The sequence below is a fragment of the Strigops habroptila genome, chromosome 6 (genome assembly GCF_004027225.2).
Source record: "Strigops habroptila isolate Jane chromosome 6, bStrHab1.2.pri, whole genome shotgun sequence".
NCBI lineage: Eukaryota > Metazoa > Chordata > Aves > Psittaciformes > Psittacidae > Strigops > Strigops habroptila.
Window position 1 is genome coordinate 7,101,790 of NC_044282.2, and position 58,894 is coordinate 7,160,683.

The 58,894-nt window shown below is 41.4% G+C and overlaps 2 protein-coding genes across 4 annotated transcripts; one reads left to right on the top strand and one right to left on the bottom strand.

Annotated features, from left to right (window-relative positions):
• The first annotated feature begins 15,184 nt into the window (after positions 1 to 15,184).
• Positions 15,185 to 54,092, top strand: ECHDC1 (ethylmalonyl-CoA decarboxylase 1). 3 transcript variants are annotated; one of them, XM_030489542.1, is made up of 7 exons: positions 15,208 to 15,268; positions 15,748 to 15,771; positions 23,040 to 23,261; positions 27,992 to 28,134; positions 32,825 to 32,877; positions 34,650 to 34,730; positions 51,328 to 54,092. In XM_030489542.1, exons 3-7 carry the CDS (start codon positions 23,042 to 23,044, stop codon positions 51,731 to 51,733), a joined length of 903 nt encoding a protein of 300 aa, XP_030345402.1. In that variant the 5' UTR covers positions 15,208 to 15,268; positions 15,748 to 15,771; positions 23,040 to 23,041; the 3' UTR covers positions 51,734 to 54,092. The 3 variants fall into 3 exon arrangements, with proteins under 3 accessions (XP_030345403.1, XP_030345402.1, XP_030345404.1); XM_030489543.1 differs by lacking the exon at positions 15,748 to 15,771 and having other exon boundaries at positions 15,185 to 15,268; XM_030489544.1 differs by lacking the exons at positions 15,208 to 15,268; positions 15,748 to 15,771 and having other exon boundaries at positions 23,036 to 23,261; positions 27,992 to 28,138.
• Positions 54,093 to 56,719: 2,627 nt separating this feature from the next.
• RNF146 (ring finger protein 146) lies at positions 56,720 to 58,495 on the bottom strand. The gene is given in 7 exon segments (XM_030489541.1): positions 56,720 to 57,525; positions 57,528 to 57,707; positions 57,710 to 58,066; positions 58,069 to 58,123; positions 58,125 to 58,376; positions 58,378 to 58,443; positions 58,445 to 58,495. Coding segments are annotated over 7 exon segments (1,056 nt in total). The 3' UTR covers positions 56,720 to 57,430.
• Positions 58,496 to 58,894: the final 399 nt, after the last annotated feature.

Sequence of the window (58,894 nt, forward strand, 5' to 3'; positions counted from 1 at the left end):
CAGCCCCAGCACATCTTCAAGCCCTGTGAGCAGCATTCAACCTCTGTTGGAGACTTTCTTGTATCAGTGTGTGGCTATCAGAGTAGCTACCATGGGTTACAAATAAGGCATTGCAGTGATTTAACAGTGAAAAACACCCCTCCCGTTAAAGTCTTTGCAACACCTTTAACTAAGGCAGAGCTGGGCTTCACTGAATAGCATCTGCACATTAAACTTCTTCCGCTCCACGCTGCAGGCATGGTAAGTGGCACACATTTCCGCTGCATTTTTTCCTGCTTGGAAAATCAGAGCCTAAGTCTGCTTTTGATATGAAAAATAAAAACCCATGTGCACTTTTCAGTCTGTTTCAAGAGCCTGGCCTGGTGACTCTCTGTAAATTCACTCTGCTGCAGCAAACCAGCATTTTTATTTTTCATTCTGAGTCTTGAAATAGTAGCAACCTCCTATTTAATTTCCCTGGTAACTGTATGGAAGAGAATAGAGTATTCCCTGGCATAGATCTGCAGAGCAATAACTGAACATCATGATGAGCAATTTCAAAACATCATCAGTCTTTTCTACTGCAGGATATTTTTTCCTCAATTCTCCCAAAAAACCCTGCCCACAGTCAACTGTTTTTACACTATCCCATTAGTTCCCACACAGATTCCCAAATAGTTTGCTACCATATTGGTCAGATCCATCAGTCTGCTGCAGGTGTTTTGTAGCACCACAGGTACACAGTGGCCATAATCCCAAAATGTGCTTTGTAGCTGCTGTGTGTTAGCAGAAGCCTCAGGTCATTAACTGAACACAGCTGTAGGCACAGAGAGACTGGGATTTGGTTCTAACATGACAGCTTGGAAAATCTCAGTTTAAAATTAGATATGTGTGTTCTGCACAAATGTTAGAAAATTGAGTCTTTTGTCACCTTCTCTGGTCAAATCACTTAGGCACCATGTGGAGCTGGATCACTAAGGAAAAAGCCAACGCTGGGCTGAGGCAGTTACATCTAGGGTGATGCAACCAGCTGATAAAACCATGGTCATTTTGCAAATCCCTAATAAAAGCCAACTTTGTCAGGGTTATACAGCACCAGTTTTCCTGTGCTATTGATCAGAGCCGGTCGCCTCTTCTATATAGTACCTTGGAAAGGCAGCTTGTGGCCAACCGGCAGCTGATTCCTTCCCACAACAGGACTGGGAAATAGTCTCCTGCAAGACAGCTGAAAACACATTTCATGGATTGTGTGTTGGACTATATCACAGTAAGGTGGACACATATGTGCCTCTATCTGATGAGTGTGTCCAGCCCATTTTATAATTACAGTGATGTAACTTCTGCTGCCTGCCTGTGATAGTGTGAGTGGAGGCAGGCCAGCTGGGGAGTGAGATGCTGGATTATTGGATTACAGAGAAACAGCTGGAACTTCCCACTCTGGCAGCCACAGATACGCTTTGTAGGACAGTCACAGTTTGTAGTTTGGAACACCACTGAGTGAAGTTTAAGTTATATCATCATGTATTCACTGGTGTTTTTAAAAATGCTTGGTTTTATCCCCAGGGAGCATTCGGCCTTCTGTAACACAGTGTACTCCAGGCAGCACTTAGTACCAGACATTGATTCATAAACTCTTACACCTGGACAGACTGGGAACCATCTCATTGGACCATCTCAACAAAAGAGAGCATTACATTTCACCCATTTATTCCTACACTGTAGTTATTTGAGAATTTGATTGGAAAATGTTTGAGTCAAATGCACACCAAAGGCTAAAAACCCACCGGTTCTCTTGGCATTTATTCCAATGGCTAATTCCCCACTCCACCCCTGCGCTTAAAAAACAGGTGTCTATTTTCTCACTTCAAAACATGAGGGATTTAACACCTGGTATTAACTAGTTCATATCGGTTCACATCATGACTTTTTCCCTGCTGTCATGAAGAGCCACATAGAAGTATCTCCCAGTAGCTCCTCCTGGTGTGGGCATGAGAACGATCTTAAAAGTGTTTTCCAGCCTAGCTGATTCTACGATTTTATGACAAAATTGAGCCAAGGCATATGTGATGCGAACCTCCTTGGTGCAGACAAGTGCTGCAGGCGTGTGCTGCCTGCCTCACCTGCTCACCCTCATCAGAACCTGAGGGTGTAGTTACCTGCCTGTCTGTGTTATTACCCAGGCATCCCCACTGCAGAAAGTATGGCCATATCTCATAGCTTGGGTGAAGACATCAGTAAATGAGGAGTAAATGTTTCCATCAAGAAGCCACAACTCCTCAAATCTCCACTCTGAGGTAAGCCTCAGATGCAAGGCTTCATTTTATTTCCTTCTTCAAGTCAAGCCTATTTTCTGAATACCAGATCAAACTAAAATGCATATTGATTGCTCTATTGCCTTCTCTGGATTTGTATCATCAAAGCACCAGCTATGGTGTCCTAAGTTCCTCTGTCCTGCTATAAATATTGTGTTTCCCCATTTGTATAACCCTATGGGGAATTTGAATTGGTTTATTATTCTAAGAAAACTGTATTTCCATTTCGTTTTGTTAAAGTATCACTCAGTTACTCTGGGAGTGCATATAACTACAATTAATTATTAATAACACTGTTTAACTGGGAAGAAATGCTGACACAACCAGCGCCTCCTCCATTATTTGTTTTAAAGCAAACCCTGTGATTGCCCCAGACCTGGGTCCCAGGTTGTCCCAGGTAGCAGCAGGAGCATGAGAGCTTATAGCCTCTGCTTCTGGCCTCTGGGAGCTGCGGGCAGCTGCGCTGCAAGCTCTCCCCCCACATCTGCCATGGCTGCAGCAACTCTTGCTGGGAAAGGAAGGGGCAATTCCACCCTGGGCAAACGTAGGCTGAGTCTGAGACCAGGCCACATGGTGAATGTTGCTGTGAATCACAGTGTTTCTGTGACTTTTGAGTCCCTGGGACTAAATGGAGCCCCTCATCTCGTTTCCCCCTAGAAACTCAGTGCAGCACATGAGCCTAAGGATGAAGGATATGTTTGGACAGTAATTCTGTGTCTGCACTCAGCATGCAAGCTTATCTCAAAAGAAAGGTCTCAGACAAGCGCCATCCTGCTGCTAAAACTATCATTCTGGTTTTATGATGAGGCAAGGTTATGTGGAGTACATACCTCAAGGTTATCAAAACCCACCATTATTTCAAAGAACATGGTGAGATCGAACTGGACCAATATCATTTGTATATACACACACCTATCTATCTATCTATCTATCTATCTATGACACAGATTGCTTCCTGGTTTCTTCTCCAGGGGGGTCACAATGAAGTGTTACATGCTAGAGAAATTAATCTCAGTTTTCCCACCCAAGACAAGTAAATGGATTAGGACCTGTGTCAAACAGCTAACCCAGACAGGATGACCACCTGGGCATTGATATATGACACAGACAGTGTCTACCTGGCAGCACAAACCTTCCAGGAGCAAAGCTCAGAAAGCACGGCCACACCAAGAGGTCCTTCTGCTTCACATTAAAAGTGTTGACCAGCCAATACCATCTTTGTAAATAGATTTGTCTCCTGTTTTGGTGAGGCTCTCTGTGCACAACACCTCACCCATCTTCTTCCCCTCCTCCTCTTTTTTGTTACTCTCCTGACACTTCTCTTCTGCCTTCATTGTATAAACTTGCCATTGTTATTAATGTCTTGCTCCTTGTTCCTTCCTGTCTTGACTTTATAAGGCAAGAACATGGGAGCAGCCCCTTGGAAAATAGTAATTGTTATTACTACAAGGGGATGAAAACTTCACTGCTCTGCTCTGAGGGTTGTGGGTTCTTGCATTGCTATTGTGTTTCTGGGAGAGCCAGAAAAGGCAGCTACAGTCTTTAAACTACCCATATCACATGAGCTATAAAATCTGTGAAAGTGTGCCCGGGAGCCCTGAACATCTTGGGCAGATGATCCTGTTATAACAATAAATTTCTTCTCCGATCTCATTCTGTCTGCAGGTGACAGGTAGGCATGCAGTCCTATGAGTTAATGCAGGCCTTAAGTGTGTAAGTAAGTCTGGTGTCAGAAGAAAGCTACATTTACCAGAAATGGTGCTAGTATCTGATTGCCTGTGTAGGAAAAGGCAGAGGTTTTCCCGATATGAACTGCTGTAAGGTACATGCAGCTCCACATATCAGACCGACTGGATCCAGAAAGGGATCTCAGAGCACAGGGTGATGCAGATGAAATGTCAAAAAGACATTAACATACTGAGGAATGGAGAAAGCAGGAAATGTTATATTTATTCCATTGAAAAAGCTGTTATGATAGCTCAGATGTATGCCTTGGCTATGTTGTGTCATTATAACAGATGTATTACATTATTGCTGAAATTTGTTTTATTTTTACAAAGACAGAAAGGCTGCCAAGAAGGACTAGTTTCTCTACACCTTAATGAAGCAGGAGATAATATTTGGGCAAGAAAAATCAGAATTCCTAGTTTCTGCTAAAGCAGCCTGGCCGATGGCTCTGTGGACCTTTATTCTACAGCAATGCTTGCTGAAGTGGCCCCTTCATCCTTTTCACCTTGGTGTCTTGTTCCTACACTGCACTTCCTTCCTTCATTGTGCCTGGCTCAACTGCTTGTAGAGTCACACAATGAATTAGATCAGAATTTATCTGCCTGAAAGTCAACTTGATTTTCCTTGGCTTCAGTCAAAACAAACTACTGATTTGGTTCACGATCTGGACACACAAACCCTTGTGCCAACATGAAGAGGCTTGGATTAGGAATAAGCTCCTAGAGGAAGGTAGGGTACTACAGAAACTGCAGCAGCACTACTATCAAATGTGGGTAAACTATTAATGCAAAGTCTGTAGTCCCTCAGCCACAGTTAGTGGTCATTCAGGCCAGCACATCAAGAACACAAGTCTGTAGTCCAACCCAACGCATACCAAGAGATGTTAATGAACCCCATTCCTTGGCCTTGCTTCTCTTGCTGTATCATTATTAGCTCTGAAGTTACTATGCTGCAAAACAAGTAACATATGCAAATCTATGTGTGTAAATCCATGTATGTTCAGAGGGTGATATAATCAGGTGATCTGACAATTTGTGTTCACTTGCTGAAGCACTAAGACTAGCAACAGCCATTTGGCCAGGTGGAGTCTTACAAAAGCATCTTTATGGAAGCGAAGATAGACAAACCTCTTTTACTGCAGGAGCCAGGAGAAAAACTAATGTCATAATTAAATCATAAACAGAATGGGTAGAAGTGGGGCAAAGCCATGTAAAGTAAATTTCTACTCCAGGTGATCTGTCTCCCTCCAAGGCTTCCCTTTCTTTCGCATTGCCTGTCTATCCCTGCTGCTGGCCTACCCTCACAGCGCTGAACACTGCAAGCAGGAAGCCCCGGAGCCTGTGGGCATTTGTCCCTCGACCAGGCTGCATGATGGCAGATGCAGGGGCTGCCAGTGAGGATGTCAGATGCAAGAAACCTCTTCCAGTGAAATTCCTTCCCTGTATAATGGGGAAGAAGGTGCTTGGGCACCAGGACTTCCCTGAACATACAGCACCTCTTAGAAGTAGGCAAAATCTAATGTGCACTTACCCTTACCTCCCTACTCAATGACTTTATTTCCAAGGAATTTTGTCAGTTTAAATTTCCAAACATAAGTTGAATAATCATGTAAGAATATCCATTTTTAAATTTTTTTAAGTTCATTTTTAGTCCTTCTTTAGCAGTCTCAAAAATGTGATTCAAATTATCACAATGACTCCAAAGAATCCAGGTAAGAAACACAATGTATGTGTGAACATCACATTTATGACTATGATTTTTAGCCTGAAAATTAGTTTTATGGGATTATGCTGTCTGCACATCAGTCAGTCTGCACTTTCCTTACAGTTTCTGAATCCTTTGCTTTATGTCAGCCAAGTCTGGCAGAGGTTTCCAGGTCTCAAATGTATTCAGATTCCCGAAAGATTCATGTAAATCAGCTTCACGTAAATCAGTGGACTCAAATGAATTCCCCTTCAGGGGAAAGTTAAGCAAAACAACCATTACTCCCTCTTTCTGGCAGTGGTCACCCACTGCTCTGGCAGCCAGCCAGCACACATGCTGGGGTGTGTTGCCTCTGCCTTGGGGTGCCCTACAGAGAAAATTGGGTTGTTACAAAGGAGTTAGATGAGCCACCAGGCAGGCACAAATCCATTGGAAAGTACATCTTGTTCTTCTGGCTTACAGAAAATACTATCCAGCCAGTCACAACACTGAGCCTCCTGGGCTTGGAGTGCATGGGGTAACGAATACTAGTCTTGCTGTGGTCCGTTGTTTTCTCTCAGCATACAGCCTCAAACAGCATTATGATTTAGTAAATTAAGATGGAATTTCAGTGCTGTTTGAAACGGTATTGATTGCACTTCAAAAGCAATGTGGCAGAGTAGAGGCGTAGTAGTATATAAGGGACCTGAAAAGTCCCGGGTGGGACTTTTATGTGGTGGCAGGGCAGGGTAGGAAGAAGAATGAACTCACATGCTAGCTAACGCAGAGAAAACTTTGGAGAATCACTTCTAGTGTTTTCTACTTTTTATTTGTCATGTTTGACAAAAAAGAATCCTGAAAAAAAGGTCTACTGAAATAAATGTTCCTAGGCCAATAAATCCTCCTTCAAGCTTCTAGAATGGAAAAGCTTATTCACACTAATAACTTTCATTGACAAAGGCTTTACAGACTATAGCAGGACAAATTTTTAATTATTGCATGGAAAAAGCCTTTATCTGTTCTAAGCCTTTATCTGTTCTAACCTTCTATCTTACCTGAAGCAGTGGCTCAGCTCCTGGTTCTGAATGAGTCTGGGCCATAGCAGGAGCCAGGAGCCACTGCAAGGACCCACAAGTCAGTGGCACTGGAGCCCTCCAAGAGATGGGATCAGCTGGCTACCACCACGTTTTTGTTGGAACACTTTTTCCACCTTCCTCTCAAAGACCTGCATCACATGCACCTCAGGCTATACTTTGACCTCACTTCTACTTGGTAAGAATGTGTGGTTCTAGCTTTTTGGGAAATGGCTGTGATGCAATGGAGAGCAACAGAGGAAGAGGCTGAAGCGCTGTGGGAGCGGCATTAATACATGTGAGCACTGATACTACTTATAGGGGCATCTGCCCTTGGTGTGTGAGCTGGCATGTGACCGACGGAGCCTTTCTCATGCACTGGATCCTGGCAAATTTCCTGTTTCACTTTTATCCTGGGTGTCCCATCCTCCCACAATGACACAGCACAGCAGCTGCTCTGAGGCTTCAAAAAGTTGCAGAAAGGCTGAGTGTCAAGTCCCAGGCAGGATTTTAACCACCCAGGTTAAATAGGCTTGAGATGAAGCTAATTCCCCATGCAGCATCTTTGCGGAGTCTGTAGGAAGATTCATTTCTGCTATTTTCATTTGCAGTTGCAGTTTTTTTAGAGATGTGATTATGCTCCCCACCCGTCTCTTCCTGCTTGGATGAGGAAACTGCAAATGGCATACTGCAGAGCATGCCAGATTAGAAACTGCTAAAATGTATATGGCCAAAAATGTCTGATCACGTTTAATGAATAATACTACCAATACCTAGTGTTACAAAACACTTTATAAAGGATGTCTGTCTAGCCACCCATCTATCATTCTGCAGAAGGAGAAGGGGTAGTCAGTGGAAAGACAGGAGGTGCCCCTTGCCCCGTTGTCTTCATCGATGGGGTTGTCCAGTTTCCTCATTCTCAGCAAAGATGTCATCCCAAACCCATGGGCAGAGCATCCCCCGCAGCCAGCTCATGTCGCTCCCCTGCCTTCCTGTGAAACTGCATTGAGGTCTGTGCTCAGCACTGCACCAGCATGCATGTACGCACACACGTGGGCCAGCTACCCTCCCAGCTGACTGACCCAGCCGCCCAGGAACGCCTGGCTAACCAATGTGGAGGCAAAACTAACACCAATCCCAAACACCTTTGGAAATGATGACGTTACCTCATCACCAGCAATATAAAAATAAATCCATTGAATAATTAATTGTGATTTATTCACCTGATTCAGCGGTTTTTTGGTATATTACTTTGTATATTGGTTGTATATTGTACTTGATATATTGGTTGTTTAAGCAGACAGAAAAGCATTCTGTGAAGATTTAGGCTTTCTGTCAATATTCGTAATCCTATTTTATTCACATATATCTGAAAGGCAGTAAAGAGAGATGATAAAATCGATGAAGTGTTCTTTATGGCATTTCTTGTTATGGTGGGCTGGTCATATTTTCAGATGTTCTCCACAGCAGCATCTTGAAATAAAGCTGTCTTCATGTACAACCAGATTATGCACAACCAACGCAAGCAGGAGCAGCCCTGCCTCAGGGACACAGAGCATGGAAATTTACTCTCAGTCTGACTCCAGCCTGCCGTCCCCTGGTTAACTTTGATAGTCCAGGGATTTTGCACTCAAGTTACTTCAGGCCAGCTGGAAACATGCACCTTTCTAAATCATCTTCAATAACATAAGATTTGACTGCACTGCTAGTGAAAACACAGCAAGAATGATAAGGTAACTCACAGATACTCATATTCCAGTGTTACTCATGTTAGGTCTTATTTTAGGTTGAAATTATTTATTTATGAAAACCCAAACAGTGAATTGAGATTTTGTATGTTGTTTGTCCAGTTGTCATCTGTTGACAGGGGGAAATAGGACAGCATAGGAAGCATCAGTGACACAACAGGAATCTTTAGAGGTTTATATTGCTTCCAAATCTCTCTGCATTTGGTTTTAGCTTTGAATTAAGCCACAAAAGCAGCAAATTTTGACACTGTAAAAAGAGTGATGGGTTAGAACATTAGACCTGTACAGAATAATGTTTTCAATGGAGGAAAAGTGAAAGGTCTGGTTAATCTTCAAAGGCTTTTTAAGGACAATAGATATTCAAGATTTTTTTCTGTGGAAAAAAAATAAAAATACATATACATTTTACAATATTATAAAAAAAATACTAACATGTAGGTATAAATGAATTTATCCTTAAATTAACTGCTTCAGAGACATGATTGCAGCCATTAGCAGTTCTCTAATACAGTTAAAATATCTAGGTCTTAATACCGTGAAATCTCTGGTGACAGTCAAAAGTTTCTTTTTGTTAATTACCTGTTTTACCATTACAGTATTTTTATGTCCTTTGTGTTTCTACTTTCTGTGGTCTACTACAAGACAAACTCTAAGCTGGCCAGCTTTCTCATGCAAAGTCCAGCAGCCCCGGTGAACCTGAGGCCACTGGATTCAGCAGGCTGCTCTGCCCTGGCCCAGTGGAGAACCTCATTATCCGTCTTTTGAAATAGTTCAGCTGTGGAAGTGACACACTAACATAACACCTACTTCAGAAAAGCAAAACCATCTCTGCTTTTAAAAAGGAAGGCTTTGTAGCTCCTGCCACCACTTAATTCTCACAATTTCCTCTTTCTCTGTAAAGTGTGAGCTAGAAAAATATTACGAGCGAAAAATAGTGATGGCCAGAAAAGATGGAAGAGAAGCGGTGAAAAGGCAGATGATAGCAGGGAGTAACACTACCTTAAAAAAAACCCAAAACAAAACCAAAACAAAAAACTAAAAATATTCCAGTTCTTATTTAGCAACAAACCTCACATTGCATCAGTGTTTGCCATTTCACCCAGACCCACTTATTAACCCTTCACGTGAAAAGGGGAGGTACTACCAGGTAGTAGACAAAAACCAGCATTGATAGATATGGACCTGTTGGAACAAGTCCAGAGGAGGGGCACAAAGATGATCAGAGAGCTGGAGCACCTCTCCTGTGAAGACAGGCTGAGAGAGTTGGGCTTGTTCAGCCTGGAGAAAAGAAGGCTCAGGGGAGACCTCAGAGCAGCCTTCCGGTACCTAAAAGGGGCCTACAAGAAATCTGGAGAGGGACTTTTTACAATGGCACTACAGATAGGTCAAGGGGTAATGGCTTTAAACTGAAAGAGGGGAGATTTATGTTAGATATTGGGAAGAAATTCTTCACTGTGAGGGTGGTGAGGCACTGGCACAGGTTGTCCAGAGAAGCCGTGGCTGCCTCATCCCTGGCAGTGTTCAAGGACAGGTTGGACACAGGGGCTTGGAGCAACCTGCTCTAGCGGAAGGTGTCCCTGCCCGTGGCAGGGGAGTTGGAACTAGGTGATCTTTAAGGTCCCTTCCGACCCAAACCGTTCTGTAATTCTATGAAGGAATGTGGTTTGACAGGCAGAGTGGACCTGGTTCAGCCAACTGGTTATGAGTCAGTGAAATCAATAGGAGTATTTAGGGGCCTTAATTGCTTTGCTGAATCCAGGCCAAAGAGGCAGAAAGCAAGATGGCTAAGCTGCAAGGTTCATATATATATATATATATATCTTTAGTCTGGAACACTTAGATCCTTTATCAATATTATGATTCTCCCTAAAAATTCACAGTGGTTTAGGAACGTTTCAAAGGAAACATAGGCCTCACTTTCTGGCCCTAATTTAGCAAACATTTTTCTGTCTGTGTAACATTATTCATGCAGATACTGCCATTTTCTTAAGAACAGGAAGGCATGAGTGAAGTGCCACAACAGGCTGTTTTTGCAGGTCAGAGCTGTATTTTATTATCTACAGCATTTAAGCGTTCTTACCAATGTTATACAACTGCTAGAGACATCTGGACCTAATACTGAAATGTTCTGTAATCTGTGGGTGAATGAACATTCTTGTGCCAGAATATTTATTTTAAACTCTCTTTGAAAGAAAGAACAGTAAGTTCAGGGAGTTATAATTTTATTTTTTTTTAAGTTGTTTTTGTTTCAATACTAAACATACCTCAGACAAATGAAAATGAGTAATTCCAATACCAATGTTGAAAAGATGCTTTTACTCACTGGTTGTCAGAACCCATGCAGAATGACTGTATTTGCCCTAATTAATGGCCCATTTTCAGGAGAGGCTTTAATTAACAGCTGACATCTAAGCAGCACTACAATGTGCTGTGCAATTATCACCTGGCCTACTTCTGTGTGATTCAAATGCTCTTGAAAGAAAAGCACGATGCCTTTTTTTCCTGAAAGTTTTACAGAATAGAGTGTCAACAGAGAACTGAAGAAGAGGTGGGAAACACAGCTGGACCTTCAAGGGGATTTAGGGTGGAGTTTTCCAGTACCATTAGCCTGACCCAGTGACTGGCTGCCCCCTCAAGAGAGGGGCACTCGCTCCTGCATCTCTCAGCTTTGCCCTGGGCCACATATTTTTAACCCACTCCTTCTCCTCAAACTGACAATGCCCTGAGCACCATGGGCAGAGTCAGGAATAATACTACAACCGAGCCTGGTTGATAGCTCACTGCTGGTGAACTGGGATGGCCTACCTCCTATGGTTTCCTCCATCTTATTTTCCCTGGTTTGTGCCCCTGAGGCTCACCTGCAGCAAGCGAGGCTGGTTCAGTTCCTTAGCCCTGGAATCAAAACAAAACTAGTTGCTGTGCTTAAGCTCAGCACAGTGAACTGCACAGCTCAACTGGCTCACTGCGCAGTCACCCTCAGTCCTCACTCCCAAGAAGGGGGAGGAAGAAGTGTGGGATCACCACCCCTCAGTGGAGATGAGCTGGTATTTTAAGCTGTACTGTAAATAGAGCAGTCTTGTGAAATCAGATCCTATCTTGTGTAGGAAGGTAAATCACACATGAGAGTATTTTTGTACTGTATACATTTCCTGCCAGAAAATTAATGTCTAGTCAAATAACAGTGCTGGTAAATGGAAAGGTGGGAGCATGTGGCATGGGCCTGCTGGTCCTTTTGGCTGGGCTGAGCCCACTCTTCCAGTGGTGAGCTATAACCAGAGGACTTTGCAAATCAAGAACATGCTTTACCCTACCTGTTCAAACTGTTCTATACGGTACGCCTATATGTTCTATATGGTAATCAAGTAGCTATTAATGTTTAAGTACATCAGTATTTGCTGGGTCACTGAGAGAGTGAGCAAAGACCCAGCTGTGGCAATGTGCAAATGCCAAACCTCTCTCCTGCTCTCTGGCTTGATGAATATTTCATTATGCTATACAAAGTGAAACAGCTTTTGGCATGGGACCCTGGGCTCCTTTCTCTCAGCTTTTCCAGAATATACTGCAGCCTGACGACCCGAGCACCTTCCCCAGAGAAATTAGCTGCTTTGCTTGGGTAGAAAAGAGCATTTAGCCTGGCTGGATGACATGACACTTCCTGCGCTGTGCTACAGAGATGCATGTTTCTTTGCCTCTTCTTCCAGTCATGTCTTAGTGGAGCCCAGGATCAGCTTTGCTGGTCCTCTCCAGGCCCATCACAGAGAACATAAAATCGACATATTGTGGTAAGACGGGTATGAGCTACCTGGGAAGAGCTGAGCCCTTTGTGGACGTTTCTAGAGGCCAAATATTGCGTGGGGAAATAACCCCAGTCCCATGTGCCAGTAGCTTTGATTCAGGAGGTGGATAGGATGATATACAAGTGCCTGACGAGGTTGCAGTCCTGAGGTACACACAGTGACTACTACCCTGTCCCCAGCCAGCTCCTGCCTGATGAAATCACACCAAATTTAACTTGGCATGCACGGCTGCATTTAGAAAGCTGCAGCAGCTCAGGGGTATTTCACATATCTGCATATCTGGGGACAGGCGAGACAGCTGGGGTGGCAGTCTTGTTAGTCAGCCTGATATAAATTGTCTTTTCCCATGAATTACAGCTGCTGGGCACTGACAGGATTTCAGAGCCTCCAGGTTTAGCCTATGAGGAAAAACTGAATATCATGATTTTGAATCCAGAAATCTGATTTTAGAAAGATTTCAGAAATTTAGAAATAGAACGCTGGTATCTGCATCTGTTTTTGTGGATCTAGTCTTTTGAGTATGCATTAGGCTATCCTTTAGCCTGTCACACTTCCACACAGAGCTGATTATATTTGCCTCCGAAAAATAACATTCAAGGGAATCTTTATGAACTGACTGTGGGGTTACGTGTTGGTTAGTATCCAATAATCCCTGAGATCTAAGCCTGGATCTGTCGTCAGTTTGTTCCATGGCTCTGAAAGGAGTTTGTAAAAATAGCACCAGGGAGCTTTGTGTCTATCGGAATTCAATATTTCAGTCTGGCAGCCTTGGATCCAAGAGTGAAGTGTTGCTCTTTTAGCCACTACACCGCTGCCAGCTTCTGGGTCACAGATAGGGAATGGGAACATGCTAAATAATTCAGGTGGTGACCTGACTCTGCTAGGGTAGTACTGCTTTAGCAATGCAAGGAGAAAGCGTTATTGAAATCGGTGGGATTATTTGCATTGATAAGAACAAGAAACTTTGTGGGATTGTGCTTTTTTCTCTCTATTTTTTTTTTTTCTTCTTATTGTATAGCCAAACATGCAGGGACTACTGTCACCATCCTGCTGGATGTTACAACATCCAGCAACATGAAGAAGTCTTTAGTGTCTGCTTTCAAACAGGATCCCGTTCGTCTGTTCGTTTTCCTACACACCCCATTCTGCACTCCGAGTATACCCTATTCTAACCATCACATTGTGTATGACACAACGCAATAAAAGCAAAAGTGAGGCAAACTGTTTATGGAACTGTAGGTCAGGTTTGTGCTACTTCTGTTAAGTACTGCTAGGTGGCAATGTGTTACCTAAAAAACCACCCTCTGCTTCAGACCTTGCAGGGATGTGTCTGGGCATGGCTCAGCTCCAAAAGGGGACAAGGCCTTGGAGCAAGGCCTGCTGAGAGCTGTTTCACTCACACAGATTTCTAACTCGGTACTGAGATTTTCCAGAAACAAACGCAGGGCTCAATCCTACTGGAAAAACCTCTCTCCTTTGTGAGCCCAAGAGGAAAAATAAGAAGCGAGCCTGCCTATTGCAATATTTCTGTTTATACCAAAAGTGTTGTAATAAGGGAATAAATCCTTCTATTGCATAAAGATACTGCCACGTGGGACTAGAATATTTAATATTCTTATAGGATCCTCTTAACAATACAAAGCTGAAAATATTTATTCAGAGTGCAAAGATTTTGTTTTTCCAAATGTATGATTAATTGAAGTCTTCTACATATTCAATCATAACATTTAATCAACTAGACCAACTCCAGGACATTTGTATTGACAGTTGGGTTGAAAAACAGCTTTAATAAAGGTGGGGAAGATATATTTCCAGATACATCTTTCAGCCATGCTACAAATACCTAAAACTGAGTTGTCTTATGTATATGTATTAAGAAGGACATAGTAATAAAGACTGGCTCGTATTTGCATATTGCTTTGAATACACAAGTGATCTGCATTGAAACAAGCATCTTATTTCCCTCAATCTGACACCTGGTGTGGTGGCATATGTTCTTCCAAGGAGGGAAACCAATGGCCAGAAGAAGCGTAGAGAGGGCAGGGCTCTGCGTGATGGTGACATTTTATGCCAGCAGTAAATTTACACCAAATTGCAGCAAGGATTACTCTCTTGTGATGCTGGGGTAGTTTGCAGCTGGCTCGGTGCTTCGGTCCAGTGTGTGTGCACGGGATCAGCACACACTGGGGCGGCAGCACTTGGGCTGACAGGTAAACCAGATGTAGCTGAACACGGGGAGCCTGGCTCTCTAGATATGGCAGCATAGATAGGACTTTAATGCCTCGCCTCCCGACAGTGTCATCAACGAGAACAAGCGGGGCTGGAGGCCAGTGAGCAGCTACTTCGCTCCAGGCTAAATTCCCCCGGCAGAGGTGCATATCCCAGCTCGAGCTACCGGTGGCGACACATTCTTCTGGGACGGTGGACAAATAACTGTCTTTAACTACACTGGCTTGGATAAAAATACTGGGCTTCTTTTTCAGCAATGCAGGCTACAGGTGCAGGAAACCAAAAATCATATTGACCTGCTCGTGTGGTATTTAAATACCAGGGAAGCTAGCATATATCTTCTGCAGCAAAACTGCTTTAAATTTAGTCTGGGTTTTCAGTGCCAGAGCTCACCACAAGTGGATGTGGCATGGAGCAGAGGGCACGGCGGCTCAGGCCGCCCAGCTGCCGTCCCGAGCCCGCCTGGAGCAAGCAGGTGCTCAGTATTCTCTTTAGCCACCTTTGCTTCGCCCCGGCCCTTCCTCGGCACCCGCTGCTCCGCAGAGCAGGGCAGCTGCAGGCCTGGATCCGAGGCCCCTCCTCGGCCTACCCCTGGCGCGGAGCCGGACGCCGACACACCGGCCCGGCCGGGCGCGGCAGCGGTTCCCGGGGGGCTGCTTTCCCCGCTGCACCACCCGCCGCTGCGCGCCCGGCGACGGGAAGGGGAGTAGCGGGGCCAGGTCAGTGCCGGGCCACGGGTCTCCGCTTGCCTCCGGCCAGCTGGGGCCTGCGGCGCTCGGGGGCTGCCCCTGGCGGCTCGCCGGAGCGCCGGGGGAACGGACGAAGAGGGCCGGTGCCGGGCGGCTGGGGCTGCTGCGGCGGCTCGGATCCTGTGCTGGGCCTGGGGCTGGCAGTGGCGAAGAGGAGGGGCAGGGTCTGGGGACGGGCGGGAGGTGTAGTGGGCTCGGTCCCCTCGGGGCCGGTGGGTGCCTGGGGCAAAGGCGAGGCGGCCGCGCCGGTGCTGGAGAGGCGGTGGTGGTTCTGCCTGAAAATGTTAGGCGGTGCGAGCTCCCACCACTTGCTCGGCCGCAGCCCAGAGGCCTCGGGTCTTGTGTTGGGAACAGCTAGTTATCCCCGCCTTGGGCCCTTCTCGGTATGGAGCCCATGCATGCTGGTCTATTTTTTTTATATATATATATTTTATTTTTTTTTTTAACAGGCCGTGCCAGAAATGCTTGTCTAGGTAAGACCAGGTGCTACAGTGTATTTCTCAGGATTTTGGCATTGCACAGGGTCTGCAGCAAGAAGCCTCTGCTGGGGAATCACAGAATCATAGACCACCAGGTTGGAAGGGACCTCAAGGATCATCTGGTCCAACCTTTCTAGGCCGAGCATCACCTAGACTACATGTCCTAGCATCCTGTCCAGTTGAGTCTTAAACACGTCCAGTGTTGGGGAAGCCACCGCTTCCCTAGGGAGATTATTCCAATGGCTGACTCTTCTCATAGTGAAAAATTTTCCTCTGGTGTCCAGTCAGAATCTCCCCAGGAGTTACTTGTGCCTGTTACCCTATGTCTTTTTCATGTGACTCCTTGTAGAAAGGGAGTCTTCATATTCTTTGTAGCCATCCTTTAAATACTGAAAAGATTTTCACCCCCTTTCCACCTCAAGTCTCTGCATTATTCCCGAGGTGACACCATGCAGGATGCCTTTGTTTCCTAAAATTTAGTGTGTAGAACTGAGAAGCAAGTGCATCAGGAGCATTTACTGGTGCTGGTAAGGAGAGCAATAGTAAGAGGGTGCTAAGTGGAATTCAGAGCACTGCTCAGCTGTAGAACTTTTACAGTCTTCAAGGCAAATCAATCCTTGGGAAAGCATCAATATTTGTGGTTACATCTAGAATGAATTCATCCTTATGATTTTTAGGATTTGGTGACTAAAAAGCAAATGGAGAATTGGTTGTGGTAGTTTCCATTCCTGTGAAGTAGAGTATCTGTTCATGTAAAAGGTGTCTGAAGTATACCTAGCGGGCAGTGAGCTTTACGTGAAAGCGTTTTCTGTCACTGTTACAGAGGACCCTTTGCTGAGAGAGGCAGAGAACCTCTTTAGATGAAAGCATTAAAAAATAAAAGGCCTGCCTGCTTTTTGCAGAAGTTAATAGATTCTTGTTCTCATCCTCTGCTGTGAAACTCAAGAAACTCGAGATCTTGTACTCACCGTGTAACCATAATCAAATGTTTTTAGGTGGTGTCATGTATTTATGGGAAGACTTCCTTTTTCAGCTGTTTTATGTACTTGAATGCTATTATTTTTCACTCGCCTTGGGTATGTTTCTGTGTGATGTTTTTACTAGGTTTTCAGCATAATTACAATGTGATTAAAAGAGAATATAATTGGTTAGGAACAGAGAGACAACTCTCATCTTAACCTTAGCCTGCAGAGACCAATAAAAGATACAAAACTAAACAAAGAACAAATAATTTGGAAAACACATAGCTTGCTGTCCGCAGAATTTACATGCTCGGAAACGAGGAGAAAAACAAGGGGGGAAAAAAAGAGAAAGAGAAGCAGAAAAGAGATGTAAAGTGTAAGCCGGCTTAAAACTGGAACCACAGGCGGGAGATTTTTTTACTTACAATGTTAAAAGGGGTTTTTACACAATTTATTTTTGTTTCACATGTGCATCATTTGAAGCCATTTCAGTTAGTCAATTTGGGTATCTTCTCACTTCTTGTTCTCTCAGCATCTGGACAGGTAACCGTTGTTTTTAATGTTGACATAGAGAAACTAGGAGGCCCAAACTTCTTGTTCTCAACAGTAATATAGAGGCTAAAACCTGTCCTTTATAATACCAGCTACTTCTAAAACCTGTTTTTAGAGGAGTTACAAAGTTCTTTAAGTATCTTCACACTGAAGTAGAAGGACTATTGATCTCACTTAATTTTTCCCCAGTGAGGGTTCCAGAGACAATGTACTAAAAATCTGAACAGGATTCACAAGTTTGAGAGCCACAGCATCCTGAGAAAGGTGTGAGCCTGAGGCAGCTCCTGTTGAACTTGGTAGAAGTTCCTGCTTTCTGTAGTCATGCCATAGAGGATGTGCATTTTCCATCTGGAGGAGGCAGAATTTCCAAGCTTTGTTTAGTTTCTGTATTTGTAAGTTACCTTTTGTCAGTAGGTTTTATGCTGATGATCCCTCAGCATGCTTAAGATCTGCTTGCTGCTTTCTCCCAGCTGAAGGAAAGCCAGCTGGGGAGGTGACTGCCCTCAGCTTGCTTCAGCTGGTAGTTATTAGAGCGGGAAGAACCTGTCAGGTAAGGCATTTAAGTTAACCTAACCCATAAATAACTGAAAGGAAGAGAAGAGATGCATAAGTGGATGAGGTAGATGGAGGGCTCTGTAACCTTCAGGTGAGGCGCAGTGACAAGCAGCTGCCAGCAATGGCCTGTTCAGCCAGTGCTGGAGAGGAACCCTGCAGCTGAGGCCTCCCTCCTACACCTTGCTTATATCTGAAAGCAGGGTCCAGTGACTCCTCTTCACTATGAGATCTGTGCTTTCAGTTTGCATCCAGGCCAACCCCCTTTGATCTTGCTGTTTCTGAATTCTTTCTCTCTGTTGAGCACTGGCATTTGTTCCCCCTCGCCCCACCACCCCACTGTCCCACGTTCCAGTCGGTGTTAATGATTTTCACTCATTTTCAACTTTTTGGGGTTTTTTTTTGGTACAGATGTACTATTTTCATGTGTTAGTTATAGTTCTCCTTCACTGCTCTTTCACCTGCTTTCCGTTATGGGGTCAGTAGTGCCAGTCCTCGGCACTGGGTCACCACTTGCTTTCCATTCATTAGTCAGTCACTGCAGGAACCTGGTGAAGCATTTGACAATCACGGTCAATGCCTTCTAATACAGATGAATGCCTCCTACAGTGACTGCTAGGGTACCCACACAGGTCTGAACTGTGAATCATCATCCTCGGTTCACATCTTCTGTCCCTTTCTCCATGCTCTGTCTTCGCAATTCTGTGCTTATCACTGAAATTGCAGCTGCTGGAGGTCTTTATCAGATCAAGTTCTCTTGTGCTTCTTGACTCATCAGCTGCCCTTGATGCCTTTGCCAGTGTCACGGAAGTGCCTTTCTAATTGCTTTTTTTGTTGCCGTTATGTCGTTTGATTACTTTTCTGCTCCCTGAGATTTCTTTTGTGGATTTTGTATGTTGGATCCCTGTATTTCTGCTACACTTTATCTCAGCATACCTTAATCCAAACCCAGTAATTCAGTTGATTTATGTTTTGTGTGTGCTTGTGTCTCACAATCTGCACATCACACCTTTCACTTCCTGCTGCATGTGAAAGGGCACTCTTATTTCCCTGATGTATTGAAAACACATCCCTGCATCTTTTCTCCCCATTTTCTTTTTCCCCTCACCTGTGTCAATAATTCAGGCACTGTCTTTGAGTCAGAATTTTTCCCAGCTCATGTATTTTAACTTGCTGATTATTTCTGTGTAGCTGCTCTGTAGTGCAGCATTTCTTGTTTGTGCATGCAGCTCAAATGCTTGTTTGGGTGCCCAATGTCCAGTTCTCTGGTTTGTCTTTGTTCTTCTACCCATCTAGGAAGTTGCTACCTACATCCCTTACACTTTGCACTGGCCAGCTATCTTTATGTTTGCTGCCAGTTGCAGCTGACAACATTGCTGGGGTTGCTGTTTGATACAGTGTGTTTTAAGAGAAGAAAAGCCTGGGGTTGCGACAAAGTAGTGGTGAATGACTTGGACAAATACACTTCTTCCAGAGCTGGGGCTTAATAGTTTCTCAAAGAATCTGGGTAGGGAATATTGCTGCTGACGTTATCCCTAATAAGAAAAAAACTAATTATTATTGTATAATAATATTAATAATTATAATAATTATTATTTTATTAACATTTTGAGAGGTGAATTTTAACTAGGCAGTTACCACAGGCTTTCAGAAGGCCTCTGATAGATATGCATACACAAAAATACATATATTTGGTGTGTGTGTCTGCATGTAGATACATATATTGCTCTTGCATAATGTGTGTCATTCCTTTGATACTGAAGTGTTGACATGTGATACGTGTTCATATTAACTGAAATGTTGACATGTGATACGTGCTCGTATTAACTCACAGTCTGCTAGCCCACAGGCATGGGTGTTATAAAATCACTTGAGTGCCAAATGGGATTTAAACTGTTGTTTTATGTAAGAGGTACAATAATTGTGGAATGAAAACCTATCGATGTCCATATTATCAGCTTATCTCTTGGTTGTCACCAGTGATATATAAAGCTGTAGCACTGAAAACATTTGAAAGATGCTAATTGCCCACAGTGTTTGTTATTCCTATGCTATTCCTATGTTATCTGATTTTTTTCATTATAAAAACTGTGCATAAACTGTCTGTGATACAGATGTTAATGGGTATAGCATGTCTGACTTTTTAAAATTAGACTAAGACTTAATTTCTGTAAGTATGTCTAAATAGACATCATTATGTTAAAGTGAAAATCTGCAAGTTTTAGTGTAATAAATCTCTCTTGGCTTATCCTGCAACATTGTGTGGGTTACTGCAACAGCTCTCTCTTGCACTGCTTTCACTTACAGTACGAAACATCAGTCTCAGTCATGCCATGGATTGTGAGTGCTCCATACCAATTAAAATTGAGGATGTTGTTTGCCAGAGATCAACAGAAATCCCTTTAGCTTGCAAGAGCTGTAGCTAAAATATCATGCATTTCCCGAGTGGTTAGCTTTCTCTGACTGAGCTGTTTAAATAATCTTGGTTTTATTTTAAAACATACTGGGTACTGACCGGTACTGTAAGAGATGGGTTTAAGAAAAGAATTCAATGATAATACTTTGCATGAGTCATTAATCATGAGTCATGATCAGCAGGCAGTGGTGTCCAATGTGTTTTCTAATCCTGCAGTTGCTGCTGCTCTTTATTACCATAGTGATAATATTAAAGAGCTGTTAATGCATATAACCACGCAGCTGAAAATGACACACACTTATTTCAGTGGAATAAAATTTCCATATCTTCAATTTGGTTTGCTCTGTACATTTTCTTGTTTTTGTTTGACACGGGAAATCTGGGTAGTGTAAAAGTGATCAAGCAAGTATAATTTGGCAGGGAGGTTAGCAGAACAGACTTCCCCCCCTCCTTTGTTTTCAAGCCAGTCGTGGCTTCCTAGAGAATTAAATCCAGTCTGCCTTCCTATAAGGACTGGGGAGGCTTTGTATTCATTAAAAGTTGGGAGCTAATTGTTCAAGCTACACTTTACATAGTTTTATTGCATGAATGTATGTTAGGGAATGACTACTGAGGTTTAGGGAAGATGGAATGCAGTTTCTCTCCTGAGAGTCTGAATATAAAAAAAACCATTTAGCTGAGAAATGAGCTTTGGAAACCTGTTTTCACTCTTTAAAAAAAAAATTTACCAAGATAAGTGATTTTAAAAGCTTTGAAAGGTGATGGCTGGAGTGTTGCATACAATATTAGAATGTGCACAGGTTGAGAGTGTTGGGGTGATGTTATTTATGAACTAATGAATCTTGTATTGAATGAGATTTTAACTTGATTAAATTTTAATTAGTTGTATTAATTTACACTTTAGTGTAGAAAAGTTGATTGAGACAGATTAAAACCTTGAATTTAGTAAGGAACTCAGAAGACCCTTCAAAGTATCTGACCAGATGCTAAAAAATGGTCCCTTTACCTGTTCCAGTGTCTATGACTTTATAATGCATAGATTCATATAGGCCTTACTAGTTTCCTTGTGTTGAACTTGTGCAATCGTGCTGTGTTGGTGGGTGCAATGTGGCAGGACAGGTATGAACCTACTGGCATAGGTGGTTCTTTGAAATTGGCTGGTACAGTGTGTGCTCCTCCGCATACCATAATGTAGTTGCTGAGCAAACTCCTGCTCCATTTCAATGAGGATTATACCTGCCCCAGCAGAGGCATTTTCCATTGTAGTGTAGGATGGTACAGCCAGGGACAAGATAAGTGTTCACCTAACAGGTTTATTCACTTCTTTCATTATGAACTAATTGCCTGTGGGTTTTTTCATGTGTGTGTGTGCTTGTTCATGTATATATAATAAATGTTTTAAGATTTCTAAACCAAGATGCCCTGAACACAGCATAAAATGTAGCTGTCACCAAATTCTGTCTCAATGAATATTCTGGGTTCACCTTAGGAAAACTTTCCAGGAGCTTCTTGCCAATTTTTAAAGAATCTTGTTTCTGCCAAATACAGTTAAGAAGCAAAGATGGTCCTTTCCCCATTCTCAAAAAAAATAAAAAAAAATGAAAGTTAACATCTACCATGTCTTCTGGTCTGTTGTATCCATTAAAAAGATGGTTGGGACAAAGCTATGAGTAGTCTAGCAAATCACAAGATTTATATATAACAAACCTCTTTCCATGTCCTGGGAGGGTTCTTTTGGTTTCCACTCCAAGAGGCTTCTAAGATGACTTCTTTTTCAGATCAGCTGTCTCTGGTTCAGGCTTTACCCCATTTCTTTCAAATCGCTTGTAAGCCACTTTCTTTAATGCACTGGTTTCCAAAGTAAATAAAATAAGGCAGAGCCACAGATCAAGAATAATATTTAATTACTTTCTTGTTATTTCCTAATATACAGTCATACAATACAGAGTGGAAATAGCAGAGGATTAAGCCATGGCTGTACTGGTACATAGGAATAGTTTACCAATATGATGTACTTGTATAAAAGGCAAGCGTGATGCTTGATGTGTAATACTGTTGTATGCTTTTCCTCCTTTGCAGTACTGCACAGGTTCTGGTGCTCTGTGTCCAAGTGAGATCAGTTCAAAGTGCTACTGAAATGACTGGGAAAAGCATATAGCTAGCAGGGGCTACGCAGACTACCTGGGTTTAAGATGGAGCGTGATAAATGTGTTGATGGAATTAGGTGACAGGGAACAGACCTTAGTGTAGGAATGGTCTTCAGTTCTTAATTTTTGTGTTCCTCAAGTATTTATCTCAGGAAGCTTTTGCTGTAATCGTTGCTTACAGAGAAACAGGAGATCCAGGTCCTGAAAATAGGTGTTTTGATATCATTATTCCTCCAACATAGGTGTGAGTTTGGAAGTTTGCGTAGTTTGGGTTTTTTTTGGAGTGGGGGAGGTGAGAGAGTTTTTGGAAGATTAGTACAAAGTTGGTCTAATGGAATACATAAAAATCTTGAGCCTTTTGTGTCCTGCACACAAATACTTTGGGGTAATTTTTACAAGAAAATATTTTAAAAGATGCTAATTTCTGGCTAAACTACTAAAATTACTTCATAAATCTCCTTCTGTTTACTTTGTGGGAGTAATTCAAACTAAGAATTTTGCAAATACAGTCTGCAGTGATTTCTGTAGGCTTCTATGATTGCATCACCTTTACGTTAGTTTCTGCTGTCCTGCTTCCCTCTCTGTCAGAGGACTGAGGTGGATTTCAAATATTTCACCCCTACTTGTTTCCAGAAATGGTCCTTTCTATGTGGAAGAACTTACTTCAGACTACAAAAGAAAAGATAATCCAGCAGAGAAGGATGTCACTGTATAGCCAGGCTCATGGCTATGAGGAAGAATTGATAAAGAAGAAATTTCAGGAGTTTGCTGGTGGATCCATCAACCTTTCCAAAGAAGACAATGGCATTGGAATACTTACTTTGAACAACCCAAAGCTAATGAATGCATTTACAGGTATTAATTAGTTAATGGGATTGCTGGTTTGGTCTGGGTTTTTTTTCCGTCTTTCAGTTACCCATTTTAGCATTTTGCCTAAAAAAATGAAAAGCTATGCCTTACCATTCCTTAGTTGAAAGAAGAAATGTGTAAGTTTTATTCAGATGTGCTGCAAATGCCCACTATTCTGCATAGTAGCTTTGCCATAAGAATGTAAGAAATTCTCAACAATACAGGGACAGTCTGGTAGAACATGTCTCTTCCCCTTTTTTTTCAGTCATTACAATTCTGCTACTGTGCTCTTTCTTGTATCTCATTTTGTTGCTACTGCTCTGGGAACATACATGGGTATTTTTAAGGGGGTGGGAAGATGCCATCTTTGTTTTATAGGTGGTGTAGAAAGGGTGACTTTACTTCTTTGTTCTTTACCTAACGCCTTCTCTGTAAACTTAAGCTTCTGTAATTTGGTCTTTTCCGTTTGCTCAAACTGGTTTCCATTTCTTCTTCATTTGCTGTGTGTCTTAAATACCAATGACTGGTTAATTCAGATCAGTTAAGCTGGCTATTCTCAGCTGCTGAGATCAGAGATCTGTTTAATATGGTTTTCTATTGGACAATACTTAGCTGTCAAAAGCAAGTGCCCTATTTTATTAATCTTGTATTATGAGAGGATTTTGACCTCCAAGATATTTGCTGTCTCTCCTTAACTGTGTAGAATATTCCAATTTATGCCATTCTCTTCAGAGGTAAGTGGCACAGGTTCAGGGTCTGCATCCAACTGAGCTGGAGCTGTGCCTTTACTGTAAGAATGCCTTTCTCTCTTAATATTTTGAAATGGATAATTTGTGTCATCTTGTTAATTTCTTTTTCGCTGTTCTATTTTCCTGCTCAGTTCTCACAGTTCCTTTACTGTCAGCAAGTATGTTTGCAACCCACTAGCAAAGCACAGAGCTGTTTACATGAAGAATGTCAATCTACTTCCACTAATGATTGCTAGCTGAAAGGAAGAAAAACCTAAGAGAACAACAGAATTAGTGGTAATGCACCTAGATGTGTCTGCAGTTTCTCTTTTGTTTCCCTGTAAAAGCTCATGTATAAAAATCATTACCTGACTTGAGAAGTTGTAGCTGAAAGATGTTAGCAGGGGGATTGTCCTTCTGAAGGCCTCTTTGTCAGCATACATGATGTTATACAATCATAGTTACATTGTTTCCTCTCTTTCTAACATGTTGGATTTTCTTTTTCACTCAAAACAGAGCTGTGCAATGTGCAGCCTTTAGTCTCTGTGCTCAGCTTATTTTGTTGTGGAAGCCCAGTGTGCTATTGAGATCAGATGTAATACAAGTCAAAAATTGCTTAAACTAAACTTCCATAGAAAATTACAACTATGTTCTCTGTTTTCTAAGGGCTCAGCAGAAGGGGCTCAACTGATTTTTTGAAGTGCTGAGCGGTTGCAGCTGCTATTTAGGCCACTGGTGGCTGTGCTTTGACTATGTGGAGGGCTATATAGTGTTAATGTACTGAAATCGTATCACACATCTCATGTTGGGCACCCAAGTTAGCAAATATTTTTTCTCTATCTTAGTTAGAGGTCTGTAAAATAATTCCTTCTCTGCTTATAGGACTGCTGTGAGAATAACTTATTGGTGTATGCAAATTAGACGCCCTAGTAGCAAAGAAAAGCTACAAAAAACTGTGAGGAAATTAATAGTTCGTTCTTTCTTGCAGACCCTGATTAGCATACAGCAAATGAACCATGGGATCAGGCAGTTCTGTTTTACAGTAGTGTGTAGAGCCCTGTAGAGAGCAGTACTCCCATTTTGCTAGGCAATAGCCACAAAAATTTGCTGTGAAAAATCTTGCTATGGTAGTTCAAGAGATTACTGCTTCTTTCTAACGTGCACCTCTGCTAGAGACTTTTGTTGCTACAGGAGGGAGAGTAGGTGCAAAATCATGCTGGCCACTTGGCCACTGTAATGGGTGGTATGGCTTATTATTTTATACTGCTCTTCATTTCATTTTAACATTACTGTCTGTAAACTATAGTTGCTTAGGAACTAGCAAGCACTTGATCCTTTTTGTTTTGTTGTGAGTCAAGTAAAACCCTTCAGAAGTATGAAAAAGGATGGGATGTGCAACCCCTGAATTGCCTCAGCAGAACTTCATCAGACAGAGCCTGTAGATTACTCCCCTCAAATAAATTCTGTTGATTCTGTGTCTCAGAGCTTCTGGGTAGTGGCAGATGTGAGTTTATATATAAATGTACACTTCCTTTAGAAAGCTGCAAAACATCATTAAACTGTTGAGAGAAATCCTATTTGCCAGGCATTTACTTTACACAGCAGCTTTTTATCTCAAAGGAATTATGTTTATTCTAAGCTTGAGCAATTCATAGAACCAAAAGCAGAACAAAATTGTTAGCAAATTGCTAATGGGCAGTGTGGAGGCTGTTATGCCTCGTTGTTATGCCTTTTTTCTCTTCTTAATTAGAAACTGATAGCCACCTGTTTGAAATGGTCTCTTTGGAAACAAATGCTAATAAGGTCGGTTTAAGCCTGGTGGAACCAATTCAGCAGCCCAGCCTTTTGCTGAACTTCATTTAAAAAAGAAGGAAGCTAGCCTGCAGGAATTAGGTAATAATGGTGATAATTTTATTTTCTAGACTTGACTTTAACACACTTATTCTCAGATTATAATTAAGATGCAAACAAATTATCATTCCAAGTAGGTTTATTGCTGTGAAGAGCACAAACTTACTGGTATCAAATACTGAAAGGACCAAGACTGTCAGAGTGAGGATTTGCATTAGTATCATGTCCTCCTCACTACATCAAACAGGATGGACTGTATCTATTGGCAAAATAATAGTTCAGTATTGTCTGTAAATGAAGGGATCCTCTCCCAGGAGGGTGGGACAGGCTCTCTTGTCTCTTGTCCCCTGCTGTTGCAGGTAACTGGCTTGTATGGTTCCTTTTTGTAAACTCCACTTTTCAGTTAACTAGATTTTTGGTTCATAATGCTCTGTGGAAAGACTCTTCACTACCTCACTGCTTCAACTGTTAAAAGCATCACCAATAGTGGTTGTGCTATATCTTGATTTTGGCGAATCTTGGGTGCCAGCCCAAATACCTTTCTTGTAAGAAAACTTGGCAAATATGCAAAGACTGAAATCCAGAGGATTCATGCACACCTTTTTAAACAGCAGCATTTGCAGAAAAGTCATTGTTGAGTATACTGTCAGGCTGGGAAAGCACATCAAGTGAAGACCCACAAAAATCTTATCTAGGCCTAGTTCTGCTTAGTGTTTTCATTCATGGCTTGGATGGTGAAATAGAAGGTGAACTACTGAAATTGTCAGATGACTACAAATTAGGAGAGCTTGCAAGAAGATTATTATTTGGAGCAGAGGAGTGCAATTTAAAGTGATCACACAAAAATCATGTCCAAATTATAAGTCCAGGAGGAAAAGGAACTGGTAAAAGTGCTGGGATTTGTTAGAGGATCATAGTCTGGACCTGACAGTGGAAAAAAACCCAACCCAGTGTCACTCTAGTATGTAATATGTGATATCCAATTAATTATTGCCCTCCTCAGGAGCTTTGTCAAAATGTGCTATTTCAGTGGCTGAGACCAAACTTACTGTGGAAGTGCTTGACTGAACATTTACTCTTCACCTGGTGCTGGGAAGCTTTCTTCATAAGGAACTGTAAAACACGAAGGAAAAAAAAATCTCCCATGTGAGGATGGCTGCTAACAGGCAATTTCAGAACAGGATGACTTCTGCGTATGCAGGCATGAGGTCAAAAACCCAACACTCTTGGCAGAAAAGGAAAGAGCCCTTGAGGGTATTAATCTAAATTATGTTTCTGCCTGAATACAGTAGGCCTGTCCATCTAAATTCTTATCAAAGGAGGGTAAAGCTGAGAGTGACATCAGCCTGTATGTAGCCTGCTTTCTGAAATTAGTTTCTGTAAATGTTTTCTCTTCGTAACATAACTGAATAGAGTCATAGGCGTTCAGAGGGGAAGAGCTTTAAGTGAATGCTGGGTGAGCTCAGTTGGTGTGGAATATGCTACAGTCTAGGATGAGCTCTAGAAACAGGAGTTGTTAAAGTTCTGTGTCAGGAAGGGTACTTAAGTGAATATAAGAATATTATGTTTAAGCTAGAAATAAAAAGCTAGCACCATACAATCTGTGTATTTGGAGTCTATGATATACTTTGTAAAGAGGCTTTCTAGAAAGGTACCGGGGGGGGGGAGTCAAAGATATTTTAGAAAGATCTCTTTTTTTTCTTTTTAAAAGATAAAAGAGACTTTGCACCTATTTTCAAATATATGTTTATTTTCTTATGGATGGATACTTCTAAATGTCTTTGGCCTCCGACATAATTTGCTCCTTAGCCTTTTTTTAGGACTGGTTGTACCTTGAGCCCACCTTACGCATGATTCTTTTCTGCACTCTGCCAGTTCTTTGGGCAGGGTGAAATGGCAGTAACAACAAAATGACTACATGGACAGTTACAGATGGATACATGTAAGTTCATGTGTCCTACAGAATTTTGGGAAGTGCATCCTTGAAGAAAAAATATATGTCAGTGCTTGTGTTCGGGATTTAAGATGATGCTTTCCCTTGCGTTTTTAAGCCCATCACTTAATAACTTTGTTTTGATGGTGGAAAAAATGTAATATAAACCAAAATGGTGATAATAATTTCCTGTTAAACATTTTGCTTCTCCCCTCTTGTGACAGGTACTATGATGCTGGAACTTCAGGAGAGGGTAACCGAACTGGAAAACTGGAAGGAAGGCAAAGGCCTTATCATCTATGGTGCAGGAAACACGTTTTGCTCAGGATCTGATTTGAATGTTGTCAAAGCAATATCGAACTCCCAGGCAAGTAGTGATACAAACAAAATTTTTGGAGAAAAATAAGCTTTCTGATGTTTTGAGATCCTTTTGAGAAAGAGGTGTTGCACTGTGCTGCTGCTACAATTTTACATGCAAGTCACAGAATGGAGCTTTGAATGGTTGAAAAAATGCTCGTAGCCCTTTTAAGCCATGGCTTAAGTGTTATTGTAATTGATTCATAACTCTGAATTCCTACATTACATATTCTTTTTAGCCTTTTCTTTTAAAAATGTCATTTCAGTTTCTCAGAGCAGCTTATGGTGATTTTACACATCAGATAAGCTGTGCTTCAGTAATTTGACCTTTAGCTGCAGATACAAGTAATCATTTCTCATATATTCTTAAATCAAACCCAAATGTAAGTAGTGTGGCTGCTGTTACAGAAAGGTTTCAATTTTGTCAAAGCTGTGCTTGGACCTGCATAAAACAGAAGGACAGATGCAATTCTTGTGCTGTAGTTCAGTCAGGTGAGTCGTGTGTTACTGTGAGGTTGAAGAGGTCAGGGTTTGATGGCAATTTTCACTCATGCCACCCACCTTGGCGACTTTGACCTGTGCTGCAATTCTTTTTATGGGTTAATATGTGGTTCTTGGCAACATTTGAAGTAGGACTTCATCAACTGCAGGGGAAGGGGGTCTTCCTGTGCTGCTCTTACATCCTGGTTTGCGATTGTGGAAACTGGTATCGTGGTGCATTTTTGTGGATTTAAGCTCACAACTCAAACATTTAATTGAACATTCCAGTAAGAACAGCAACTCAAAAACTGATTAATCTGGTATTTGTCTTTGGTGGTGATTTGTTTCTCTTGATGAAACTAAATATCATAAACCCCACAATGTCTTAAATATTTATGACCTCATAAAACAAATAGGATGGTCCAGTTTTCAGAAGGTACAGGAGGCTTTGTTTCCTTTGTGGAACACCATGAGAGGGATGCTTTTCTTAAGGTGGAGAAACTATGCGTTATAGATATAAATGGTTTGGGGAGTTTTCATTTGTATTCTTTTTAAGCACTGGTCATTTAAAAAATATAAGTGTACCTACAATTTTGATTTTGTGTTGTTTGGGGGTTTTTTTTGTTTGTTTGTTTTTTATTTGGGGTTTTTTTGTGCGTGTGTGTGTGTTTTATTTTAGTTCTTTTTTTAATCTGAAGTTTTCAGCTTATTTTAGAGTCATAGTAACAGAAAGGAGCTGCAAGCACGCATGGGGCCAATTCTTATCTGCAACCTAGGCTTTCCTTCAGACTTCTGCATCCAGTGATTCTGCTCCCCTACTCTCTTTGACATTTAGTATTCTGTCTGTATGTTTATACAAATTACTTGGAGCCACAGCAGTGGCAGAGAAGGGTCTTGTAAGGATTAGGGTCCATAACAGATGTACTGGGCAAAATAAAATGTATAGGTATTAATAATAACTTTGTTGAAGATTCTATTCAAAGAATCCAAATCTCATGCTAGTACTGAGAGTCTAAGAGTCAACAAAAATGTTCCAAGAATAGTTAAACATTATTGCTTTCTATTTCCTTGGGAGAATTTAAACTAGTTATCCTGAACTGAGGATACTTATACTAGCCAACTCTTAAACCATCTGTTTGGTGGGATATAATAGTCTTTATTAAATAAAATTTTCATAGAATAAGGAATAGCATTTGTTGTCCTTTAGTCCTACAGAACACTGCTCACTGCTCTCTAGCTCGCTGCAGGTGAGTTTTGCCTGATTTCAGGTTAAAAGAGCATTAGGTTAAGTTTTCTGTTCACGGGCATCCCTAAGGCAAAAAAACCCTAAAACCAAAACCAAGAGTTAATAGCTTTGTGCCTGAACATTTTTCGTGTATTTTTATGCAAGGCTACTTTAGCCCATAACTTTTAGTAATTACAGAAAACACCTTTATTTTATTCAACCAATTGTTTGAGGGGAGATTGTATTTTTCATAATCTGCAATAGTTTGCCCTTCCCTGTGGTGCAGGAAAGGCAGAATAATGGCCAAGAATGCTGAAGGATTTTCGTGCCCCCTAGTGGCTCTTCGTCCTCCTCTTCCTCTTCATCCTCCTCTTCCTCTTCATCCTCCTTCTCCCATGTTCAGTTGTTCCTAACTCTGAAACAAACCCAGATCTCCTGCCTGTTTTTCTTTGGTTAGTGCTAGCATTATGTGACCAAATCACAGAAGGCAAATTAATAGTGGATTTTTAATTTTATATATATATTTCTGTCTTTCTAAGCCTGGTTCCCAAGAGCAATAACCTCTTTCTGGAATGAGACTTGAAAAGCTGTCTAGCTGAAAAGCAGGAGAGGCTCTTGAAAGGACAGCTGTGGGGGAAGAGGCATAAAGGAGAATTTCACTTTCCTTGGTCTAGAAGCCCTAGAACTTCCCGAGCAGGAAGCCATAGGGGGTAGACTTTTGAGCAGTCGGACATGGTCTGGAAATGCTGTTCTATCTGCAGTAAAACTGGACTCTAAGCTCTTGCAGCAAAAAGAGCCAGAAGTACAGTTTTCTACTTTATGAAGGTGACTTTCTTGTTCCCTGCTTTCCCCAGCCCCAATGCAAACTGTTAATCCTTTTCTTTCAAATGTAGTGCATACCGTATTTTACCTCACTTTCTGCTTATTAGATTTCTTCTTACTCCAAGGATGGTATTAGAGCTGAAAATGTGATTATTCCACTAGACTCCAGTGAACACCTCTCTTATTCAGATAAAATACTCTGACTAGTAGACATATTTTTCTTATCAGGAAGGTTTGAAGGGTATGTTGGCCAGGGCTCAAGTAATTGCGATTTTTTTTTTTCCAGAGTGCTTTCTGTGCCGGCATTTTTCCCATGCGATACACAGTAATCTCTCTACCACATGAGAATATGAAGACCTTTCTTTTTGTTTGTTCAGTTATAACTGCATTTATCAAGCTGGTCTGTTCTGGCATTAATCTTTAAATTACCATTTTGGATTTTGGTATGAATTGAGACGGCCAATTTGAATGCAAGGACTCTGCTGTGATGAAGTGAAATATTATTTTCTCTGAAGAGCTTTTTTGCAGCTTCGTCCTCATGGTTATAGTATGGGAATTGCACAGGCGCATGTCCAAGAACTGGTACCTCGTATGTTTGTGTGGGTTTTGAACTCAGCTGTTAAGGCAGCTATCACGGAGGATTTGATTGTTCTTTAATTTGGAATAGAAATATTGCTACTAGTCTTAATGGTTGTAGGAAATGGCTACAGTGATAACTAAAAGCCTTTCTGTAAATCAGCGTGTGCTGAAATTTTCAAGCAGGCCTTTAATGTAATGAAGCTGAATTCAGATGGTTCCTGAGTAGCAATCGTTGTGGCAGCTGCAGTCTGCCAGAGATCTGTCCCTGGACACCATGATGCTGGTTGGTGTTGGGCAGAGTAGGTCTTGGGAACACATGACTAATGGACAGTAAATCAGCTGAAGTTGACTTACTATTATTTCAAGGTCCTATTCCAAGATGTACTGAAGACTTACTGCGTTATCTTTTCCTTCCCTGAGGTGTGAGTCAGGAGCTTTTAGTGAAGACAGATTCTTTACCTTACTGACCCCTGTAAAGCTGTGTTTTAGAAATCAGTAAACGTCAATAGAGATGTTTCTTTGTCCTTTTTCTTGCTACCATTAATTTAGAGGTTTTTCTTTTGTTTGTTTTGGTTAGGGGTTTTGGGGTTTTCGTTTGTTTTTTTTTTGAAAGAAATGCTGAAATTGGTATTTGCTGGGAGGTTTTACTTCTACAGTGTCCAAAAATATGTATATATATTTTAATCTGGATTAAATGGCACATGTGTTGTTCAGTATGTATATGAACATGGTCATACTGGGTCATTTAGCCCAGTCGTTTGTCAAGTTCCTGGTTTATACTAGATGTCTGAGAAAGGGTATAAGAACGGGAAGGGAGATAGATAGAGAATGATTTTGCTTCAAAATATTGTCTTAGTCCCAGCAATTTGTGACTAAGACTGCTAGAGCTGGAGGTGTTACCTTGTATTTAATAACCTTTTGTCATTTTTTCTGTCATGAGTTTATCTAGTTGTTCTTGAGTTGATTCAGGTTGTATGTAATGCATTGCTGCAAACTGTGCCACAGTTTAACGGCGTGTTGTAGGAAGAAATACTTGGTTTGAACCTAGCAGCAACTGGTTTTATTTGAAGCCCCTCAGTTCTTGTACTAGAAAAGAACAATTGTAGCCTATTCACTATTGTTTTCAAGCTGACGTAAAACATAGAGGAGAGAAATAAGAAGAATCTTATTTCTGTTTTCTGTTTTGGTTTGGGTTTATGTTTGCTTTTTCTGAAATGCTTTTAGCCCAAACTATAAAAAATGAAGTTCGGAAATTGATAAATTGTATATTGTCGAAAACTTTATGGATTTGGAACAGTAAAAGGTATGCAGTGCTCTATAGTCCTACACAGACTTTTAAAGCTCAGCTTTATGGGAAGAGGAAATTATGTAACTTTTCACATAATAGAAATTCAGTATTGCAATTACTTTAACTGTGGCTTAATTATAACTGAAATTCATATAAATTGATTGAGTTCTGATCATTTTATATTTTTTTTTCCAACCTGATTTAGGCCAGATTTTCTATTTCTACATAATGGGGTTGGGTTGGAATTTGGGCAAGATTAACCACATCAGGATCACTTAATGTTTTTTAATTTCCTATTCATTGTAGGATGGGATGAATATGTGCATGTTTATGCAAAACACCTTAACCAGACTTATGAGGTAATATATTTTATTTGCCGTTCTTTATGAAGTAATTATAATTATTGGAATACATGTTGGCTAACTCTTTAATACGATGTTTGAAGTTAAATACATAGTTTCGAGTATGTAATTTTGAATCCCAGACCTTGTATTTACACGTTAGTCAGATAGGTATTTATGCATTTAAATTAGGCAACTATTAGACTTTCCAGAGATTGGAACAGGAAAAAAACCCTATAGGTTTATATGTGGAGGGCCAGGAGATACCTAGAATTAAGCAAGTCTAGGCCTTCAGTATTTCTAAAGCTGTATTCTGTAACTCAGTGGAAATCAGTAGCTCTTAAAAAACAACCAGGGACAGCTCATGCAGCCTACGCAGGTAACATTTATTTAATATATTTATTTAATCTTCCCACTTCATAAGAGGAATGTATTCAGTTCTACCATCTGGTACTTCTGAAAAACACTTTTTCCTTTCGTTTAGATTTAGCTTCCCTTAAGAAATCACATTTCTATTAAATTCATGTGTGGTAGAGTTTGTCTTTTTTTCTGCTCAGAGCTCTTTGAAGATAAATATGCTTTGTTTTCAAATAATCTATATGAAAATGTGTTATGAATTAACATTATTCTGTAAAACTGCCCAGGAGATTGGAGAATTAATAGTCATAGTTTTGTAAGGAATCCTCAGGATTAGAATCCATTTGTATAATTTGGTCTCTGTATAATCAGGATTCATGGCGCAAAGCAAAGAGGACCAAGAAGTATGAAGATTAAGCCCTTACCTCAGGTGGCTTGACTTAGAATACATTGAAGCTACAGTTCAGGGCGAGCACTGAATTGCTGTCTGGGGACATTTATCGTTGAGGAGATGAGTCTGCCCCAGGGAGAGCCGAGGCTGACTGTGATCCTGAAGGGGATCAGCATGTGGATGCAGGGGACTTGGACCCATATCTTCTGGTTCCCCATAGTCCACAAGAAAGATGAGGTTGTCCTCTTCCAGTGGTTTCACTTGTGCCATGTATTGTCTGAAGTGTACTGCAGCTGGCAAGTGAACAAAACAGCTGTATCAGCATGCAAATTCTGTGACTGACCAGTTGTCTTAATTTCTTAGGGAACTTAGCTTATACAAAGCCAGTCACTATTCATTAGTATTCATTTCACAATGGCAGTAGGGAACGTGGTTCTACCTACCTACTCTTCCTTCCCTCTGTCCTTTGAATTACCTTGAACATGTTTAAATACAACACCATCAAAGGTAACAGATTGCTGCTATCCTCAAAGGATGGTTTTATCCTTCGAAAAAAGAGTTTTGTTGATGACTGAAATGGTTACACTGTCTGAAGAAGCTGCTGAAGATGTCATGCTAAATCTTATTCTTTTTAGATAACGCAGCCCTACAGTTCTTCGTGTCCCTTTCTACTGTTTTCTGTACTGTACTGGCTTAGAGTCTTGTGTTGCTGTCCTGTCACTCCTTCTTGCAGATAGTCTTTTTTTGGTATAATCTGTAGCACGTATTTTTCATAACACAGTACATAATCTTCATTACTTTGATTCCATTTAATCATCTGTCTTACTGTTGCATTTTGGAATTCCATATCAATTACAGAAGAATCATTTTGACATAACTGGAATTGTAATTGTGCTGCTTAGCCACAAAGATATAGTTATTTGAATAAATTTGAACAGTATATTTTTCTGAACTTTTACTATAGAGATGGTTTGCTTGAATTCTTTTGTCATTTGTAAAAGACTAAAAGCATGAATTTTGCTTGCAAAACTCTCTTGTGTAGATTGCCTTTGATCAGTGTTGCACTAGTCCAAGGAAAAGCTATTGGAGGAGGAGCAGAACTTACCACGGCTTGTGATTTCAGGTAATATCACCAATTTGAGTAGTTGTCATGTTGGATCATTGATTTAATGACTGTACCTATGAGATGTGGGGAGCTTGAGGTACCATGTTTACCAGGAGTCATGTCCCTGTATTCCAAGGCATTTGGAACTGGGCTTTGTCAGCAGACTTCACAGGGAAAAAGGAAGTTTGGGTTTCCTGATAGTGCAGAGGAAAGATTATTTACTGCCAAGTTATACAGTTTGAACCACTGTGTAAAACAAAAGCAGTAAGGAGCTTTAGCAGCTGGCTGTGGTATATACCAAGTAGGTCCAACCTCTCACCCCTGAGTGAGAGATAGGAGAACTACAAAAATGCATATCCCCTTATGTCTCTGTGTGGCTGACATAAGTAAAAATAAATAAGGCTCTCCCTTAGTCTGGTATTTTGTGTTCTAGGTTTATTATTTGTAACATAACTTCGTGCTGTACAGTTTTTCAAACGAGTCTGAGGTGCAGAGGAAAGCCAATGAGGTTCTGTTCCTATTCGTTTTCCATGCAGGTGCAGGGATTTGCCAGCATTCAACAACTAGCTAATAACAGAGGGCTTTAATTAAAGAGGCTGAATGCAGAACGGGAACTGGAAGAAACTGAAATAATAAAATGTCACTTTATTTAAACAGTTGCTAATGTGCAAACAGCCTACAGATGTAACAGGGTAAGCACTGTGTGCAGCCTTTCTGAGAATGAGGAGGTTTTAGTGAAGCTTTTATGCAAGAGAAGGAAATGTTCTCTTTAAGAGGGCCTTAGTGCCTGAAGTGAGAAAGAAATTGTCCAGAACAAGCTGAAAGTACTTACACAAAAGTAATATTAAGCAAAGTAAACTAGAATATTACAGTGCTGTTCCAGAAGTCAGGAACAGGCTTTGGATAGAGGAGATGGTATCTGTGTTGTCTGAGCCACTTGGAAGCAATCCTCCTGTGCTTTGAAACTAGATGCAGCCAGATCGTTCTTCATATCTACACATCTGAAACCCCAGCTCTGACTATGGCCTCTGAGTACAGGCTGTATTATAAATGCCTGGTAAAGATGCAGAGAGGTACCGTGTTTGACAGCTGTGGCACTGACAGGAGAATGCACCTGGGAGACTTAGTAGACCTTTCTGTATCTGTGAGTCCATTGACAGAAAGAGAATCTTGTTATCCCTAAGTAGGAGTTTAGGGGATGTGAACATAATGAAATGGAAATCTTTTGGCTCTCTAAAATACGTAGTCTCTACTTTTACTCCAGCTATGCTGTTTGACATACTGTGTAATTATAGTCATTGTCAAGTAGCTCTTATTTGCATGAATTGAGCAGCTGCGATTGCTCTGATGTACTGCCATAATTTTCATTATAGCTGCAGCTGTTGATGCATCTTTGATTACTTTCTAACACACCCATCCAGTGGAACTAAATAATAGCAATTCAGGAGCAGCAAATGGGACTTAATTAATAGCAGCAACAAGATAGAGAAACATAATCTGAGCTGCTGTTGCTGTTGTTGCTCCAATTATTTGAGAATTTTAATGCTGGGGGACAAAAAGTGTTTTTTTTCGAGGGCTATGAGTGGATATTAATGGAACAGGTATTCTGCCCTGATTCTCTAGATGCCAAAAGAGGAACTTCAGAATAGAAATCTGAGAGGTTTTTCTTCCTTGAATAAACTGTTTGGATATTTTATTTTATTTTTTTAAGAACAAAGTGAGTTGTGGCTGGCTTTAATTCTAAATTTTCGAATCCATTTCTATTTTTCATAGTTACAGTGTAAACTACCAAACTTCTTGGTATTGGCCTAAAATATTTTCTTGTTTTTATCTTTGCCAGTTTATACTACATTAACTATACAGATATTGTTAAAGTGACTCATTGGAACCAAATGGCTTATGTAGCTTCTCTGAAATGTGCCCTGGCAGCATGATGCACATCTCTGCTAACGCAGAGGTGTGGACAAATCCGATTTTAAAATAGCTGAGCTGGTTTAAGGTATTACTACTCTATTCTTCCAGTGGCAGTTCTTGTGGTTAATTGTCTCTTACTCTGTTTTAAGACAGCTCATTTAAAATTGAATTACAGAGGGCTTGCATGAACTCCGGCAGTTTTATTGCTGGCATAAGGGCAGTGATGAGAAGTGAAAGCCTCTTAGGTTGCTCCACCTTTGATCTGGGGGAAGAGGTCTTCTCAGAACATCTTATTGAATCTTAGCTGCTTTATGGATTGTTGCAGTATGACTCTCTGTAAGAGCAACATCCTTATAAAGATCATAAACATGATTGGGGCGGCGGGGTTGTGAAATTATTGCCCAGAGAAGGGCAAGGTAATTAAAACCCTTTCAGACTTTTTCTGACATGAATATTGGGAAGATAAGACTTCTGACACTGTAATAATTTATCTCAATCATTTCTGTAAAGCTGGATAATGTAAAACCATGCAGGTGTGAAACTTGTTTGGACATCTGAGCTTTTTAGTACAGTTTCATTAAGCCTAGGCTTTTTTCAGTATGCCACAGCTGAATATTCCCTCTCAAACTATGAAGATGGCTCGTGGGTTCTTCTGCCAAATACGTGTATGTTGTGGTTCTGCATGACACTGCAGCCATTTCAGTGACATGCACAAATGACTGTGATGTTGGATTCAGTGATGCAATTTTACAAATAATTGAAATGAAGTGCCTGTTCTGAGTTCCCTGTATGAAGAAACTTGAAGTGTATCTTGTACTTACACAATGCATGAAATTGAGGAGAACTGACTTGGCAGGGTTGGTTAAGGAATTTGGACAATCGTAGTGGGTTGTTGGCAATAAACTAACAGATATGGAGCAGAGGCGGTTTGGGAATGAATCCGTTTGTGCAATTAGTAGATCACAGTAAGCTCTGAGGGCAGTAGCTGCAGTGCACTACCAGCCGGGAAAACTAACTTTGATTCTGAGCTGTTTTGTCTTCTATTTCACTATGGTGCCCTCGAGAAAACTCGCTGAGGCAGTGTCTGTGTAAGTCTTTTAGATACATCTACAGCTTTGAAATTCTGGTCCTATGCCACCTTGGTGAATGGACTTCCATTGTATCTGAGTGCTGCTGAAAAACATAGTCTCTTCCTCACTACCCTCTTTTCCTTCCTAATGCTACTGCAGTCAAAATAGAGGTGTGTCACTGCCATGTGAATCCACTTTAAAAGGTGGTATCTCCAGGCAGAGGATGAGAGTGAAAAGATGGAAAGCTGCCCATTTCTCTTGACTGCTGACCTCAAAATGAGCTCATAGGTAGAGGCAGCAGTATTCTCCTTTTGGTTTTTTTTACAAAATGAATTAATCTACTATTTCTTCAGCTGTAGTTAATGTTGCACAGTTAAATCACAAAGAGCCTGTTTCATTCCTCTTGTTAGTGCTGAGCGGTATCCTACTTCATAAAAAGTGCCATTGATTTAAAGAGGTATTTGCTTTCTGAGCAGTCTTCTGCCCTGTATCTGTAGGAATGGCAGAATCAAGCTTTTAACAAGGGGAGAAGCTTATGCTAATAACACTGCATTTATCAAATTGGCCTTGCTGCATTTTAATTGGATGTTTTCTGTACTTTTTTGTGAAACATGTATGCATGCTTAGTATTTCGTTTTAAGGTCTTAGGCGTGTTCCATAAAATGCATAATAAGAGATATAATGGAATTCACTGCTGTTGAATAGCTTTTGGGGTTTGTGTTCTTGTTGTGACTTGTGTTATTTACTTTTATAAGAGCGTGTTTAGTGCATTAAGTGTAACTTATATGAAACGAAAGGAGTAGAAGATAGTATAACCAATACATAGAATAGATGCGGGCTCACTATGACTGACTTCTTATTTGGTGCTCCTTTCAAAAACAAAAAGGGGTGGGGGGAGAAGCTGTAAACACTTTACTATTTTACAGTAAGCTTTTCCTTATGGAAATAGGTTTCAGAATGTCAGAGCACAAAACACTAGCTTCTTTGGAAATATTTCACTGTATGCAAGGATTTGGGCTTTTAGTTAATCAGGAGGAGCTTTTAGGTACACAAGATGCTGCTGTTTGAAATAAGGGTGCCTCAGTACACAGCAGCTCTTTTCACTGAGCAGAGCGTGGTATGAATGTAGCGGGACGGGGTTCACATATTCATGAGTTCTTGTGAAGTCCAGGCTGACGAAGCACTTCTCATTAGATGTGACTCCGTAACATTGCTGCACATCGTCAGAAAAGAATCAGCAGCTGAATCTGAGAGTGGGCTCTCACAGCTTCAGGTGTTTGCTATATGCCATAGATCACTTTAACTACATAAAATTTTCCTCTCTCTATATGTGTGTATATATACATGTAAAACTTCCTTCAAATCAGTTGGCAGTTTTAGTATTCCAGTGCAGTCATGCATCACTTCACATTTTTAGAGCCTTGGGAGTTTTGTTAGTACAATTTTCTAACGAATTTTCAGAGGTGGGTTATAGTTTTAAAAGTTTCACATTGCCTGCCTTTAAGAAGGCTGTTCTTATTTTTGACCTGGCACACTTGACGTCTGCTTAAGTAATCACAGCACTGCTAGAAATGAACTCGAGAGCTTGTATTTTTGGGTTTGTATTTATGGCCTGGTATTGTTTTTTTCTTTATTATCAGTTTTCATTTGGGTTTGAATTTCATGGGCTCACAATCTTCCAGGCAGAGGATTTTTTTATGTAGTCTACAGTTCAAATTTGCCACTGTTTGATTTTACTGGAAATGTAAATAACAGCAACAAAGCCTGAGCTGGAGTTGATGGTTTTTTTCTGGGGTTGTCTTTTTGTAGGGATTTACTCCATTCTAAATTGGGGCCTTTTTTTTGAGACGCCAAACCGTCTTACCCTGGGTGAATGAGATTTTTGTTATCAGCATGTGTGTACATTTTAGGCCACTTCTACCATGCAATCTTACGTCCTTTCTGTTGAACAATCCTGTCCGCAGCTGATTCTGTGCTGCACAGGAATAATATACAAAGATAGTGGAAAACTTAGATAAGACAGATCTTAGGGAATGCAGAGCTGGACCCATGCTGATTCTTGCTGAGACACTGAGCTGTCGGTACACTGTAGAGAAGCATTCAAGGTTAAAAGAGAATTAGTTTAGGAAGCGTACAAATGCACTGAAATTGTCCATTATGCTCACACCCGTGAAGTGACTAATCCCCAGCTGAGATAAACTGCCTGCAGGTGTTTGAGTTGGATGCTGTATTGCTGATCTTCACTACCAAAGCAATCTTTTAAATATACATATATATATAATCAGACAGCTCCACAAATTGGTTGATATGAAGTCTGAGAAGCGCTCACGTATTCCAGTCTGCCAATTCTGAGGTGGGATTGTGTTGAGCTGTGGCTCCATGAGAAGGATGGACTGCCTGAACAGCTCACTTTGGTGCTTGAGGAGAGCGTCCCTGGTGATCATTCCCAGCTCACTGCTGACCTCTGGTTTGCCAAGCACCAGTAAAGTATGCCTGTATGAGTTGAATATCTCACTAGAAAGCAACAGAAAGCCTATATGTTTCCTGTTCTTACAGTGAGTTAAAGTGGTTTGTAAAGGGACAGATATAGTACGGCTAGAGCCAAGGAGGATCTCTTCAGCCTCTAAAGATGACAACTTTAGGGAGCTGTTAGGTAGCCTCAGTTTCCCCTGAAGCCACAGCTTTTAAGTGCCTAACTTTGCATTTGGTCAGCTTCTAGAGAATGTCTTCCAGAGTCCTTGTTGTCTATCGCATTTTTTCAGTCCTGTCCTGTGCTACTGTGAAAATGAGAACTAGTCCTCTCTTTATCGCTCCAGGTAACAATGTAGTTAATATTGTAGATATCTAGAGGGTAATAATCCACATCAGAGTTACTGTTTATTGAAATGACAAAATGTTCCCCAAGTTACCCAATATCCCTGGGTTTTTGCGAGTGTAAGCAGGTGTTGCCGTGTGGATCTCAACCTACTTTCATTGTAAATATTGCCTTCACAATTGCAACTTCCAGTCTTCTCCTGCACACACACACACCCACCTTTTGAGGTTTTTTCCCCTCTAACCCAAAGCAACCCAATGTCTTAGTGAAGAGCTCTGCAGGCTGGACCTTTGTGTTCCTCTTCCCTCCAGATATCCAAAGTCATGGGAAATAAGACTGTCAGAATCTATAAGCCTTGGTGGCTTTAGCTTCCTACTTCTTCCTGGATTCTGTAGTTAGTAAGCAATGAATTGCTACTGCTGTAACTCAGCAGTCGCCGTAAGAATAAATCAAATTATAAATTCTTACGTTAAATAAATTCCTATTGTGCCGAAACTGTTGTATGTGTAAGAACTTCTACTCTATCCGTGGTCTCTTGCTAGGTGCTATCCTCCAGTTGTTTTTTGTGCTGATGTGCTCATAAGCAAAAAGCAAATATATCGACTGAGGAAAAATCAGTAGTTTCAATTAGTGTGGTTTTGTGTTTGTGTGAAAGAGAAAGGTTGTAAAAAAAATGCTACCCAGGAAATTATTCTTTTAGTGATAATCGGTCACACTTTTAGGCATATTTGTGGAGGATCTGTTATAGTTTGCTGAAAATGAGCCTGTTTGTTGTCCAGCTAGTCTGAACATACCATCAGTTAGTGATGTGAGGCTGGCTGTAGTTCTCTGTCGGTGTAACAAGTGAGCTATGTTAAAAAGTAGAGAGGCGAAGAAGCTAAGTTACTGTTTTAATGTAGACTTTTAATGTTAAATTCTCTATCCCATTTATACCTTTTATGAGATATGTCACTGTGCCCTCCTCCCCCGGACCAAAAAACCCCCCCCCCCAAAAAAAACCACTCTGCATTCATGTATCATATCTGGAAAAATTAAAACTTGGGTCCCAGCCCCTGTGATCATTTAAAAAAAAAAACCAAAACAAACCACAACCTTCAGCATGTTTTGTTTGAGATTATTAACCTGACAAAATGGCAACATTTCATTATAACTTAATCACCAGTGATTTCAAACAAGTGTATGATCTCTTCTTGCTTTAGTCAGAAATTGTTGTGTAAGATGTGCAAATGCAGCATGAGTAGCACTGCGCGCAGATGCTAAAGCGCGTCTTGCTGCCTAGGTCTTGCGAAGGGTTGTTATTTAGTGTGATGTTACAACACATTTTAAATCCTTTAATGCTGTGGGTTGCAGAAATATGATCTATCAAATCCATCATAAAGTATTACAGCAGCTCGAACCTTGCATCTCTTAGGGCTGATGTCAAGAAATGCTGTTCCTTTCCAGGCAGCTGAGTTCAGGCGAGTGAGGTGATCGTTGCCTTTTTGACATTTCAGATACCAGGCTCTGAGCCAGAGTGTTGGGAAGCTCCCCTTTGCCTTTCTGTATCGGCAGCAGAGATGAGCAGAGAATGAGACTGAAATGTTCCTGCTTTAAGAGACTCTTGAGTTTGGTCCAGGAGAATTTTGTTCTGTTCTCTTTGGTCTTGATACACATATGTGATAGAAACAAAGATGTGGGAAACCAAAGTTAAAAACATGGATGTATGTGCTGCATCAAAGTGTGCACATAATTTTAAAAAGTACAATATTTTCAATTTTAAAACAAGCTCCAATGTCCTTTTTTGATTTTTAGATGAATACTGGCATTCAGATTTGACTAAAAATTTCAATTATCAAACCCCTTTACCTCCAAGTGGTCATTTTTCGTCGACGAATCTGGTAAAATATCATTGGATCTTTTATAATGGAAATTTTTGCTTTTGTCTAAAAGGCATATCTGTTGTTGAAGATGTTTGCTTGAATGAAATCCAAATAGCTGTAGTTCCTTTTTTGGAAGGAAAGACTCATGTAACATTTTAGATGCATGAGTAATTTTTGTGCGAGCATTATTTTGGCGTTCATTCACTTGTGTGTTGAGACTTTGGCAGCCTGTGAAGAACAGCTAAAACCTGCTTCGTGGGTAAGATTGGAGTGCTATGTCAGATGAGAATTACTCTGAAAATGATTGTGTGGTAGAAGTAGTGTGCCTGTGGCTGGGACCCACTGACACCAGGGTAATACAAAGAAGGTCAGAGCTGGGAATTGGAAGAGGAGGAGAGTTAGTAAGACATTGGTCGTTTGCAGGGAAGGAGAAATGGAGTGGTACCCCATGGGTTGCTGTTGTACAGCTGTGGGGAGAAAGAGGGAATCCAGGCACTACATTTTGAACAATTGAGCTTTAGTCCCACTTTATGGCTCTGGTGATTCATGCTGTATGCAGAGTTTATACCACACGCTTCAGGGGAATTAACAGCTCCTCGGTGTAATTATCTGTTTTATTCTCTTGGTTCTGCGTGCTCTTAAATTGTGGTATGAGCCTTGTGTGCCTTTGTAAAGCCATGCTGCTCCTTCCCTGCGTGTGCACAGGGGGTGTTGTCAAACAGATCTAAGGCAGCATCCAGGGACTAGGGACTTCTTTAATTGCTAATTGTGGAATTGTAAAAATCTATGTCTTTTCCAGCTGGGAAAAGCCTTTTAATTTACTTTTCTGCTGTTTCCTGGATTTCCTCAGCTCGCTTGAATGCTGTGGTGTGAGAGGGGGGATGAGGGAACGGTGTGTGGCTCACGCAGCTTTAGTGCCACGTCACAAGCTTGCAAAGGGGCCTGCGCCATGTGTGCAAGCAGCATGAGCTTGCATATGATGATGGGGGGGCTGCACAAGCCTTTGGCCAGCCCTCTCCCCATTCCCACAGACCCTTAACATAGGGCTGACCACCACCCAGCACCCACTGCTTGCCATGGGGGCGATAGTGCCCTGGGCTGCAGGGGCATCGCACATGGACCTCAAAGAAGTGCCGTCCTGGGAAATGGGGCAGATTTACTTTGCAATTTGGCCAAAATAATTTTTCTGTCAGTTTATTGAAAAGTGATGGGGGGAGGAAGGCTCATCTTACTTCCTTTAATACTGCTGTGGAGTTTTAATCAGTCATGCTTTTTTGGGCCCCTGTTTCTTGCCCTGTGATCTGCCACCTGATTCAGTTTTCATTCCCGATACAGAGAAAAGTCTTTCTGTAATTTCCAATATTCAGCCTATTTATCCCTTTAAGGAGAAATGTAGCTTTTGATAGCATGTTTTTCTCTCTCCGGCTTCTGTGAAGCCACGGGTGAGGAAGTGTCAAGCCTAAGGTAAGAAAATAGATTTAAAAACCTCTAATGCAGGTCTGCTGGGTAAAACCTACCTGTAGCTGACTTCTGAAGAGATTCTGGTCTAGAATGAGATTGGAAGAGCCGTCTGTATGTATGATATATGATATATATGATATATATGATATGTAATGATAGCGAGCATCACCTGCAGGAGACTTTTGGGGGGGTCCTACCTACCTGGTCTTAAGGCTACCCTGCTCCCTTACAGAGTGTTAGCAGCAGTTTATTTCCCTGTGTTCTGTCCTTCCATAATCCCTCTCTCAAATAACAGTCTGTCTGGCCCTCTTTAGCTACTCTCCTTTGATCAGGGAAGTGCTTAGGAAATAAACCTTTATTCACTTCTCTGGTCGTTCTTACACAGTCATGTCTGGGCCAGTTTTAGTCTGGGGCTTGCCAGATCACAGACCGTGTGCTCTGCTGCTTTTTGCTGCACATATGCCTTTTATTAATTTTTCTCAGTGCAGACTTTGCTCTTGATTAGATGCTGGGTTTTGGGGCATGCAGATTTCTGTATTTGCTTGTTCTAATTTAACTCTTGTTATCCAAAGGATCTTTTTCTGAGTAACAATATTATTTTTGTGGTTCTTCCCTGGAGTGGCTTCCTTTGAAATCTGTAATCATGCAGCCTCTTTGACTTGACTCTGCAGTTTTGGAGGCCTCGTCTTCCATCGAATGTCCCAATGTTTGGGGAGTACATGGTGGAGTTATCCATACTTTCAGCTCCTGTTTATTCTTTGAGATCATATTCCTCCTAAAATGGCTCAATGTCTGCTTATCAATTTCTGTCCTGATATCTCTATGTTCCATGTCTGCCTCAACCTTTTCTTGTTACTACATCTTCTTTTTTTTTGATCCAGGACCCTACTTTTCAGAACTTTGTCATTAACCAAATGTTTTTTGTCTCTATATGAAAATACGACTTTGTTCTTTCTTCTGCATTTCATTTGACTCTGGTCAAATGTGATGTGATGTGAGAAAACATCATTTGAGATGTTATAAATGGTTGTTTTAAGGTTTCCTTTGAAAAGCGCATCTCTCGTTGTTTAGGTCCATCTGCTCCTCTCTGGGAAGTGCCAACCCAGAAGAACATTAACTCTTGCTCAAGAAAATAATCTATAATTGGGAGTGTATTTTTTTGATGTGATTTTGACCCTGATCCTTAGGGTTTCATAAAATGTATTGGAAAATCTGACTTGAGGGCAGCAAAGGCAGGTAGGTAGGTAGTGGTAAGGGCAGCATGTGCTGGGAAGACTGGAGACTTTCCCTAATGCTTGATTCATGGCTTTTGTTGCAAGTGGGGGGGAAATGGATGTGCTAAGAGTGTTACAAAATAATTCAGTAACTATAAATAAAATTGCATATAATCTGTAAGGCAATTTGAAATGAGCTGTGAGAAAAGTGAGCTCTCGTGTTGGTGAGATTTCTTAGGCTGGCATCAAGCCTATTCCTTTGACACGGAGTTTCAGAGCGTGCCTGGAACACTCTGTGCTTGGGAGGCTCAGTAGGATTTTCTGTATTTTGGTTCTTGGGTATCAATTTATTTAAACCTCAAGTAAAGAAGGTATATTGAGTTTGGTGTTTGGGGTTTTTTTAATCACTGAAAGGATTTGAGACAAGTGACTTTCTGATGGGCTTATTAAAAAATTAGCTGGACCTAATTCTTTAAATTTTCCTGTAATAAAGTTTGCATTCCTGTAGTAAAGGTTACAGATTAAAACTCATATACAGGAGAGATCATTAATGTCTATGGTCTTCTCTTACCCTATTGAAATTTGGGATTGCAGAGCAGCTTTGTGCAATTGTATCAAAGATATATACGAGGAACATAGTTTCCCCAAACTCTTTTAAACCATTTTGTCTTCATTTTTACATTCTTTAGTGGTTAACATTTAGGCATCTGTCAAGTGACTCTGACTAAAAGATTTTCAGAGAGAGCAAATACTTGGGGGCTTATTTTTATGATGCCAATGTGCATGGACTATCACCAAAAGCTTTAGTTTTAGCAGTTTTACACTTTGGAAGTCTTACTTTGTGTTGCCACAGCTCTGAAGCAGCAGTTCCTGTAATATCTAATGGTCTTATTCTTTCTCTGCACAGGGCAGAAACATGAGAAGCTCTCCATGAGAGAGAAGATACGAGGGAGGAGCAAGGGGAATTAATACCAGCAAGCTGTGCTGGGAGAGCATGGAACAGTTGTGGCTGTCCAATATTGACTGCACTGCTGCAGTTCAAAAATCTGCTAAATATAATTAGCAAGGAGTTATTGATTAAATGTTTAATCAGGGCTTTTTGATCCTTCAAAGTCTATCCAGTTAATCAAGTGAGATTGAAAGATAAGTGAAATTATGACTAACTCTTTCCAGGACGAATCCACTTATTAATATCTTCAGTGAATTGGGGTGGGGGGGTGGAGGGTTGGTGATAGTGTGTAGTAGGATAACTGAATTCCAGAAAAATCTTTAGCTCTTTTGTCTAGCAAATCCCTTTACAGACTACCTAGGTAATTTGATGGTGTAGTGATAAAGATAGTGACGAGACACTGCACTGGATAGGCAGAAGCAGAATAATTAGTCCCAACTTGCTTTTTGAAGGAGACTATCTTATTCTTGAGGGTCTAATTCCAACAGCATCTGTCACAAAAATTGAAGTCAGGCCTGGAAACTATGCATCAGCAGCTTTGCTGACTAGCTAAATTATTTTAGTGTAGTACTGCATATTTCTTCTGCAGAATATTCTTCCCACAGTACCTTGCTGCTTCAGAATTCATTTTTATTGCAAAAATGACTCGTTAATGCAGTCGGTTTAAGGTCAGTTTCTCTAATAACCACAGAAGGCTTGTTTACTGGAATATTGAACAAGGCTAAAACTAGGTGTTTGGAGTTTTCTTAATTAAAAATAAACCCCTGTACACTCTGCAATTAAATACTGATGAAAGTATTCCTAGCTTTTCCAGTAAGATTTATGGTCCTAAAAATACTTTAAGAGACTAAATACTTATACAAGAAAAGATGTAACTATTAGAATAGAATGTTGTCTCGTAATTAACTATCAGTATCTAGGTTTCCAGGTTAGGTCTCTGCAGGCACAAACTGCAGCCTTAATTTCAGTCAGCGCTCTTAATTTCAGGCTTTCTGTGGCTTTGTGAAGGTGTCAATGTAGTGGTTCTTGTTTTCAAGGCTATACTGAGGGATTACTTTTGTTGTTAAAAGATTCAGGAGAAAGTAAGGATGAGTTTTGGAACAAATTGCCAAGGAGGGCTCATATATGAGGCCTCAAGAATTTGTATTTTAATGCTAAGGAAGTTCTGTAGTTTCTTTCATGTTTATTAACATCTGTCCATGCATGGTGGAGAGGATAGGTTTTAGACACATTAAATGGGAAGCTACATGATATCTGGTGTATCTTTTTAACTCTAAGATTTGAAATACAGGTATCAGAGGTGGATTCAGTGCCAGATACATGTCAAAACTTTGCAGAGCCATCTACCATGCTAAAAAAAAGGGGAGAAGGCAGTGAGCCTGGAGGTTTCCAAACTGCAGGATGTACTACATGAACTGCTCAGGACGGCATGCAGTAGAAGCAGTGCTTGAGTACTTGTGCAATGGTCCTTGCGCAAGCTGAGAACCAGGCGTGATGCCAGCAGCCTCCCTCCGTGGTGTGCCACTCTCATGCCAGCTAAGAGGAAGAGATTGCAAGTCAGGAGCTGTGTCCTGACATGACACTGAGTCAAACAGGGATGGGAACAGAATCCAGGTTGCTGACAACAAGTTTAATGTTTTAGGCATCCATTTTTTACATCATGGGTTTTAGAAGCATAACGGTAGGAGCTTTTAAAATGCATAAAACAGAGGATGGTATTTGTCCGTCTCTAGTAGACTTCATTTGTGCCTTTGCCTTCTCAGAATGCTGAATATAATTCAAACCCAAGGGTTCAAAAAGTGATGAGGTAAGGGCCAGCACAGATCTTAACATAATCTCAATGCCGCCCAAGGAACTGTTTTTACCTGTTGGGACACCCAGTTCGGTAACATCAGTAACTATAAAAAGCAGGTATGAAAAGCTGAGAAAATACATTTTTGTTTGTATTTGCACCTTTTATTGTATATGCTCCAACTTCAAGTAGCTGGAAAATACTTTAGCAAAGGGAAGCATAGCTGTTAGCTCACAGCAAGAGCCACCTTTGAGGAAGCAAGCGTACCTATTTAAGGATGGGATTTGTTCGGTTGCACTGTGAGTGGCAAACAAGGCTTTCTCCTCACGTGTGTTGCCAGTGATATGATGAGATGTGACATGACAGTCGGTAGTTCGTGGGTGCAATGAGATGTCACGGAGGGAAGGAATTCTCTGATCAAAGGTGGAGGGTTTGTAACATTTAGTGCATCTGAGAACGTTTTAAAATGTACAGCATGAACATTTGCTGTAGATCTTGTTTGCTTTAGATGACTAACCCAAAATTGGATGTGGCCCATGGTAGCTGTGCTTTCCTCCTAGGGGGGTTGTAGTGCTTGTAACATGGAATTATAATGTTCTTAAAGAAGGTTTCAGCTGTACTTTGATGCTTCTATTCCCTTAACCTCTTATTTCCAGTTTAAGTTGTGAGGATTTTGCTGCCCTTCATGTTTCCAAAGGAGGTTTCTCTGCTTGTAAGGTCTCCAGTTACATTGTACATTAATTACATCTAATTTATTTTTTTTATTATATATATATTTTTTTTTCCAGTATTGTCATGCAACAGATTTTCTGCTTTTTTTAGGCAGGGAAGGCATGTGTCTAGGAGCCCAGTGGTATGACTTTCCCCTGGGATACAGAAAATGCAGATTTGAAATCCCTTGACCCGGAACACAAGAACAGGCATACTCAGTGAAATCAGGGTTTATTTTGTGTTCATCTACTATTCTGTCTCAGGCAGGGCAGGATTAGGTGAATAAGGTATAATAGCTCAGGAATGGAATAGTACTTCGTTCTCCTCAGCTTTCTGATGTCTGCCTTGTTATGTTTAGTAATGCTTGATGTACTTTTCTTACGTAAAATCATCTAACGGGAGATCAGGTCTGTCATGTCGCAGAAGGTAGACTCAGTTCCTTTCATAAAATAAAAAGGGAAGTATTTATGCGAGGCTGCAGCTGGTGATGTTCAGAGGCTGATCCCAGGCTAGCCTGGCAATGGCATATACCTCTTCTGGTATATGTTCAGGTCTCCATTGCTTCCTTGGACATGGGGAGCAGTATACCTAACAGAGTGTGATGGCTGGTTTCTGTAAGAAACGACGTGACTTAGGATCATAGAATCATAGAATGGTTTGGGTTGGAAGGGACCTTAAAGATCATCTAGTTCCATGCCTTTCTTAAGCCTGAAGGCAGGCCAAGACTACCTTTAACCTTCCACTGACCACCACTTAACTCAGTATTTTCTGTGGAGCTTGTTCAAAGGAGCATTGTAGGGAGAGGTGAATCCCAATGAGATCCTGGAAGTTGCAGCCTCTCTATGGATTTAGCTGTCAGTCATTTATTTTCCTTTCATCATGCTTGGATCCATTTTGCGAGAGGGAGGTGAAGACTGCGCAGCATAGCAGAGCCTTTCCCACACACTAAATGTTTGCAACTTTTTCCTTGTTGGTGCTGATGGGTCAGCTGTGCTTGGAATGTAGAGACCTTCAGAGTGTGCTGATCCAGCTTCCCAGATGAGTCCATACGCTGCCCTCAGGATGTCCACTGAAATGCCTGTCCTTAAGGCCTGGCCCCAGGCACCTGCCACGGCCTCGGGTTCAACCTTACTGACCTGCAGTGGCTGTGTTATGAGACTGCCTACAGGTCGTCTACATCAAGATGCCTAGCTGCGTATGACTGCTGCTTTCAAAATGCTTCACATCACTCAGCACAGCTAGAATTAAACCCTTAATAATGTTTTTGTTATTGCTTTCCCAATGGGACACTGAGTGCCAGCAAATTGCAAAGTAAGCCGAGCCAGTGAAGGAGTTTTGGAACACTTGCAGAGTCTTCCTTTTGGAGATGAGAGACCTGAGCTCCCTGGGATTTGCTGGGTTTGGGAAGCACTTGCTAATGTTAGCTAAAAGCCTTTCCTCCCCTGCAATACATTGCTCTCCTCCCTTTGTCACACAAACCTTCCTCCACTAGCTCTACAAAAAGGCTTTCATGCAATCTGGCACTGTCAGCCTGTTGCCTTTGTGGCATTGTGTTGGGTCTGGGATAAAGCGTAAGCTCTTCAGCCCTGGAGCTTTATAGTACGGCAATGGATGCTGATGGTGCTCTGGTTAAGAAAAAAAGCAACCAAGCAAAACTTATATTTAACAATAACTAAGCAGCAGTTGGGAACTGTGAGTTCTAGAAGTAGTTTGCATTTTAAAGGTTTTCCTATTCTTTCCCCTTTTAAAGCTGTTCATCTTGGAATTTTCACTATGGAAAACTGCATTGTTAGGAAGCAGACTTGTGTGTAGGTCTCAGTATGACAAGATTTATCTTCAAAGAAAGCCAATTAGTGCTTGAAGTAGAAGCTAAATCTGCTTCACAAGTGTAATTTGTCTTACAAACAGCAGCAAGCAACCGCGCTGCAGAGTACCATCTTAAGAAAAAGCAAGTCTGGTCTGTTTCCATACATCTTTTCTGTATGTTTCTATTTCTGGAGGCTTTTTCCACTAACCTAATGTGCATGTCAGTGTGAACACTGTGCGGAGACAGTACAATGCTGCAGCATTGCTCTTCCAGGGAGAGGGCTTAATCAGCCCTGGGGTGAGTTGTTAAATAAGGGAGGTGACAGACGGTAGGAAAGAAGCAAAGATATGAAATCTTCGAAAAGAGGACTGTGACTCTACCTTCTGTGGGGGAGCGGTTCTGTTACACCCTGTAAGCAATAAATAAATCGAAAGCAATTCTATTATATGTTGTGAGCTATGAGTTGTTGGAGTGAGCAGTTAGAAACCAAACTCACATGGACTCTCTAAAGCATGGAATAAAAACCAAACCAGCTTTGCTGTAATAAAGCACCAGGGTGCTGACAGAACTTCCCCAGTGCAGATCAGTAGTAAGATCACGATGCATCCTCTTGAGAAATGTGGTTTGTGCATTAGTATTCTTGAGTTTTGCCAAAAACCCTGTTGTTTTAGGCATGAACTAGCAAGGCAGTGTTGGCACTGTAAGGTGTAACGCGCCCTCTGACTGCAGTTCTATTTTCAAACGCAATTTAGAACCGACTACAGGTGTCAGTGTGGGCACTGAGCATCTTTACTGGTGGCAGCTTATTTAGCTCATTTGAGGAGGCCAAAAGCTGCAGCTGAGGCATGGGGTGATGTAAAAATTAAGATATTGGCAGCTCTGGCTGTAATCTGCATGCTGTCAAGTTGTATCATCAGCCTTTGGAGGCAGAGGGGAGGAGAAAATAGAAAACTGAGTGCCGTTGAGCTGAAAATGGAAGTCGATGCGTGGATTGACCTCTGTGTGTTTGTTCTTCATTGACAGGTTGATGACGCCTGGCAGTGAAATTCGATTTGTTCATAAGTTCATGGGTCTGGTGCCAGGCTGGGGAGGAGGTGCCCGGCTGATGCGGATCGTCGGCAGTGGGGCTGCCCTCCAGCTCCTCAGTGGGGCTATCAGGGTGGACCCCGAGAGGGCTTTGCGCCTTGGGCTCTCGGAGGAGACACTCTCATCCTCGGATGAAGCTGCAGCATTAGAAGAAGCCCGAGCCTGGCTAAGTCAGCATACAGAGGGTCCAGCCAGTGTGATTCGGGCTGCAAAAGAGGTGGTGGCAGTGGGAAGAGAGCTACCAATGGAAGCAGCCTTAAGGACAGAGAAGGACATTTTTGGAACTCTGTGGGGTGGGCCTGCCAATTTGCAGGCACTGGCTAGAAGACCAAAACATAAATGACCGTCAGTGCATAAGAAACGTTCCTGACCTTTTTGCAAACAAAGCTTTCGCTAAAGCAGGCATTTTACTGAATCATTTATGGACTTGTTCATTTAAACTGACATTAACATTCCCGTCGTTCACATCAGGCAGACATATTTGGTGTGCAACCACATAGAAATCCCTGCAGATTCTTTACTATCCTAATCATTCACTGAATGGAGAATTATGAAATTAGTATGTTAAGGTAAATAGTGTTGCTGAGAATAGGGCTATAATCTTCGGAATGAAGCTGAAAATTATTTTCTTTGAGTTCATTTTGTTTTTCTAACTGGTATGGAAATAAATTGCTTGAAAGATATGAGGTGTATTATTTGCAGAACAGGTGCATCTTAAAGCTGCAGAATATGAGTTTCCCCCACATGAGACCCAGTGTCTTAAGCAGCTTGAAGCAATGGTAACTGGTGAGATGATAGCTTTTGTTTTTTCATTGTCAGCCAGTTCTTTGATAATGCTGAGAAAGTATCCACAGGATACTTAAATTTTAATTATTTTTACAGGAGAAATTCTAAGTTACGGAGGAGTTTATAGCCCTCGTTCACTGATGGTGATTCAGGTCTTTAAATGCATTTAGGTGTCATCTCACTGTTGGAGGAGCCAGCTACCTACATATGCATCTGCACATTCCCATAGCCTTGACCTGTGCTGCTGAGAACATCCAAAGCTGCTGACCTGATACATTACATAGAACCTAGCTGGAATCTTGGAAGCCCATGATGTGATGTACCAGGCATCCAGATGGGATATCCTTGGCTGACTGGGTGGTCTGAGTACTTTAGCATTCTGGAAGGATGTATGGATCTGTCTAGGTCTCTCTTCGGGGTATTTTTACTGGTAGAGCATATTTGGGCTGACCAGATTTGGCACTCCAATTCATGCTGGTGACTGTGTAAGTAATTAGATAACCAGTGGGGAGGGTTTTCCTTTTAGAAATTAGAAACTGACACCAAGTCCCTGCTTTGGTAGATTAATCTCAAAATGAAACAGGAAAGTCCCTCTCCAGATTTCTTGTAGGCCCCCTTTAGGCACTGGAAGCTGCTCTGAGGTATCCCTGGATCCTCCTCTTCTCCAGGCTGAACAAGCCCAACTCTCTCAGCCTGTCTTTACAGGAGAGGTGCTTCAGCTCCCTGATCATCTTCACAGCCCTCCTCTGGACTCACTTGAGCAGGTCCACGTCCTTCTCATGCTGGGGGCCCCAGAGCTGAATGCGTTACTGCAGGTGAGGTCTCATGGGAGCGGAGTATGATTTCTACAGTGTGGCAGGATTCTGCAGTTGTAGACGATGAGGTAACTGTACATATGTTTGAGGATCTTGGGGCAGATCAATGATGGGAATTAGGCCTGGATTGCCTGTTAAGATTCTGCAGCTTTTAAGGAGATGCTCTGTTCTGCTGGGGATGTTTCTCTGTATGGCTTTCACAGTGGGGAGTGTATATAGCCTGAAGCAACCAAAATAAATGCTTGGGAAAGGGATGTGTTTTGAGTTGGCACCTCAAGGAAGGTAAGGCACTTACTCTGCCCCGTTGATCCTGTCTGTTTGCCTTCACACCTGAAGCTGCTGCTGGAGGAAGATTTCAAACCTCTCTTCCCCAGAAATGAAATTCAGTTTTCACTTCCAGAGAAAAGACAGGAATGGGAACATAGAGAGAGTAGTGTTATGGTTTGTGCCTCTTCCTCCAAGCCCCTTTTTATCCAGCAGCTCAGTTGTTAGTTCCCTGTGCAGCTGGATTCTTTCCTGTGCTCTGAAGGACTTCAAACCCATTACTTCTGAAGTGCGGATGTTTTAATATAGTCAGGCAGTACCTGACTGTTTAGTAATGAAGCTTTTCAGCTGTTCATGAAGTTCCTCAAGACTCATGAGGTATTCCAGACTGAACCTTCAGAGCATGTTCCATTCTGTGCTCATCTGACTTCTCGAAGCAACAGCACATTGCTGTGGGTCAAAAAAGTTGTGCTTTAAAGGGCAACTGCTCATGTCTTTGCTAGTAACAAATTTGCCATTACTAACACTGTGATTATGTTTATAAAATGGATGTGAAAATTGCTTCGAACCTGAGCAAGACCCTTGAATATTTTTGGATTTTAGGTTATTTTTCAGGTGCCAGGCTGTAAGGCTCATTAGTGTATTCTGTGCATTGGGTGATACACATTTGAAAGGGAAATTGTAGCAGAGAAGAAGAATCTGTTTACTTGCGTGTTGTCAATTAGACCTGTGGTGCCAGTAAATGAAACTCAGTTTCACTGAGGAAAGGGGACCTCTTTCCATTTCAATTTGTAGACAGGGAGCTTACTTCTCATTTCAGTAATGCATTTCCCCAGCCATCCTCTCGGATTGGTATCAAAGGCCAACATTTGCTTCTAAGAACAGGACAAATAATTAACAAGCACTGGGTAAGACACTTTCTGAGAAGTTTCAGAAAAGGTTACAGAAAGCTCATTTCGTTGGAATCACGAATTATACCAAACTTGGCTGCAGGAGAGTCTGAAGATAATTACAGGTGTTTGTTTTGATCAAGGATTTTGAGAGCAGCCTTAATACCGTATTCTCTGGTTTTCTTTTGTTTAAAAGCACAGTACAGCCCTTCATATAAAACCCCACCTAAATACCATGAGTGCTAACTGAGAGCTACAGACTGAGATGAAATAGAGTCCCATTTTACCAATTTCATCCCAAATGTTTTATTTCATTGAATACTTTCCTATCATCTTAACAAATACCTGTAACCAGCAGCTGATAAGCATTTTATTTTCTTCACAATTATTAGACTTCAAGCTTCATCTCTGTTTTGCTGCCCTCCAGAAATGGCCTAAAAACAAGCAAGCGGTAAATGCACAAAATAAATTAGAAACTTCAAAACTGATACTCCCAGTCTCTAATTAAATGGTTTGCTAGCTTTTGTATTTCCTAAGGGCTAGTCTGCCAGCTCCCTCCTCAGCAACTAGGTTTCCTATTCACGTTGTGAAATGCCTGTCTTGTTCCCTTGCCTCTGTGTACTGGGACAGCCTGAGTGCTTAATGGTGGTGTGTAATTCAGCACTGCGTCTTTAAAGATTGGGTACTGGAGATCACTTTTAGCCAATATAGATACTTTATCATATTTGCTGCCGACACAAATATACTTGCCAAATGGGCATCTAGGTAAGCTAGGTGTTCCTGCTGAAATGCTCAGTTCACTATGTGATTTTCTTTTTACTGTGACATACGATTCCTGTATTTGTGGTATCTCTTCTGGAAATTAGAGATGCCATAGGATTTAACAGCACCTTAATTTCTCTTTCTCCCTTTCATTCTGCTCCACTGTGCATTTCTCTAGCTATGCTGTTACAACTTGAAATTCACTTAATGCCATGGCGTTACAGAAGAACCGCGTAACGCAGTGTGGCTGTGGCTTAGCTAAAATTGACAGAGAACACGTCTCCTGCTGAAGGAATGGTTTAAATATAAGATGGGAATTACCGGTTACTACTTTTTCCTGGCTTGATCTGGGAGTGCGTTTACCACTCTGATAATTGGCGATTAAGCTCTCACCAGCCTTACTTTACTAGTTTTGGTATTTCACAGCTGCAGTCAGCCAGCAGGAGCCAAAAGCAGCATCACCGGTGTTCAGCTGCATAGACGTCTGCCTCTCGACTTGGTCAAGAGCCCCCAAGGATGATCACTGATAAAACTATTTGTAGGCTGTTTGGCTGAGAATCCTGGAATTAACTACATAGCAAGTCAAGTTCTTGTATTTGTTTCTTGCTTTCTTCAACAGCAGATACTCTCAGATTAAGTAAAATGTGTGCATATAGCAGAGGTGGCGTTACTGAAGGGTTTTGCAGCAAAGACAGACTTTTGATTAGAGTCACTTAATGTGTGCTAACTTCAAAACAAAGAAATGACAGCTTGGCAACTAACAGATAGAAGAAAAAATATTATATCCTGTTTCCTTCTGAAGTCCATTTTACTGGCTTGTTTCCTTACAGAACTGGAAGATGATAGTAAAAATCTGTAATCAAGAGCATCCATTCCTTGACAAGAAAGAGGAATCTTCCTTATTTCCACCCTATCTCCTCTGCACTCTCCTTTGTTCACTGATTGACCCCACTGATCTTAGCTGCAGGCCAAAGGAAACAAACTGGAGGGCTGGCACAGCTTTGCCCAAGATCAGACACACCAGCCCATCATCACAGTAAGGAGAACATTTCGGAAGTTTAAATCTACCATTCTAAAAACCAGCCCTCTTAATTCCCTTCAAACTGGTTGGTTGCCAAACAGCAACATTTGTCTGAAGACATGTAGTCCCTATGTATCAGCTACTGTCCCTTTCTATGCAGGATACATGTAACTCAGAAATTGCAGTTTAATTAGCTTTATTTTAAAGATTGAGTCCAGAATCAGCTAATGCTGTTTCTCACTTTGAAAAAAAAAGTAAACCAACTGCTATCAAGAGAAAAGACAAGCGTGCTTTTCAATCTTCTCCAATACACAGAAGACAGTTTGTTGAAACGCATCTCCTAGATTGCTAATAAAAGCACAAAACTACCTTTCCTGTACTGCCCTAGTTTTGCTATGAAGAACAGATGAACAGCAATATAGTCCTTAACATCCCGTGTCTTTGTTATAGGGTCAAGTCTGATTAACTTATGCTCCTTTGTATTTCAACGTTTCTCGCTGATTGAAGTAAGGCTGTGTGTGGTACTTCTACTGCCGGAAGAGCGAAGTGAGCTGATCAGCTCTTCAGATGAGAAAGTGTTAAGCCTGTGTGAGTGTTAAGCCTGCAACTCAATGGATTTTTCAGCAGAAAGACATAACTCCTACAGTGTTGTGTTTGACAGGCAGCCAGTCCGGGATGCAACAACTGAAGATACCACTCAGAGCCAGTTTCCCTTGTGGCAAACACTGGAAGCTGTTCTATAGTAATTCTTTAAAGTTCTTCCAGTGAAGCTCAATTAAACTGGAGACTTATTGAGATTGTTACTGATAAAATGTAGTTTTATTAAATTATAAATTCCGTAACAAAAACGAGACAGATCAGAAAGACCTCAAAAACAACCTACAAGGACTAGATGGCAAAGCAATGAAAATGCCATGAAGAGTGTATAGGTAAGAATTTGCGATGGAAGTTAACAGCATTTTTACATTTCCATTGAAGAAAGGTAAGTGATTGCTCTTGTCTAGTAAAAACACATTTTTAAACTCCAAGCTCACATCTATTTTCTCACATTAAATTAGCGTCCTGCTCACACCCCACATCTTGCCTGCCTCCCACATTGCTTTAGTGTTCTTTTCATACATCAATCCATGCAGAAAGTAGTAAGACACTTAACGCAACAGTCAGATAATGAAGACAATTCAAGTTGTACAGTAGATATACATTGGCCAAAAGGGACTGAGTTCTCCAAGGGGAGATGCTACAAAAATAAACACAAGACATTTCAAGAAAACTGGGCATGCTAAGCAGCTTTCAAACCATTAAACAGGACAACCCAGTTTCCCTACAGTTAATAGTCTTCCAAGCTGAGACATGTTAAGAGACTTAAGTTAAACAGCCAAATCTGTCTTCTCCCCTCACCCCCCCCCCCCCCACCAAACACACTGCTAGGTTTGAGTGCAATGCCAACGTGGACAGAAAATTTACAGATACAGGACTGAGTTTTTAATCGCATGGCTCTAGATTTAAACTTCAGTGACTGTGCACTGTCCATCCGGCCTTCTAGATCTTACACTTGTGTTTGCACCCCCGCCCCCTGCAACTGGTCTATCTGCTCCCAAACTGGCTTGCACTTGCATTCAAGTGTCTTCTGCTGGACAGAGGACAGGCGCTTGCTGAGGTGGGCAGACACCTCCTCACTATCGCTGCTAGCATCTGATTCGGTCCCTCCTCAACAGAGGTGTTCGGGGGCTGGGCACCCTACAGAAGATGACGATTCGTGGTCTTCTTCTCCCTCTCCCTGTGACTCCTTTCAGCCATATTGTCTTCATTTATTTGCAAGTGGGCAAAAGAGTTCTCTAGGGAATTGCTCGCATCAGGTGATGGTGTTGAAGGACTCATGAGCTGACCATCTAGCGATGGCAGGGGCCTAGCAGAAATGGATGCTAGAGGCTGCCCAGCTGCAGCCCCCAGAGTCAGCGTGCTGTCTGCACCATCAGCAGAGCTCTCTCTTGCCAGGTTGACAGTGTTAGCGTCACAGTCCAACCTCAGCCCAGCCACTCCCTTCTTTGGTATATCTATTTATGTCCCGTTTTATTTTCTGCGGCGTCCATGTTCATTTCTCCTGTACTGAACCATATTTTCAAGGTCTGCTACGTATAAAACCCGGCGATTAGCATTTCAGTGCTCTTTTTACCCTTGGAAAAGGCATCTTCCAAGCTCTCTGCTGGTACGTTCATCATACTGCCACCAACCATTTCTACCTTCATAGTACCAAGCATATTCTCCATTGCCTCTGCTTGCTGCTTTGAGTTCTTCTGGTGACAATAAGGTTGGCTTGTCAAGAAAATCCTCTGGAATCTCCTGCCGGCAAAGTGCACATCGTTTCCCAAGCCAAGAAGCTCCCTTCACACATAGATAGCAGAAAACATGTTTACAAGGCAGACTTACTGGATGCACACACGTTTGCAGAACAGATAGCACATTCAGGGACTGTCAGGGAAGGTGCTGCATTAGCACACGACTCATTTGTCTTCCTAATTTGTGGGCAGCATGTTGATTGAATGATCTATTTCGCCACAGCCAGCCATCCTGCAGAGGATCAAGGTAGATTTCAATCAGTTTATTGTGTCAACCTACACTGGCACCTTACATCACCTTTGACCTCAACACCCACAGAATGAGATGCTCACCTTAAATTATCATTTATGAAGCTTAACTAAAAGAAACTGACAGGTTAACATTCTGCTTCCTGAGCTGACAGACTAGAGTACTGGGTAATTCTATTTTGTTCATCACCAGTCTTTACCTGTTTAATTTTCAGCATGTTATCATGTCAAATTAGAAAACGAATTTTGGAATTTCCTCTGTTCTTTCTCTGAACTATGATTAATGCACCTCCAGTCAGCCAGTTACTTTGGAGCCTCTTCAGGAAATTTAAAGAAGCTAGGTTCTTTCCTTAAGAGGCAATCTAGCTGCAAACACTGAAC

What these genes read in the sequence shown, in the direction of transcription:
- ECHDC1 (XM_030489543.1), top strand. Translation starts at nt 23,042, where the DNA reads ATGGTCCTTTCTATGTGGAAGAACTTACTTCAGACTACAAAAGAAAAG. An exon ending in GCTAATGAATGCATTTACAG is followed by an intron (nt 23,262 to 27,991) that starts GTATTAATTAGT and finishes CTCTTGTGACAG; the next exon opens with GTACTATGATGCTGGAACTT. An exon ending in AAGCAATATCGAACTCCCAG is followed by an intron (nt 28,135 to 32,824) that starts GCAAGTAGTGAT and finishes TATTCATTGTAG; the next exon opens with GATGGGATGAATATGTGCAT.